At 52.0% G+C, this 61,356-nt stretch overlaps 25 protein-coding genes across 25 annotated transcripts; 13 read left to right on the top strand and 12 right to left on the bottom strand.

Annotated features, from left to right (window-relative positions):
- Positions 1–276: 276 nt before the first annotated feature.
- On the top strand, positions 277–2,705 carry IAQ61_003980 (uncharacterized protein; the record flags this gene model as incomplete). The annotated part of the gene is given in 3 exon segments (XM_066096156.1): positions 277–663; positions 895–2,276; positions 2,288–2,705. Coding segments are annotated over 3 exon segments (2,187 nt in total), but the record flags the coding sequence as incomplete, so codon positions are not given.
- Positions 2,706–3,891: 1,186 nt separating this feature from the next.
- IAQ61_003981 (uncharacterized protein) lies at positions 3,892–4,128 on the top strand (the record flags this gene model as incomplete). The annotated part of the gene is made up of 1 exon (XM_066096157.1): positions 3,892–4,128. The coding sequence occupies one exon, from the start codon at positions 3,892–3,894 to the stop codon at positions 4,126–4,128; it is 237 nt and encodes a 78-aa protein (XP_065954033.1).
- Positions 4,129–4,475: 347 nt separating this feature from the next.
- Positions 4,476–5,870, bottom strand: IAQ61_003982 (uncharacterized protein; the record flags this gene model as incomplete). The annotated part of the gene is made up of 1 exon (XM_066096158.1): positions 4,476–5,870. The coding sequence occupies one exon, from the start codon at positions 5,868–5,870 to the stop codon at positions 4,476–4,478; it is 1,395 nt and encodes a 464-aa protein (XP_065954034.1).
- Positions 5,871–5,944: 74 nt separating this feature from the next.
- On the bottom strand, positions 5,945–6,409 carry IAQ61_003983 (uncharacterized protein; the record flags this gene model as incomplete). Its single annotated transcript, XM_003837505.2, has 1 exon — positions 5,945–6,409. The coding sequence occupies one exon, from the start codon at positions 6,407–6,409 to the stop codon at positions 5,945–5,947; it is 465 nt and encodes a 154-aa protein (XP_003837553.2).
- Positions 6,410–7,434: 1,025 nt separating this feature from the next.
- IAQ61_003984 (uncharacterized protein) lies at positions 7,435–20,553 on the bottom strand (the record flags this gene model as incomplete). Its single annotated transcript, XM_003837506.2, has 1 exon — positions 7,435–20,553. The coding sequence occupies one exon, from the start codon at positions 20,551–20,553 to the stop codon at positions 7,435–7,437; it is 13,119 nt and encodes a 4,372-aa protein (XP_003837554.2).
- A 509-nt stretch (positions 20,554–21,062) lies between these two features.
- IAQ61_003985 (uncharacterized protein) lies at positions 21,063–23,822 on the bottom strand (the record flags this gene model as incomplete). Its single annotated transcript, XM_003837507.2, has 2 exons — positions 21,063–22,601; positions 22,719–23,822. 2 exons carry the CDS (start codon positions 23,820–23,822, stop codon positions 21,063–21,065), a joined length of 2,643 nt encoding a protein of 880 aa, XP_003837555.1.
- Positions 23,823–24,224: 402 nt separating this feature from the next.
- GUA1 (GMP synthase (glutamine-hydrolyzing)) lies at positions 24,225–25,859 on the bottom strand (the record flags this gene model as incomplete). Its single annotated transcript, XM_003837508.2, has 1 exon — positions 24,225–25,859. One exon carries the CDS (start codon positions 25,857–25,859, stop codon positions 24,225–24,227), a length of 1,635 nt encoding a protein of 544 aa, XP_003837556.2.
- Positions 25,860–26,167: 308 nt separating this feature from the next.
- On the top strand, positions 26,168–27,211 carry IAQ61_003987 (uncharacterized protein; the record flags this gene model as incomplete). The annotated part of the gene is made up of 3 exons (XM_003837509.2): positions 26,168–26,263; positions 26,349–26,585; positions 26,642–27,211. The coding sequence occupies 3 exons, from the start codon at positions 26,168–26,170 to the stop codon at positions 27,209–27,211; spliced, it is 903 nt and encodes a 300-aa protein (XP_003837557.1).
- A 448-nt stretch (positions 27,212–27,659) lies between these two features.
- FES1 (hsp70 nucleotide exchange factor fes1) lies at positions 27,660–28,251 on the bottom strand (the record flags this gene model as incomplete). Its single annotated transcript, XM_066096159.1, has 2 exons — positions 27,660–28,076; positions 28,177–28,251. The coding sequence occupies 2 exons, from the start codon at positions 28,249–28,251 to the stop codon at positions 27,660–27,662; spliced, it is 492 nt and encodes a 163-aa protein (XP_065954035.1).
- On the top strand, positions 28,193–28,831 carry IAQ61_003989 (uncharacterized protein; the record flags this gene model as incomplete). Its single annotated transcript, XM_066096160.1, has 1 exon — positions 28,193–28,831. The coding sequence occupies one exon, from the start codon at positions 28,193–28,195 to the stop codon at positions 28,829–28,831; it is 639 nt and encodes a 212-aa protein (XP_065954036.1).
- Positions 28,832–28,903: 72 nt separating this feature from the next.
- Positions 28,904–29,161, bottom strand: IAQ61_003990 (uncharacterized protein; the record flags this gene model as incomplete). Its single annotated transcript, XM_066096161.1, has 1 exon — positions 28,904–29,161. The coding sequence occupies one exon, from the start codon at positions 29,159–29,161 to the stop codon at positions 28,904–28,906; it is 258 nt and encodes an 85-aa protein (XP_065954037.1).
- A 256-nt stretch (positions 29,162–29,417) lies between these two features.
- On the top strand, positions 29,418–30,674 carry IAQ61_003991 (uncharacterized protein; the record flags this gene model as incomplete). The annotated part of the gene is made up of 1 exon (XM_003837511.1): positions 29,418–30,674. The coding sequence occupies one exon, from the start codon at positions 29,418–29,420 to the stop codon at positions 30,672–30,674; it is 1,257 nt and encodes a 418-aa protein (XP_003837559.1).
- Positions 30,675–31,178: 504 nt separating this feature from the next.
- IAQ61_003992 (uncharacterized protein) lies at positions 31,179–32,615 on the bottom strand (the record flags this gene model as incomplete). The annotated part of the gene is made up of 2 exons (XM_066096162.1): positions 31,179–32,302; positions 32,426–32,615. Coding segments are annotated over 2 exons (927 nt in total), but the record flags the coding sequence as incomplete, so codon positions are not given.
- Positions 32,616–33,168: 553 nt separating this feature from the next.
- On the top strand, positions 33,169–33,601 carry IAQ61_003993 (uncharacterized protein; the record flags this gene model as incomplete). Its single annotated transcript, XM_003837513.1, has 2 exons — positions 33,169–33,313; positions 33,393–33,601. The coding sequence occupies 2 exons, from the start codon at positions 33,169–33,171 to the stop codon at positions 33,599–33,601; spliced, it is 354 nt and encodes a 117-aa protein (XP_003837561.1).
- A 536-nt stretch (positions 33,602–34,137) lies between these two features.
- IAQ61_003994 (uncharacterized protein) lies at positions 34,138–35,140 on the top strand (the record flags this gene model as incomplete). The annotated part of the gene is made up of 3 exons (XM_003837514.1): positions 34,138–34,439; positions 34,530–35,001; positions 35,102–35,140. The coding sequence occupies 3 exons, from the start codon at positions 34,138–34,140 to the stop codon at positions 35,138–35,140; spliced, it is 813 nt and encodes a 270-aa protein (XP_003837562.1).
- Positions 35,141–37,090: 1,950 nt separating this feature from the next.
- Positions 37,091–39,196, top strand: IAQ61_003995 (uncharacterized protein; the record flags this gene model as incomplete). Its single annotated transcript, XM_003837515.2, has 1 exon — positions 37,091–39,196. The coding sequence occupies one exon, from the start codon at positions 37,091–37,093 to the stop codon at positions 39,194–39,196; it is 2,106 nt and encodes a 701-aa protein (XP_003837563.2).
- An 875-nt stretch (positions 39,197–40,071) lies between these two features.
- Positions 40,072–43,675, bottom strand: IAQ61_003996 (uncharacterized protein). Its single transcript, XM_003837517.2, has 3 exons — positions 43,423–43,675; positions 41,348–43,370; positions 40,072–41,292 (listed from the first exon to the last, which is right to left on the bottom strand). The coding sequence occupies exons 2-3, from the start codon at positions 41,844–41,846 to the stop codon at positions 40,304–40,306; spliced, it is 1,488 nt and encodes a 495-aa protein (XP_003837565.1). The 5' UTR covers positions 41,847–43,370; positions 43,423–43,675; the 3' UTR covers positions 40,072–40,303.
- A 716-nt stretch (positions 43,676–44,391) lies between these two features.
- On the top strand, positions 44,392–46,414 carry IAQ61_003997 (uncharacterized protein; the record flags this gene model as incomplete). The annotated part of the gene is made up of 3 exons (XM_003837519.2): positions 44,392–44,883; positions 44,931–45,896; positions 45,947–46,414. 3 exons carry the CDS (start codon positions 44,392–44,394, stop codon positions 46,187–46,189), a joined length of 1,701 nt encoding a protein of 566 aa, XP_003837567.1. The 3' UTR covers positions 46,190–46,414.
- A 663-nt stretch (positions 46,415–47,077) lies between these two features.
- On the top strand, positions 47,078–47,968 carry IAQ61_003998 (uncharacterized protein; the record flags this gene model as incomplete). The annotated part of the gene is made up of 4 exons (XM_066096163.1): positions 47,078–47,093; positions 47,152–47,274; positions 47,792–47,896; positions 47,961–47,968. 4 exons carry the CDS (start codon positions 47,078–47,080, stop codon positions 47,966–47,968), a joined length of 252 nt encoding a protein of 83 aa, XP_065954039.1.
- Positions 47,969–48,124: 156 nt separating this feature from the next.
- On the top strand, positions 48,125–50,206 carry IAQ61_003999 (uncharacterized protein; the record flags this gene model as incomplete). The annotated part of the gene is made up of 1 exon (XM_003837520.1): positions 48,125–50,206. The coding sequence occupies one exon, from the start codon at positions 48,125–48,127 to the stop codon at positions 50,204–50,206; it is 2,082 nt and encodes a 693-aa protein (XP_003837568.1).
- Positions 50,207–50,445: 239 nt separating this feature from the next.
- IAQ61_004000 (uncharacterized protein) lies at positions 50,446–51,879 on the bottom strand (the record flags this gene model as incomplete). Its single annotated transcript, XM_003837521.1, has 2 exons — positions 50,446–51,705; positions 51,754–51,879. The coding sequence occupies 2 exons, from the start codon at positions 51,877–51,879 to the stop codon at positions 50,446–50,448; spliced, it is 1,386 nt and encodes a 461-aa protein (XP_003837569.1).
- A 113-nt stretch (positions 51,880–51,992) lies between these two features.
- Positions 51,993–52,468, bottom strand: IAQ61_004001 (uncharacterized protein; the record flags this gene model as incomplete). The annotated part of the gene is made up of 3 exons (XM_003837522.2): positions 51,993–52,240; positions 52,301–52,367; positions 52,418–52,468. The coding sequence occupies 3 exons, from the start codon at positions 52,466–52,468 to the stop codon at positions 51,993–51,995; spliced, it is 366 nt and encodes a 121-aa protein (XP_003837570.2).
- A 305-nt stretch (positions 52,469–52,773) lies between these two features.
- Positions 52,774–54,131, top strand: IAQ61_004002 (uncharacterized protein). Its single transcript, XM_003837523.2, has 4 exons — positions 52,774–53,079; positions 53,144–53,351; positions 53,412–53,599; positions 53,658–54,131. Exons 1-4 carry the CDS (start codon positions 52,882–52,884, stop codon positions 53,673–53,675), a joined length of 612 nt encoding a protein of 203 aa, XP_003837571.1. The 5' UTR covers positions 52,774–52,881; the 3' UTR covers positions 53,676–54,131.
- Positions 54,132–54,452: 321 nt separating this feature from the next.
- IAQ61_004003 (uncharacterized protein) lies at positions 54,453–56,339 on the top strand (the record flags this gene model as incomplete). The annotated part of the gene is made up of 1 exon (XM_066096164.1): positions 54,453–56,339. One exon carries the CDS (start codon positions 54,453–54,455, stop codon positions 56,337–56,339), a length of 1,887 nt encoding a protein of 628 aa, XP_065954040.1.
- A 322-nt stretch (positions 56,340–56,661) lies between these two features.
- On the bottom strand, positions 56,662–59,856 carry IAQ61_004004 (uncharacterized protein; the record flags this gene model as incomplete). The annotated part of the gene is made up of 4 exons (XM_003837525.2): positions 56,662–58,962; positions 59,135–59,340; positions 59,394–59,571; positions 59,614–59,856. Coding segments are annotated over 4 exons (2,928 nt in total), but the record flags the coding sequence as incomplete, so codon positions are not given.
- Between the last annotated feature and the right edge of the window lie 1,500 nt (positions 59,857–61,356).

Raw genomic sequence — 61,356 nt, forward strand, 5'->3', positions numbered from 1 at the left:
CGATCATCAGGCGATTGTCGTTCTCTCTCAGATCTGTTCGGATCCCAGGAGTGGCAGCGTGCATTGAGACGACATCGAATCGTTTTCGAAGATATTGCGCCAATCACTGTTGTAACCGTGCCATATCGCATACTCTGTAACCAGGCATGGACTCAACAGAAAGTCGAGCCAGTCCAAGGCCATCTCTTCCCCTGAGATGAAGCCAAAGAACATGGAGCGCCCGCGGGATTGATCAAGATACACTGAACCACCCTTGCTGATGTCGCCTTGCAGCAGGCAACAATGTTTAGCTGCGCTCCAAAGGAGGTAGTTCGTCTCGCTTGCAATGACATACAAAAGACAAGCACAAAGACACACTTGCTTGAATCTAATCAGCAGCACCACATTCGAAGCACTCTGCTGTGGAGGACGAATGTAGGAGGGAATTTGGAAAGAGTGTTGCAGCGATCTGGGGGCGAAATGCCGTCGTTCTCACTTCGGGGCCACGTCAAATCGCGTGGTCGCACATACGGTACAATGACCGCCAACATTGAAACGTTTCAGAATCACGTGCCCAACGGAGCTGCTTTCCGATGGAATCGTGTCCAACAACTGACATGTATCGTAACTTTAGACATCGATGCATCTGCAGCGTGTTCCGGGACAACTACGCTCATGGGCTTAGTACGCGTGTCTTTGACGAATACGGATGACGCCCCACCAAGGAATGCCTTGCGCAAACCCTCGGCGACTGGGACTGGCTCGAGGGTCTAGTTTCGCATCCCTGAATGCTCCTGAACACTCCTGAACTGCATCCACGCCAACGTTTCATGGCTGCTCAAAGCTGAGCCAGACCGCGTGGACTGGTTTCTTCATTACCCTCGTTTTAGCATGCAACACTTGGACGACTCCAAGACATCCAGGACGACCATGTCTACCTTTCGCAAGCATACGTCGCGCCCGGTGCGCCTTATCATCCTTCTGATAGTAACATACGCCTTTTGCTGGGTGAAAGGCTGGCCAAAGTACTACGACGACGAGGAACTACCCCCCAGTCAGCGTCTGCGGTCGGAAATCTACGGTGGACCGCACGGTGTTGGACACGACCACCTCATTGTCTCCCTCACGGCCACCGCGGTCGACGTCTACGCGAAGTTTGCACCTACAATAATCTTCACGGCCGAGGAAGATCATGGACAGCTGCTGTTGTTCTCGGATCTGCAGATGGAAATCGGAAAGTGGCCTGTCTTCGACGTGCTTTGGCGGTATCCGCAAGACTTCATCATGGAAGCCAAAGAACTAGGCAGGTACAGGGCACAGGTCGATCACGCGCGGAAAAGCATACCAGTCGAGCAATTAAAGAAGCAAGATGAGAAGGAGGAGAAGGACATACAAAACATGTTGGAGAAGTACAGGCTTTTGCAGACCATGGCAGCTGCATGGGAGTACCGACCAGACCGAAGCTGGTACATCTTTGGGGGCGACGAGACTTGGATAAATCGCGCCAACCTTCGAGACTGGCTCAGTCAATACGATCCCAAATCGATGCACTTCTTCTCCAACCCACCCAATGTCGAGCTGCCAGAGCCTTTCGCAGCTGGAGGCACCGCCATCATACTGTCAGAAAAGGTCATGCATGAGCTCTTCAGCAAAGATAGCAAGAGACACAAAGACTTGATTAAAAGATGGCAAGGTCGCATTGTCGATCATTGGTCGGCTTTTGACCTGATATTCAATCTGCTAAAGGAGGAACTCAAGGTCGAGTTGGAGAGCGCGTGGCCTATAATTTCTGGCTTCGACCCAACCAATATACCATGGTCGTCAGCCATATGGTGCGAGCCAGTAGCGATCCTGCATCACATCACCCCCGACATGGCAAGTGATCTGTGGAAACTGGAAAAGGAGCGTAGCGAAAACCATCTTTCCAGCGCACCCTTGCGAATGGCAGATCTGTGGCTACGCTTCATGCTCCCTGAAAATCTTGACCATCCGCGCAAGTACTGGGACAACCTCTCGTCTGAATCATCGAATTCACGGTGGAATATCCTTTTCGAAGGCGACAAGCCTGACAGCGGCCGAGCAAAGAGCGGGGAAGAGTCTCCAGAAGCGTGCGCAAAGGCATGTGATGAGAATGAGTTTTGCGTGCAATGGTCGTATTCATCACTCCCGCAGCCAAATTGGAATGCGAACCCGCCGACAAAATGCCACCTTAGCAGCAGCATGAGATATGGATCTTACAAGCCGCCACAGGAGTTGAACAATGAAGGCGAGCAGTCCAAACTGATCTGGATGAGTGGGTGGAATAAAGCAAGATTCTGGGCTTGGGCAACTCAGCATCGATGCAAAGCGCAACATCAGCGGTAGTCTTCTTCATCGGTTTTTTTGCTTCTCCCTTAGCGATTCAGCGCAACTCATTCATCGTCAACTCTCGCCCTCGTTTTCATTTTTCCCTTGGCGCTTCACAATCTCCCGACATTAGTGGCTCTACTCCTCCAAAGACCGAGAGTCCTGATGATCTACCACCTGCGACGAAAGAAACAATATCGACAGCCTCAGCTTCGCCTCTGCCAGGCCATACAACCGAAATGTTTAATTTCCAGTCTCAAGCGACTTCACCGTCCAGCACACTGTACTCGACATGCAGTCTCAGGGACGACTCGGGCACAATTACAGCGCCTCAAAGAGTCACGAGATCGATTTGCGAACAAGCAGCAAACCGTCTATAAAGGTGCAGCCTTGGAGGCGATATTAGAGCATGTCGTAGTACCACGTGTACATCAAAGAGTGGAAAAGAGTGGAAAAGAATCAATTTGCCTTCAAGATCAGTGATGGACGTGCGCCAATGATCCGAGGTATAAAGAACAAGGTTTCAATGCAGAGGAGCAAGCGTGAACAAGCGTGAACAAGCAAGAGGAGGTATATGCATCGCAGTCCTTATTAGAGATTTGGATGGAGACATACAAAAGCACGTGGATCGCTTGACGCTGATAATTCACCAAACGACTCGCCCCACAGCACGTACGTAACCAGAACGGACCTCTAAAGCCATTGCGCGGAAATAAGGTCTTATGTATAAAAGAGGGAGAGTGAGATCCCACGGTGTTGGATTGACATAAGCATCATTCTTTGGGCTTGTCTTGTACATGGTGGTCTACCTCGGCGTTAGTATAGACGGATTGCGACATCTCGCATACCCCAATTTCATTGTCCCCACGTCATTCATTTGTCTCATTGGGGGGCTCTATTCAGGTGGGCCAAAGCTACATGGCTAATCGGTTGAAATACACAGCTTTAGGCATAGAATACAAGTTTCGTAACCCCGTCTGCATATGCATCAAAGCCGCCAAGATGACCATAAGCCTAAGTTTTGTGTCTCTGCTCACTATTATAATATCTACGTGTTAAGGAAATTTGGTAGAGATTAAGCAGATGTCTTTATGCGCGGCTTCTTCTCAGTAAGAGGTTACTTCCATGGGCTTAGCTTCCTAAATATTTCCATGGCTTACCGGACGGCGGACTACGACTCCCCAAATTATAGTCATCCCACGCCATATATTATTTAACACTAGATTGCAAGTACAGCATTTGAAAATGATGGCATTTACATCCCTTGCACCACCCAACACACCCAAAAGACACTACAACCATGATTCGAAGACACCGCAGATCCCGTACGCGTAAAATGCGAGGCTATAAATTCATCATCACGCCTTTGCCCAAAAGCTGGCCGGGTATATTCCTTCCTTTCTCAAAACCCATAGTAAAACCCATGGTTTCGACTGCGTTTATCGATTCGGATGAAGAGAGCATGAGACTGGAAATCGGCGAGGGCGTGAATGGAAACCGCGATGAACAGGATGTCGAAGATGCTGAGCTGGGCCTGAGAAAGATAGAAGGGGAGAGGAGAAGGTCATGGAAGAGAAGGATCTCGTGGAAGAGAAGGATCTCGTGGAAGAGAAGGATCTCGTGGAAGATGAAGACGCTCTTCAAGTGGAAGACGGCTGCGACACGGTTGAGAAAAGTGACGATGATGGGGTCTTTTATATCTTCACGCACAAGGACTACGGAATGTCGCGGATTCTAAATTGCATATGCAATGTGGTTGAACCTGGCCTGGATACTGTGGGGAAAAATCCCAATTCCATCTGACCATTGTGCACCAGAATTGGACTAACTCAATGCCTCTGAGTGTAAGATTGAGATTGGTTCAAGCTGCAATATCAGGGCTTCAGTATACTTAAGCGCTGCTTAGATTACAATGCTAGGGGTTTCGGGAGAAGCTGCCGTATTACTTTCACGGCTGGAGCCATCAGTACCTGGGGAAATAGGAAGCAAGTCATGTTAAACAAGGTTTGCATAATTGATCAAAAACTTGCTGTGCAGCACAAAGCCACAGTGTATATATCCGTCTTCCAGAAATTGTACTTGAATACCTCTAATCCCCAGCTTATCCGGCTCGATCAACAAATATCGATCAACCTAATCGTATCTCATTCTTATGCCAGATTTGCAAATTTTTCCCGGAAAGCAACGCCCAAGGCAAAGCCTCCTTCCCCTTCCAACTGAATTTTACGTGCAGTCAACTCACGGATCTTCTCATCCATTTCGCGCAATTTTCCTGCCGCATCAGAGTGAGCAGCTTCGATTGTTGCCAGTCTCATCTGCATTTCAGTCTTCTTTTTCTTCATCTCTGTCACACTGTGTTGCCGGTTGGTCTCTGCCTCCGCGCGCCTCTCGCTGAGAACTGTATTGATCACTTCGAAATCAGTTATATGTTCTAGGTCACGCTTGATACTAGCTGCGTACTCTTTCGCAATTCTTTTCTGCACCTCGTCTAGATCTTCGCTGAGACTCGCTAATGTATTCTCCAAGTCATCGGTGTCGTTGATGTATTTTTTTACTGCATTGAAGAGGGGGATGTTGGCGCTTTGAGCGTGATGGAGGCACTGAAGTGTCCTCACGTATCTTTCTAGCATTTCATGAACTTCTGAGACTTCTTCATGAGCCACATTCCGATCTTGTTCAATTAAAGCTGAATCTTCAGGTAGAAGGTTTTGGTTACGAGCCTCGTTGTCTGGCGACTTAAGATTTGTGGGTCGTGAACCATGACTGGAACCATGAACTGGAACTGAGCCACTCTCGTTCGCTGAAATACTTGTAGCGGTCGGATTCTTCAGGGGTAGCTTACAATTCCGAATTGCTCGCGGTACTCCAGCACTCTGGTTTCCTAGGTTTGGCTGCGTGAAGGTCAGATATTTATCCGTCAAGTAGCCGATGGACAAAGCTTGCTTTCGCTCTGCGGTATTCATTAACAGGCTTACAATTCTCTCCATTATAGTTAATCGCTTGTCCTCATTATGATTGATGACACTGATAGCGTCCTTAAAATATTTTAAGCCATCGTTGAAGTTCTTGAACTTCCTGCCAGGCGCTGCGCCCCTGAGGACGAAGACAGCCTTTACAAAGGACTCAATCAAATCTCCAGATAAGACACTTCCAACTTTCTCTTGCGTGAACAAGTGAAGGACTCCCGCTAACTTCGTGTGCTTGAGCTGGCTCCCGTTGAATGACTTGGTAGAGTTTTTCAGTCCGATCGCCAAGGCTCGCGTCTCGTGTTTACCGGTACCATTCAGGGATCGGGCAAAAACAGGACCACCTTCATTGAACCCCATCAAAAGCCTCTTAACAGAAGATCCGGGGTTTGTAACCCACAGGATGGTGTCCAGGAACAACGACCACGGCTTTCCAGTTACTGTGGTTATGATGTCCTTGAGCTTCTTGATCATTTTCGGTCGAACAGCTTCGGTTATACTATGTGTCAACCCCTTTTCTTCGAATGCCTTCTGTTTTGTTTCAATAACTTTCAGCGCATCATTAAGCAGCGCTAACATCTTCTCTTCAAGCGAGATCGGATAGGCTCGTGTATGGCCTTGGAGAATGAACAGAGTCTGTATCGTAGCAGCTATCATGTCAACGCGTGACTTCCAACGTATCCAGTCGCCGCAATATACTTCAGTGGTGCGATAAGCATTGAGTTTTTGAGCACGTCTAATCCAACGGGCTCCACCTTCAATATCTCGTAACAGACTACTCTGAGAAGTTTGAGTTCAGACTTCCAAAAGTCTAGTTTCTCGTCGGTTCGATGGTATCTCTGTTTTGCGAATATTTCATCGCGGTGCTTGTCAATCCCAATGAGCAGCATCTCATTGGTAAATTCATCATTTTCCTTGAGGTCCAACCATGTTAGGTACCTTGTGTCGAGTACGTCGCTATGATCTGTGTGGCGATGCAGACACTCGACAATTGCCGATACATCTGGGGCGTTGAGATCTGCTGCGGGGGTGGGCGCAGCAGACCACGGCGTCGAGGGTTCCAATTGAGACATGGCCCGTCGCTGAAGCTGTGCATGTGAGCGCGTAATTGGAGGCATTTGGGTGTAGGGTCAGATTGAGTGATTTGTCCACTGTGTGGGCGCGAAGGTTATACTGTCACTACAGCTGTTGAGGAAGGATACAGCTTCCAGATAGAAGGGTCCACGTGATTCTTTGCATTCATGTGGCCGTTTCTCTTTACAGCTCCCGCGCCAAGGCCTTCGATCCACCTCTACCTGCAGTCCGTTTGCCTAACCCTCCTTTTTGCACGCGACGAACCACTGGCTCTAAAGCGAGATTTTACTTTGTCAATTTCAGAGTGAACGATATATACTGTGTGATGGATGTTTACGGTACTAGCCCCAGAATAAGTATGTAATCGCTTACTCCATAATGACATCTCCATGCAAATACCTTTGACTCGGCCATTATCTTCCACTGTCATTCCAAAAAGTCCCCTACTATTACGAATCAATAGCTAAATTGGCTTTATCTGTCTCACCTAGCCTAACACTCCGTAGAGGTACAATGTCATACTAGATATGCCAGGTACCCAAAATTCCATCACCACAACCCTAACAAAAACATTTCCAATATCCAACACTTCCCTCACCACATGGCCGAATCCAGACATGAACATTAGCCAGCGCGAAAAGACACTAAGAAAATAGTAGCAGCCCACAACTCCTCCCAACCTCCCTAGCAAGCGTACTAAACAACCCATCCTTTCTAGCGCTATTGTAGAATGGAAAACAACTTAAAGGAAGTGGAAGGGGAAGTATTGTGACTCCTCATTCCATCATTGAACACGACACCTGACTGTTGAATTTCCGAGTTGTGAGGTTTTGTTGGTTACAAGTTCTGAAGAGTATGGGGGATGGTGGGATGGACATGACAAATCATGATGATTACACGTACATGAATTAAACCACGGAGAATTGATTATAGAGATCATGAGCACATGTCACAGACAGCACACCACACAGTCCCACACATAAGAGTACTACACAATATCACAACACCAGCCCCCCAAAAAAGCCCCTCCCATGCATCTAGTCACTAGACCTATTCACCACAAAACATCTCAAGCCCCCACCGTCTCCCCCGCCCCCTCACCCTCCACACCCGCATCACCCCCCAAAACCTCACCCTCATCCAACATCCCCCCAACCTTCCTCAACCCCTCGACAACCCCACCAGCCCAGCCCACCAACAACAACTTCTCCGCATTGCCCGGCAGGCCCAGGAAAGTCGGGGGTTCGCGTTCCGGCAACTCGGCCACCCACTGCATAAACGCCTTCCACCCGGTTTCACTCGGGAGACAGAGGCCACCTGCCTCTGCACCGGCACCACCAGTTCTAGGCACCAGTTCCCAATCGGCCTCAAACGCCGCAGGCGTGAGGACGCGCTCCACGAGCTGCGATAATGTCTTGTAATCTGCCTCATCGTCAATCTTGCCACCGTACATTTCCGTAATGAGGGTGCGTATCATTTCCCAAGGAATCTTGCTGGGCGCAATGTTCGATCGACCGCCAGCCACACGCTCGACCCAGACGTCGATGATGAAGGCGGCGCATTCGTAGTCGCTGTCGTTGAACTCCCAGAAGCCCTTCCATCCGAGATTGGGCGCGTACCGCAGTCGTTCCTGGACCACAGCGTGCAGGAAGCTGAGGAGCAGGTAGACCCTAGCCTTTTCAATCGGCGGCTTGGTCGCGCGGTCGGAGAGCGACGAGAGCGAGTCTCGCATGTTGGCGCGGATACCCGCGGGTTGCTCGTAGCTGAGGATTCTGCTGGCGCGGAGGAGGTTGACGGGAATCTTAGGGCTCGATTCCATGGAAAGGAAGAGGCGGAAGTCTGGGTTAGGTTTGAGCGCCTCGAGTCGCTTCTCTAGCGACTGCAGCCACTGTGGTGCGAGATGCACGTTCTTGACCAACACCCAATTGCCCGTTGTAGCAGCATTGGCAATGGCTTTATCCGCCGTTGCGGCACCTTCGTTAGAACCCATGGCAATATTGGAGCATGTGACTTGTTCACGCGAAACGAGGTTGTCGACTTTATAACTGGCGTCGAAGCCGGGAGAGGAGCTAAGGGCGACAGGTGTCGTTGCATTGACTTGTTTGACAATGTCGCCGAGATCTCCACTGGCATCTAGCAGACCCTTTCCAAACACCTCGGTAACGAAGCGTTCGACAGCAGGTACGAAGCGGTCCACACGGAACAACTTGACGAGGATCAAAGCGCGAAGATGCTTGTCAAAGTTTGCGAGATCCTCTGGCCACACTTGCGGTACATGTCGTTCAGCCAATTCTTCGTTGAGGAAAGCGTCCCAGGCAGCGGCTTCGACCTTGGGCAGTTCTTCTCTGAACATCGGAATCTTGCTTGCTCGTTCCATAGCCTCGTCCTTGCGTTCAGTCTCGGTTGACACATCAATTCCCACAACATCTGGATCCAAAATCTTGTCAATATGGGTCTTGTCCATCTTGTAGGGCGCTGCCTGCACCAACAACATGGCAAAGGTAATGCGATCCTTCTGTAGCAGCGACAGCGACGTCCGACGGTATGCATCAACAAACAGCTCCGATATAATCTGTTCAATGCGCGCCGCATACCCTACAGTTGACGAATTGCGAATCTTCTTCAGCACCGTCTCAAAAATCTGTGTAAAGTACTGCAGCGAGAACTGGTAAAAGTGATTGAGGTGGTGCAATTGCTCCAGTACGGCAAAGATGGCAGAGCAGGATCTCGCAACGACCGTGTACTCTTTTGTAATGTTTTCGACCTCGGTCATGACACCTGCAGTCTCGGAGACCTTGTCGGAGATATCCTTGGCTTCCTTCTTGAGTGTCTCCAACGTCTCGATAACGCGGTCGTCGTCGAGAATATTGCCTCGTGATTCGTTGAGCGCTTGAAGGAGACGCTTCTCCAACTGTCTCAGATGTACTGCAAACTCTCCTTGCATCTTGATGAGATTCGAGCGCCGCTCATCCACATCTGGCCTCTCCGACTTGAGTACCTCATTGAGCGTCTGCGTCTGCAAACTACTCTGCGTGACCGTGAAGTTGACAAATGTGGTCCTACTGCAGATATCCGGTGCAAAGTTGGCCGAGGGATCGCGCGTGGACAGATATAAGCGGAACGAAGGCGAAAAGTCAATTTCTTGCTTGCCAAGCTGGATAAGCACACGCCCACCAGTCTTCTGGTACTCCTTGTTGAGCACATGGTTGAGAATCGGATCCAAATGCTCGGCGTCCTGGATGAGAATCGGATTACCAAACCGCAAGGAACTCTCGAGCTGCTTTGTGAAGGAATCGTCCAAGAAACTTGTGACGGTAAGACGACGCTCTTTACACTCATTCTGCAAGAATTCCGTAGTCCTACCCGATGGATCGATGATAAGCGGATAGCGATTGAACCTCTGCAGGATAATCGCATTCTCAGTGCACAGATCATCGACAGGCAGACCATTGTGCTGCCACGTGAGGCGGTCGTCGGCGGTCGAAAGGTACTCCGTGAAGGGATTTGGCGATTTGTAGCTGATACCCGAGTGCTTGAGGTGGTCGAACCAATCTTCCGTAAGTGCCTTCCTATACTGTTGATCGTAGTAACCGGCATATGCGATGAAAGCCGCGGCAACCAGTACATCTCCGACAATCGTGTCGATTTGGGAATCGAAACTCTTGCTGCTCTCCTCCCAACGAGAACGTTCAGAAGACAAGCTGTCGAGCAGACGTACACTGCGCGTGACCTTGAACTGGACCGTCGACATTTCCGTTTTAATAGCCTGCGTCTCACTAATGAGCGCCGCGTATTCCGTCTTGTACCGCCCAATACTGTCCTCCAGATTCTGAATGAGAACCTCCGTCTCCTTGGCCCCTTCCTCCGTCTTTCTCAACTCCATCTGCAAATTGTCCACCTCCGCACGCAGCGGCCCAACGCGGTCCAAGATATCAGAGTAAGTGACCTGGGCAGTAACCCACTGTACAAGCGGTCCACAAGCCTTGGATGCACGGTTCACCTTCTCAAACGTAAACTCTTCCTTGGACAAATACTCCGTCTGCATCTTCCGGCGATGTGCAGCAGTCATCTGCCTCTCGTTGTCAAACTGCACGATACTCGCAATAAAGTCATCGCGTCTGACAATCGACACAATCGTCTTCCATCCATCCGGCAACTTGTGCCCAAGAATTGTACAAACAGCTTCGAGCGCCAACTTGACACCAGCAGGAGGATTCTGCATGGATCGGACTTCGGTAAGATGCTGACGCTTAATGTTCTGCACACTCTTTTGTGCCTCAATGACAGCCGGCTCTGCAGCTGCGAGATCGTGTTCTACCACTTCTTGACGTTTTTGAATCTCATGTTTATCCTTTGCAAGCCTGGCCTGGATCTCAATGGACGAAGCCTTCTTTTGTTCTGCCTCTCTTTGATCTGCGACCATGCGCTGCAGCTTCTCATTAGCCTCGGCATCCTTCTTCGTGAGTTGCGTCTGCTTCTCCGCAAGACTAGCCCGCAACTCCTTGACCTTGTCAAAGGTTTCGCGGAGCTTCTCTAGACCGACGTTGAGATGACGTTGTTGTTCCTCCAGATCCTCGCGTTTCTCATTGTATAGCTTGACGTATTGCGCGACAAAGTCAAGGAAGTGACGTGGAGTGAGGTACATTTTGCGGTTCTGTGTTTTCTGCAGTTTAGCGTTCTTGCTGCGGAGCGAGTGGTGCACCGCAACCATGGCATTGACAACGCTCTCACGGTGCGATGGCGGAAGACTGAGACCCCGGTAAGCAATTGGAATCGTATCGGGAGCGACATAGTTTGTACGATCTAGATCCACAGAGTGTGTGAGCTCGGAGCCGACCTGGTAGAGAGCCTGATCCGACCAGTCTCCAAACCAATTGAGCACACAACGGTTGAACAGCGCAGGACTAGTAGCCGCCTTGGACGAGAGTCCTTCCTCAGGCGGGTTCATCGTAAACACCACGTGAAGGTTCTTGACAATCTGCTCAGTAAACCACTTGTACAGCTCTTCCTGCGAATCAAGAATAGTGCCCTGTCGTTGTGCACCCTCCTTGATCGCCGTCATCAATGAAGCATACTCATCCCCTTCAAACAGACCGGGGACCTCAGCATTAGCAAGTAGCGTATTCATGCGCTCCAAGAAACCCGAGTCAAGGACATTGGCTTCATCCATGATGAAACAGATCTTCTCGCCCTTACAACCACAGCGACGCAGCACATTGCGCAAATCTTCATCAAAGTCTTCGCCAGAGTACTTGCCGTGCACCTTGATCTGGTACACGCTCAGACCATTCATCCAAGCCACAAAGCGCGATAGTGTAGTCTTTCCAGATCCACTCACACCAATAAGGATGAGATGACCCTGAGGTTGGCGGAAGACCCGATCGATGCGAAGAACATGCTCGAGCACATCGTTGAAGAGGATAAGCGGCACATCGACTTCTTCCTCGCAGAAAGTCCGGAGACGCGCCTTGACAAAGTCACGTAGCTGTTCACGTTCGACAGGGACGTAGTTCTTTGACAGCCAATTAGAGAACAAAATGGGTCCTCCGAGAGCCTTCTCCTCGTCGATGGTGGGGAAGTGTTCAGTTGCGATCCGGTGTACACATTCCTCGGTCCATTGCCGCTCTTCTTCAGCAATGAGACGATCCTGGAACAATCGGAGAGCTTCATGGGCCCAGATCCTCACAAGACCTTCTACGGGGAGACTCTCCAGCGGCCTAAGAGCTTCGTAGATACCTCGGACCCAGCGCGTCAATTCACGAGGCGAATAAACGTAATGGGGCTGAATATCAGGTGTGAATCGCTGTTGTGACTCGGCATAAAGCTGAACCATAGCTTTCGTGAGAGCATCCGCATATCCTCGCAGCGTTGGGATAATCTTCAACACCGCAGTATTGAAAGTACCATAGATCTGATGTAGTGACGTCTCTCCGGGGTAATCCACCATGATAAGCGGCGCATGTCGTAGGAAACGCAGGCCCATTGGCGTACGACCAGCATCAGTGGGAGGGTTGCAAGCACCGACAAATTGGATGCGGTCAAGCGAAACCCAGGTCTTGTCCGACGTCCTCCAAAATCCATTGTGCTCAACAAGCTGCCTCAAGAAAGAGATCGCGCGTTGAGTGCCATACTTGTCTGGTGCCGGCAAATTGATCTCATCGCAGAAAATCACGAGCCAACGACCAACCTGGGTTGGCGTAAGTTGCACACCATTAAGCGTCTTCTTGTACTCGCAGTGCTGTTCAAATGTTTTGATAAGCAGATCGGGCGTCGTCGCGCTCGAGAAATTGAGGCCAACGACCTGCATATTTGGCAGTTTTCGCAATGCACTAAACAGCGTCATCGTCTTTCCAGAACCAGGAGGACCACAAAGAAGCAGTGGCTTGTGTTCCGCGAGCCACGAGTAAAGAACATCTTCGTGGCGGACAGTATCAAGCGTGGGAATGACAACGTCGGTTTGGGTGACGGAGTGAGTGTTGACTTCGACGTGGGGCACTTGGTTCTGCCACATATCCCACTCTGGCTTGTCAGGCTTAACATCAAAGTCAATGAGAGATGTAGACTCGCTCAGCGGTGGCAGCTCTACATCCGTAAGACCAGCAATAAGGTCTCCATACTGCTTGCGATCAGAGAGCGGGCAGTCACCCACCAGTGCCCACACAAGAGCTACGAGCAGCTTCTTCGCAAGGTACGTCTCCATTTTCTCATCCTCGAGCTGGAAATCCGGATGCGAGACATTGTACTCCAGCACATTGCGACACGCCTTGTTGAGCAGCGAGAACAACGTGTTGAGCGCACGAATATCCGTGTACTCCATGATGTGGTTGAACTTCCTCGCCATACTGAGCGCCTTCTCAACGAAGCGATCTTGCGTGAGCTTGATGTGCAAGAAATCGGCAATGAGTCCCTGCGTTGCCAACGTCTTCTGCGACATTTGACCCGGCGCAACTGAGTCGTCTTCGATATCATCAAAGGCAACCGTCTTGAGGTGATTGGTGTAGTTCGTAATCATCATATCGACGTCAACCGTATCGTCGCTGAACCAGACCATACCGCAGCGAGACACCGTCGCAAGGGTGGCGTATTTGAGCGTCTCGACTTCAAACATGATACGAACATTTGACGGCAGATTGAGACGTTCTCCGTTTGGTAGCGTAAGAAGCTTGTTGTCGTCAAGAACAGAGTTCAAGTTCTCAACCCACTCGGGATCAACATCACCGTCGAAGACGATCCAGTGGCGCTTGCTATCCTCACCACGAAGATTGTCAACAATCTTGCGGAGAATGCTGGTGAAAAGACCATCAGTCCACTCGCGGGTCGTGCTATCCAGTGTTCCGTAAAGTTGTTCCTTGGACATGACTTTCGGATCGATAACGTGGCTGACACCCTCTACACCCTCAACCATTTGCATTGCCTCAAGGAGTGTTCTCCAGGCCGTTGATTTTCCGGAGCCCGACGAACCTACCATCATGACACCGTGATGCAAGTTTTGAATCTGGTAGAGTTGGATAATCTTCGTCATCCAAGCATCGCTAACGACCAGTTTTTCCTTGGCAGCAACCTTGCGAATAGCCTCAGTCAGCTCATTCAGTGGGGCAGGGATGTATTCGACACCGGGGAATGATTCTTCTTGAATCGCCTTCATGAGATCAACATCAGACCGGATAAGCTTGGGTGCCATGGTCTCGCGAAGACTCTGAATGATGATTTGAGGTTCCATAATCGCTTCATCCGGAATCTGCGAGTCCTGCTGAGCAGCAATGCGTGCACGCTTCAGTCCACCAGAGCTAACCAGCACACTCTTCAGGGCACGTAGTCCAAAATCGTAATGTGCCTGCTTGGACAGACCAGTCGCGCACCTGTCGAAGAATGGGACGACATGTTTCGACAACTCCTTGGCCTGCGAGAAACCCTGCGAGTATAGCATGACTTCGGCAATGAGTTCCTTGTCCGGCTTAGACATGGCGACACTTCTGAACAGCTTCTTCAAATTGTCGGGCAAGTTCGATCGCCCCGCGTAGCCAGGGTTCATTGTGATGAAAACCCCAGTATTCGCATTGACCTTGAGCTGGCGTCCAATGAGCTCAATCTGCGATTTCGGATCCTCAATACCCTTCTTGAGACCGAGCTGAATGTTTTGAATCTGCTGCGAAACAGCGGAAAGAATGCGCTCTTCCAGACGATTGAACTCGTCGAAGCAGCCCCAAGCACCGACTTGGCAGATACCGAGGAAGATGCGACCCATGGCTTGAAAATCGAACGTGTCATCACAGCAAAAGACGAGCGTGAAGCGACCAAGTTGCACACCAAGAGCCTTGACAGATTCAGTCTTACCGGTACCAGCAGGCCCGTAAGGTGAACCACCGAGACGCTGGCAGAGGGCTTGTGTGAGCGTGAGGAAACAGCGATCTGTAAGGGGTGTGCGGACGAGACGATCAGCAACTCCAAGGTACTCGAATCCATAGTCCAGCGATGCGTTCGCCATCTTAATCTTCAATCGCTGCAGCAGATCATTGCCAGGCTCATAGCAGTAGCGCATGGAGAGCAGCCACAAGTGATGCGTAGGTGACCGCGCGCCTACCTTCTGCAGCTTGTGAATGACATCGCGTTGATGGACAAATTCGGTAATGAGATCCTCGCACTTCCTACGTTGGATAGATGCGAGGTCGCCCAAGACGGCCGCAGCAAGCAATTTGAGAATGTTGACTTGCTTCTCATAGAGCTGTGGCAGGCTGGTTCCCTCCTCTGTCAACGATTTCTCCACGGCATGGGTCCACGCAATCTGAGTTCCGAGAACGACAACCTGAGTGGGATATTTGGCAATGTACTCGTTGAACGCCTCAGGATCCATCGCATCCGCCTCAACAAGCTGCAAAAACTCCTCGTAGGCTTCAAAGGTCAGCTCAGCCAACGTTGTCTTCATATTCGTCTCCAAGGCCCCAAGCCACTCGTTGATCCTTGGTGTCTTGATGAGCGAAATTTCGTTCCTCAGCATAACCTCCTCGCCCTCCTTGGACGTGAATCCCTTGATCACGCCGTCTTCGTCGGTAATCAGTCCGGAGATACCAGCAAACATCTTGCGCAAATGTTTAGCAATACGCATGACATCATTGCTGTTACCGATGATCTCCAGCAAATCTTCGTCACCAACAAAGTAGAACCGAGGGAATGAGACGCGCTCACGTTCTAGATACTCTCCAAGCGCCTTCTGGATCTTGTTGAGAAGCTCGGCGAGGCGCTCAAGGGACTTCTGCACACCTGAGATGTTGAGGACTTCGAGGACAAAGGGTTGGCGTGAGACCTTCTTCATGACAGACAGGAACTCAGAGTTGATATTCTGGAAGCGCGAGGATTCCATAGGAAGGAGGTGTTTGATATCGGCGTTTCCAGTAAAGACGCCTTCGAGGTACACCCATTGGCGTTGGACATCGATCCAGACATCAAAGAGGACGTGTACGCGATTGAGCTTGTCCTCCCATGATGAAGCTTCCTCTTCGAATTCCTTGTAGTAGGGTGAATGTCGCATAGCCTGCAGAGAATTGAGGTTCTCACTGCACTTTGCGAAGAGGTCGTCCCAGCCACGGATGAGTCGACACTTGTTCTGATAGTTGACGAGCTCCAGCGCATAATTCTGCCACGTCTCACGAACTTGCTTGAGAAATTCTTCGAGAGCCATCTCACCCTGCGCCTGGGTGATGACGTCGCGAATAATCTTCTCACTGGGCCCCAGCTTCAAGTCCCAGACATCTCCCAGAGTCAGGGATATGGCAGAGTACCGCTTGTGCGGCCTCAAACTCTTGAAGATGCGGACCCAATGGCGCTCACGTACGGCATCAGATCGCAACTCAGCAAGAATGGCATTCTCCTTCTGAAGTTGCTTGAGCGTAGTCTGTACATACTCGAAAGCTTGGTACTGTCGCATACGACTAGGCATGTCCTTGGTCAGTTTGACTAGGTTGTCGAGATTCTGACGAAGTTTGCGGGGCTGAATGCTCGTCCAAAGGACATCACGAAGATCGTTAATGCTGGCCCAGATGGTGCCAAGTGCAGACCAGACAGACTTGAAGTCCTGCACTTCCTCCAGCAAAGTCTCCAGTGCATTTTCAGGCGATGGGGGAAGTCCGAGGGCCTCCTTTGCTTTGGAAATGTTCCCAGATTCAGTCTGCAACTGGTTGAGCTTCTGGTCGAACTTCGCTAGAATTTGAGAAGCTTCGGCGGGCGCGAGGTTACCAGCAACAGGCTTGTTCTCTGCCCACTCGCCGGTAATATCGACGATCTTCTGGTTGACGACCTTGTCTTCCGCGGCGATCTTGGCACGTAGTGCGTCGGCCTGGTCATTGGCAATCTTGGTCTTGCGCTCCAGGACCTCAGTCAAAGTCTGCCATTCGCCATCAATCTGCTCCATCTGCAACCAATCTGGAGGGAACTGGTATCGTTGTCGTGCAAGAGTAGCCTGTCCTTGTCGGAAGGTCGAAATCTCGGGCTCCCATTCCATAACCTTCCTCTTGCATTGCTGGACAGTCGTAATAAACGACACAGCCTGGGCAGTCGAAGAAGCTTCAAGTGTCTGCATCTCAAGGTCCTTGCGTGCCTTCTCAATTTGCACGTAGACATCGTTCATGCGCTGACCCAGTCTACCCGCAAACTTGATGAGAATCTCTTGCTGCCACTGGTCGTACTTGGCATTCACCTTGACCTGCACTTGGTCATAGTCGACTGTGACGTAACCAAAGCGACGGCTAATATCGGAATTGTCAAAGGTAGCACGAGTCTTGCGAATTTCTTGTAGAAGTTGGAGCCAGCGCGAAAGGTCCTCGCCCAGGATGTCGTATACATGCTCGGATTGCAGGTCCCAGAGAGACTGGAACTGTAACCACTCGTCCACGTAAGAGGAAATCTCACGAAGTTTGCCCTCAACAGCGCCGTACACTTCAATCAAAGATTCAGTGCATCGACTAGGAAGATCAGAGAATTGGCTGACTGCTGTATCGCTATTTGCCTCGAGCCGAATCTCGTAACGCGAAGCCTTGATCTTTTGCAGGGTGCAAATGATCGCGAGCCATTGCTGGAGTTGTTCAAGCCAGCTGGCTCGCGCATACTCGACAGGTGGGCTGAGATAAATGACCTGGTTGCGCATGGTGATTTCAAGAGTGAGACGCATCAGGGTTGGCTTGACTTCGGGAGACTCTGTCGATGCAGGCTGGCTCACAGGTCGTCGCGTATCATCACTATCCTCCACGTTGTTAAAGACTTCGATCCACAACGAGATTGCTCGGTTGAGTCGCACGAGGAGGATAGCTTCAATCCGCGCATTCATATCAGAAACCCACGAGGCCAGATTGGCATAATTCTCCAGGTTAAGCTGATCAATGGACTTCTGAATAGTTTCAAGGTTCTGCTGGAAAGCATCCTTGTTGTAAGGGCAGGTCTCAAGATCCTTTAATGCCTTCTCGACCGTGGCATTAATGCTGACCAGGGTAGAAACTTTCATTTGAAGCAGCGAGGTTGCGGCAGCGAAGTCGCGCACAAACTGAACATGTTTACTCTCACTTCGAATGCTACCAGCTCCGGCAGGGAAACCTGATTGCCGTACATGCAGATCGTAGGCGTGCACGAACGATTCCCACTTGAGCGGTACACCCTTGCTGACCAATGCTTGAACATCGTTGACATAGTTGTTCAGCAGAAGCGAGACGCCAGTCATTTCACTAATTGAGCGTACAGTCTGAGTGTATGTGCGCACACTCTCCATTAGGCTGACAGCATATGGATAGACTCGCTTAGCCTCCTTGGAGATATTGTTGATGCCATGGGGTACCTGGTAGCCGCGCCACGTTAGATTTCGCACTTCCTTGAATAGTGCTATAACCTGCGCATCGAAATTGACACTGAGTTCAAGGATGTTACCAGCCGCGCGATTCTTGCTGACGTGAAACAAGCGTCCCGAGATGGACAGCTTCCTCCTCGCAACTTCCTGAAGCCACGACTCAAAGATAGGCCGGGTGTCAAGCTTCTTCTTGAACATGCTACTCTCTGCCTGGAGTTTCTGGCCTTCGGCATGGAGCGCCCAGTCTTTGCCAAGAATGTCCTCTACCTTGCCCATGTAGCTCTCCAGCTGTGTCTCGATTTGACGGGCCCAAATCACGGCACCCGAGACGGGAGGGAAGTCGCGAAGCTGGGCCATGGCATGGGCTTCCGAATTGCCATACTGTCGCTTGAAGCGCTCGTGAAGAGCTAAAATGTCCTGCTTGACATTATCAATAAGCTGGGTCTGGTACTCCGAGATGGCTCCCCTAATCTTCGGTCGGACGAATAGAGGGTTGAACTTGGAGAAGACGCGGAACATCTCGCTAGCAGTCTTTGCGGTACCAAGGCGATCCCTCAGCCTAGCGATGATCGAGTTCTCGACACGCGAGGTGCGCTCGTTGTACTTTTGCTCGGCCTGCTCAAAGAGGCGAATCCCTTCCTGAGAGACATCCAGGACATCGACATCCTTGAGGACGTCGTAGGCCTCCTTGACTTCCTTGACGGCGTCTACATCACCAATCTCCTCGATAATGACCGACTCCTTGGTTTGCGAACCGTCGGATAGCGACGACTGAGAGCCAAGAACGCTGACAATAGTCCGTTGCAGCTGCTCGTGGTTCTTGCGAAAGGTTGTGATGTACCGAATACGCTCCTCGGTTTCCTTGTGTCTCGCCGCAATCTTTATAGGAATGAACTTTTCGTTCCTTCGCCTCGTGACTTCACGAGCAACATTGGTGAACTCTTTGACATTCTCCTCCCAAGTGCGCCAGATGCTGTCTGCAATCTCCATGATGGCCTGAAACTCGGGGTAGTCCATGTGCATAAGGGTCTTGCCGTGCAGAAGTTTGTGCAGTTGACTGTCGAGATCTCCAGAAATAGCCTCTACGAGAGGTAGCGCTCGGCGGACAGGATAGGGGCAGATACGGAGCTTCTTGTTCATGTGGCTGAAGATGGCCTGAATGGCTTCCTGGACCGCTCCTAGGGAGGTAGAAGAAAGCAGTTGGTCAAGAGGAAACTCGCGCATGAGCTGATTATACTTTTGCACCAGATCGGTACTCTCTTTGAGTCCAGTATCTGCACTGAAGGACACAGTGGCTTGGAAACGCTTTGCATTTTTGAGTACATCCAATGTCAGCCTTACACCCGGACTCCCCAACTGTGTCTCGATGTCCTGCAGGCGCGACTCCATGGAAATCCAGAAGTTGATTTCCTGGGCGGCTGTCCCCGTTGACACATCGCGCGTAGTCTTGGTAATGGTCTGTATCGACTTGATCCATCCATTCACAGTCGCCTGAAGCCCATTCAAAAAACTGCTATCCTGCACAATGGCCGGGGGAATGAGGTCGGGCGAAGGCTTGATGCCCTTCTGATTCGCATCGTCCAATGCATTCTGAATCATGGGGTGCAGGGGCAGCAGCAACTCTGGGATCTCAACATTTTGCTGCAAATGCTGCAAGCTGAGCGCCAATTCCGCCATCTTCTTCTTGGCCGCTGAAAAGCCGGTCCTGGCATCATTGTCGCCCTTGTTGTAGGCGCTGGACCCGTTGCGCTGGGTCTTGGTGTAGGTGTCAAAGTACGGTTCAAAGGCAGACTGAAGGAGGGAATGAAGAAACTCCAAGGGAGTGCCGTCTTGGGAAGATGCATTATTAGGAAGAATAAAACCAGGGAAAGTGGAAATATGGACTTGGGCGGAAAGGGGTATCGAAGGGTCTATGGGTATCGGGCGCTTGGAAATGACAACAAACTGAGCGCAGTTGCGCGAAGCCGTGAGTTCGGTAGAGACAGTGTACGTGTAGTGCTGGGCGGTACCTGCAGACGTCAGTGGTGTGCTCGATCCTTCCACATTCAAGAGTATCGGGGAGCGCCTGCCATTTGAGCCATCCAGTGCGTCGACATGCGCATCGTCCGTCTTGTCCTTGATCAGATACAGGACCGACTGGCCCTCCGAGGCAAAGCGAGAGCAGCGCTGTATCGTATCGGTGAGTTTGGCCGGGGAGAGCAGACTGCCGGGTGCGCGGAGATCCTGAGGCGAGGCGTCCAGATTCACGCTGAGAACCTTTTCCAGGTGGTCGACGATGATCTGGGGGTCCATCAAGGGTGGTGCTGGGCTTGGAGCCCGTATGGTGCCGTTGGCCGCCCCTGGCGCCAGCGGTGCCTCCATGTTTGAATTTGTTTACTGGAGTGTGCTATGCGTGTTCCATGGGATCCTCGCTTCGGCTGAAGAGAGGTCGAATCCAGGGTACTTTATGTACGGGAAGGCCAATGACGGTACAGGTGGCCCAGTATGGAAGTGTATGTGTAAATGTAAACGGTGAGTGGTGGTGGTGTTGACTCTCTCCTGTGCCCGCGATCCACAATTGCCAGCAGTTGGACGCGACTTTGGGCACGGACACCCACTAGCGCCCTCCCGCGCTCCCCTGCAGGGATTGCGGAGACAACGTCATTTCATTGGCCCAAATGGTCGAGACCCTACACAGCAGATGAATGGGTCTCTTTTGAACCATTGCAAGACACTTTTATGGCAAGAAAGTCCAAGAAATGAAAAAAAAGCCTTCTTATTCAGAGACAATCTGACAATTTCATCAACTATCCACGCCTTTGAGAACACCAATGAAAACACAATGTCTAAATTTAAATTTCAAACGTCCATCTAAGATCCGAATACTACAACTACCGCAATCCCCTCCTATCCTCCAACTCCACCTCGTTCTCATCATTCCCACTGCCCTCCTCACCATCGTCACGATCCTCTCCCGCCATCCTCCCCAAATCCCTATTCAGTGACGGACTAACCAGCCTAACCTCCCCCTCCTCCCTCACCCCAGTCCACCTCGCAACCCCACTTCTGACCAACATCTTCCTCCCCCAAGCAGCCAACCGTTCCATCCTCTCATCCTCGCCGATCCCGGCTCCACCTCCGCCATGACTACTTCCACCACCACCAGCATGACCCCGACCCCCGCCCGCCTCGACTTTAAGCTGGTATTTCAGACAATCCTTGACGGTGACCAGGCCCGTTAGCCGTCCGCGGTATTCAATGAGAATCACCCTCGGCCCCATCTTCTTGAATAGCTCCATGACCGTCTCGAGTGGGAGACGAGGGTGCACAGCGAGTGGTGTTGGGTCGAAGAAGCGTGAGAAATCAACCTTGTTTGCCGAGCCCATGGTGGATTCGGTCGTGAAATTGCATTGGGTCGATGCCTTTGCGCCGTCTTTGCGCGCCCGGTCGATCGCATATCGCAATTCTGTGCGCCCAATGTAGCCCAGTAAGGTCTTGTTCGAGAGGTTTTCCACAATGGGGTAGCCCTGGTAGAGCTTCTCGTTCATGAGGCGCTCGAGTTGTCGTAGTTCCATGCCTGTGGCTGGTAGACAGACGACTTTGCCTGCCATGACTTTGCTCACTGGCACACCGAATGAATGCTCTTCTTTGCCATCCAGGAAAGGGTAGCCGTTGAGTCCAATCATGCGGTCTGCAATACCGCCATGGCCCAGACGTTCCGACACCGCTTTGGTAACACCGACGACGATCATGGTGGGAAGGATATACGTCAGGGCACCGGTAATTTCAAACATGATGACCACCACGCTAACGGTGATGTGCATGATCCCACTCAGCGCCGCCGCAGCACCCAGAAAAGCGTAGGTACCGGGGGTGATACATGGACCGTCTGGGGCACAGGCACTGAAGAGCGGAGAAGATGGATAGGATTCATGGAGGGCTTGGACTGTGATTCCCAGCGCGCGACCAAACGCAGCACCAACGGCCATGCTGGGGACGAAGATGCCGGCGGGGACTTTACATCCAAAGGATATGATGACGAGGAGGGTACGTATGATTACCGCAATGATCAAGGCGAAAACCATTCCCCAGCGAGTATCCTTGTTACAGAGATTATCGTAGCCTTTGCCGCCGTCACATTCTTGGAAGAGGACTTCCATGCTCTCAGTCATGTCGATGCGAAGGAACTTGTTTGGGTAGCAGATGACCGCCGTGAGGGTGGCGAGGACGACCGCTTCGGTGACGGGCCAGGCGGACAAGTACTTTTTGCGAAAGACTTGCATGCGTAGATTCCAGTGCATGACAAAGGCGCCATAGAGACCGCCGAAGACACCAATGAGAAGGTAGAAGAGAATTTCAAAAAAGTGCCAGGAACGATCATAGTGCACTTGAAACATGACCAGTTGACCGGTGCGAAAGGGGTTCATCGCCTAGGTGGAACGTGTTAGCACATGTTCTTTCTTATGTCTTTGATCCTCGACAATGCGACCATGGGACGTGATTATTGTCAAAGAATAAGACGTCGAAGATAGCATGTGGAGACTTACGGCAAGGACAGCCGTGCCAACCAACGCACAAAAATAACTTCTCCAGAGCGTCTTTGCAGGAAACGTATTACTCATTTCCTCCAAACTGAACAACACACCTCCAATCGGACTTCCAAATGCGACTCCCACTCCAGCTGCCGCACTCGCACTCAGAATCTCTCTCGTCTTGGCCGCATTGCGCCTGTATTTGTCGAAGAACCGCGAAATCACATTTCCGGTGCAAACCGCATAATGCACACTTGGGCCCTCTTTGCCTACACTCAATCCACTTGCAATCGCCAATGGCAGCCCGATGCTCTTGATGAACAGTGTCGTAAAGCCAAGGAACCCTTTCATGACGAATCCCGCAATGATACACTTCATCTCGCTGATGCCACTGCCCGCAGCATAAGGCGCGAAGCTCTTGACCAGCGTCGCCGCCGTCCAGGCAAAAACGCCCGCAAACAAGATATATGCCAGGTAATTGAAGAACCCAAAACTCGACCAGCGCTTCCATTCTGGACACTCACCCTCCGCGCCCCAACAGCAGAATGACTCGTTGAGGTAGAATGCGGTGGTGCAGTGCCCGAGTTTGATGTCGCTGAGCCATTCGGTCGCAATGTTCAAGACTGCGGCGTTCAATCCGATGGCAGCTCCGACGAGTGTGACAACAATCCAGGCTTGGCCTGCATCATACGCTTCTGCAATCTTGCGACGCCATTTCCCGTGGCCGCGGCCAAGGAAGGCTTTAGCGCCTAGATGAGCGTGTAGCGGGTTGGAACGTTCTTTGCGACGGGCTTTGCGGCGCAGAGATTCACGAGCGGCGTCTTGGATCCAATCTATTGTCGTGAAGTCCTCGTAGCGCTTGATCTTCGCTATCTCTTCGACAATGGCATGGTCTGTCGAGGTGGTCTCGGCTGCCTCGGGGTCTGAATCAATGGACTGAGCGTACGAAGACGCGCGACGGCGAAAGGATGAGGCATGGGATGCGCGACGGGTGGGTCTCGCGGGTTGCGAGGAGGATGGGTTGTGTCGTCCAGCTTGGGACGATTGTGAAGGTTCGCGGGCAGGTTGCGGGTGTGAGGATTGACGGGTGCGCGAGTGCGAAGACGAGGTGCGATTCATCGCATAGTTGTATGTCTATTGTGTTCGCACTGTAAGCAGGGGGGTGAATGGCCTCATTGAGGTGGGTCGGAGCTTGAATGGGATAATGGAGTAGGTGGATGAAACCAGGGTCCAACAGCCTCGTCGATCATCTCGGAGGTCCGCTCACTTCGCCGCACAACGATTCAAAAGTACATGTTCATTCATATCTAGCTACAAAATATATCCAAGTCATCGGGTATCATTAAAAAAAAATCCATCATCTATTTATGAGCAGAGCTCTCGGCCTGTCTAAAATTTTCGCATATTGGAGTCCGTTCGTTGGAGCGGTGCCATAGCCAACTCTATTATTGCAGCAGCAGCAGCAGAAGCACCTACTCCATCTCAATAGTACCGGGCGGCTTACTCGTAACTGCGATCCTGTTAGTTAAAAAACGACTTCTCAAGACAGCTGAAAGCTAGCAACTTACTATCATAAACCACCCTGCAGACGCCATCCACTTCATTCACGATCCTCCTGCTGACCCGCTTCAAAAACTCGCCGTCAAACGGATACCAATCCGCAGTCATGAAATCACTCGTTTCCACCGCCCTCAGCGCAATCACCTGATCGTGCACACGCTTGTCACCCATGACGCCCACTGCCTTGACAGGCAAGAGCGCTGCAAACGCCTGGCTGATGCTGCGATACAAACCCGCTTTACGGATCTCTTCGATGAAGATGAAGTCTGCTTCACGCGCAATGCGCACCTGTTCGCGTGTGACTTCGCCGAGGATGCGAATGGCGATGCCTGGGCCGGGAAAGGGGTGGCGCCACACGAGATCCTCTGGGATACCAAGTTCCACGCCCAATTCTCGAACTTCGTCTTTGAAGAGTTCGCGGAGGGGTTCAATAAGCTTGAGGTTCATGTTTGCGGGTAGACCGCCGACATTGTGGTGGGTTTTGATGGTTTGGGAGGGGCCCTTGAAGGAGAGGGATTCGATGACATCGGGGTAGAGGGTGCCCTGGAGCAGCCATTCGATTTCACCAGCCTTGGACGAGGAAGCAGCCGCTGCAGCAATCTTCTTGGCTTGCTCTTGGAAGACTTCGATGAAGGTGTTGCCAATGACCTTGCGCTTTTGCTCGGGGTTGTCGGTAATGCCGGCGAGGCGGTCGAGGAAAAGATCCGAGGCGTCGATGACGGTGAGATTGATGCCTAGGCCTTCGTCGAGTGTCTTCTTGACTTGGACGGCTTCATTGAGACGAAGAACACCGTTGTCTACCATGACGGCATGGAAGCGATCGCCAATGGCCTCCTTCATCAGTTTGGCGGCAACAGTAGAATCAACACCGCCGCTGACTGCGCCAATGACCTGGCCCTTATCTCCGACCAACTTCCTGATGCGCGCAATCTCCTGGTCAACGAACTTGCCCATGGTCCAGTCGGTGGTCGCCTGGCAGATATCGACGGCGAAGTTCTTGAGGATGATCTTTCCATTTCGTGTGTGTGTGACCTCCGGGTGGAACTGGATGCCGTAGTACTTGTTCGTCTTGTGCGCGATGCCCGCATACGGCGCATTTGTCGTCGTCGCAATCGTCGTGAAGTCCTCTGGCATCTTGCTCAATTTGTCACCGTGACTCATCCACACTTCCATATCCTTTCCGACGTCCTTGAACAGCTGGTCCATGTGTCCGCCGTGGCTCTCAACCTTCAGGTTTGCGTGACCGTACTCGCGCTTCTCGCCCGCAGCTACACCGGCATTCTTTCCAAAGTGCCAGGCCATCTCCTGAAGACCGTAGCATATGCCTAGAATCGGTACGCCGAGATCAAAGACGGCGTGGTCGACGTGTGGCGCATCTTTCTCGTAGACTGAGTAGGGGCCACCCGAGAGAATGATGCCCTTGGGTGTGAAGGGCAGCTCAGCAATCTTTGTCGTACATGGCAACATTTCCGAGTAGACGTTGAGTTCGCGCAGCCGACGAGTGATCAAATGCGTGTACTGGGAGCCGAAGTCGAGGACGAGGATGGTGTCGAACGTCTTGTGAGGAGGAATTGGGTCAGAGCCATCAGTCGCCATGATGAGAGATAATATCGCGCTGGTGAGTGCAATTGATTTTGGTAGCAGAAGGAAATGTGTGAAAAGAAAAAGAAAAAGAAAAAGAAAGGCCGTCTAGTTATCGAGGAAAGTTGGGGTGGGGGGGGGTGCACGAAGTAAGTACGCGAGGAGGGGTACGATTGAGTCGCAGAAATTTGGGTGGGGGATGCTTGACATTTTTTCTTTATCGATAGCGGCAGGCGCGACCGCGTTCTAACTAAGTTGTGTAGTCCAACAGTGAATACTATCATTTTGCGACTCAACACCAATAAATACCATAGACACACACAATGGCAAAAAGAAAGTCAAAACACGACCCCGAAGACCTCCCCGATGCATCTGATGCCGGGAAAAACAACCATGCCGACGACTCTGGCAGCGACGAGGTATGCGCCTACACCACTACCAGCACCTGCAGCGTAGAAGCAACATCTCCACGAGCCTCCAGCTAACAACAGAATGAAATAATAGGACATGGACATGGTCAACGTCGACTTTGAATGGTTCGACCCTCAACCCGCCGTAGACTTCCACGGCATAAAAACGCTCCTCCGCCAACTCCTAGACATCGACTCGCAACTCTTCAACCTCTCTGAACTCACCGACCTCATACTCGCCCAACCACTACTGGGCAGCACCGTCAAAGTCGACGGCAATGAAACCGACCCCTACGCCTTCCTCACCGTCCTCAATTTAACCACACACAAGGTACTTTCCATCCCGCCCCTCCAACAACAACCCACGCACAACTCTAACACCCACAGGACAAACAAGTCATCAAAGACCTAACCGCCTACCTGGCCCGTAAATCCAACCCCTCGCTCCCCGACCTCGCCCCGCTCCTCGCCTCCGCAAGCGCTCAAATCGGCCTCATCCTAACCGAGCGCTTCATCAACATGCCCCATGAAATCGTGCCCCCAATGTATACGATGCTGCTCGAGGAAATCCAATGGGCGCTGCAGGAAAAAGAACCCTATGCTTTCACCCACTACCTCGTGCTGAGTAAATGCTACACCGAGGTCGCCAGCACGCTCACCACGCCCTCTGCGTCCACGGCGGGCGGCGCCGGCGCGGCCAACCCGAGCAAGAAGTCGCGCAAGGATCGGTCGGAGGCAACGTTTTACTTTCACCCAGAGGATGAGGTGTGGCATAAGTATGCGCTGGGGTGGGGGGACTACGAGTATGATACCCCGGTGGACGAGGGTGCGAGTGATAGTAAGCGCGCGTTTTCCGAGTTGGGGGTCAGGCCGAGGGGGCATTTGGTATTGGTGGAGGCCGGGCGGTTTGAGGAGGGGGTGAAGGGTGTGCAGGGATTTTTGGGAGGACAGCAGTAGAGAAGAAGTGAGGTGGGGGGAAGGGGTAGGGAGCTAATGATGTGATGGGGTTGGCTTTGAATGAAATCAAGTGATGAGGTTGGCTGAATGGACTAGATTGATGAAATGAATGAATAAGGAGAGAAATTGATGATGACAGTCTAAGTGGTGTTACATTTTGCCAGCACAGGCATTTCGCATACGCACATACATACACCCACGAATCCAAGTCAATCGCTCCCTCTCGCACTCTTCACTCACCTCATCTCATCTCAACACAAGTCAAAAACAGCCAAAGGCCCACAACAAGCCTCGAGGCAAAGCCAGTATAGCCACAAAAGAAAAAAATTGGTAATGCTCGCTTTCTCCTATTGACACAGTTGGCACATTTCCGTTGCCTCGTCTACTTCCCCTCTTACATCTCTATCCTCCTCTCTCCTCTCCTTCCAAGGCCGCAAACAAATACAGCTTAACCGATGACGACCTTGCCCTCCTCGGGGAAATCGTACGAGGGAATTTCCAGGTTGAGCGGCGCAGGCCCCTTTCTTATGCGGCCGGAGATGTCGTAGTGGGATCCGTGGCAGGGGCAGAACCAGCCGCCGAAGTCGCCGGCTTCGCCAATGGGGACACAACCCAGGTGGGTGCAGACGCCTGTTGAAGTGTTAGCTGTTTTCCTTGTTGCTGGCCTGTGGCGGTGTATCGCGATGTAGTTTGGTGGCTGGTGTGGCAGGATGGATAGTTTGGGGGGAGGCGACTCACCCAACATGATCAGCCACTCGGGAGACTTGACACGGTCGGAGTCGGGCTGGGGATCACGCAGCGACTGCCACTTGGTGTCCTCTGCCTCTTTGATTTCGCTTTCGGTGCGGTGGCGGATGAAGACGGGCTTGCCTCGCCATTTGATGATGACCTAGAGTGTACGTTAGCTCTTTGATTCTTTTGGGTCAGGCAAAGCCATTGTCTGCAGCCATATGTCGGGGACGTACGTTCTTGCCCTCGGGAATGGCAGCGAGGTCGATTTCGACCTTGGCTTGGGCCAAAACATCGGCGGAAGCAGACATGTTGACGAGGAAATCTATGGGCGCAGTGTGGTCAGCCGCTTTGGTTCTTCGTCATCTCATCACCCCATCCCCCCCAATCCATCTCCAAAACAGCCAATTGCGCTTCCCTAGCTTCCTCTATCCTCCCTTCACCCATGCCAAGCAGTCACATCCTTTCCTCTCAACTATCGCAAGGGAGAAGGCCTATAGCAAGGACAACCTACCTTGCACAGTCGCCTTTGCACCAAGCGAAGCCAGCGCACCCATGGTGCCCACCATGAAGTACTGGAACACCTTGGGCCCTGTCTCGCCCCCCTTATTCCTGTACGCGGCGAACGAGGGAATCTTTGTCGAATCCGGGCTCTGGCTCTTGAAGGGGCTGTCGAAGCTCGAAGCCGAGGCGGCGCGGGTCTGGATGGCGGTGCAGCCGGCCCGCGCAACAGGCAATTGGTGCGCAGTCCATGAGCGTGCGATTGCACGGGTGCTGGTGGCGAGGACGGGCATCGTGAAGCGTTGTGTGCGAGCAGTGCGTGCGGGTGGTGGGGGGGGGGGGGGTTGGGTGACGGCGGTGGGATGGAGGGTTCTCTGCTGTGACGGGTGACGGGACGGGGCTTGGAGGGAGGTTGCCGATGTTGAAGTTTTGGCACGGGCGGCGGAATTGGCATTGGGTTGATTATGAGGCAGCTGATTGGTTGGGAGGGGGGCTGGGTTTGTGCGAAGCGTCATCGGAACCGACTCGAGACAGCGCAACAACAACTTCATCATCATCAAATATCCAACGCGGTATAGATAGAACTGCACGATATTGGTTATTTGCAGTACCACCTAGTGATCTTGGGCTGTATGTCCATTGGACGATGTTGGCGATACCCCCACATTCTTGTCTTGCGCTCCAAGTTACAACCGACACCAAATCATCACTCCCACCCATCTCTCCATCTTTCCATGCATCAAGCCATCAGCATCGCGGTGAATTCAAACAGCGAAGTGATTCTATACATGTGTGATTTCCTCTTGTGTCTTGTGAGGCAGGTGCGGCTGACCCCCACGGCTTAACCACAAGCCTCACCCTCACCTCCCCCACCACATGGTTAGCACAACGGCGACACTTTGCATTTCCCACGTTGACGCATCAATTCAGCTATTGAGAACGCTCACCGCTCACCACTGATCATTCCCCACATAACATGTCTGTTTCTAGCCCGCTTCAAACATCGTCTTCATCTCCGGCCCATAACAACCTCGATAACAGCCTCGATAACTACAGAAGCATGGCTACAGACACGACGACAGCCAGCACTTCACATGAGCCTACCATGATGACGCCTGCCACCACCTCATCCTCTATTCCAGGACCTGCCAACTCTCAAGCCTCTCTCATCGCACTGGGCGCCTCACCACCAGTACCACCAAGTACATCTCAGCAGCCCAGAGCTGGAGTGTCCACTACTACACCACTCACCGAACCAACACTATCGCCCTCCCTCTCCATCTCCTTCAAAACTTGGAAACCTCCCCGCCTCGACTCCACCAGGTTCGAGAAAGGCTGGCTTGACCACAAGTTTCAGGCCATGGAAAGTACACGCAGTCGCCCCATAGGCCGCAATATTCGGCTCGAGTACCATTCTGGCGACATATTTGCTGCTCCTCCGCGTACTTTACTCATCCACGCTTGCAACGCATTGGGCAAATGGGGCGCAGGCATCGCTGTGGAATTCAAGCGACGGTATCCTCGCGCATTCGCCATCTACAATCGGTATTGCACTTTGACGTGGAATCCCAAGGCTAAACATGTGCCATCTGGTTCTGCATTACTTATCCCTCCTGTGGACAGTCAGGGCCATTGGATCGGCTGCCTTTTCACTAGTAAGTGTGTTGGAAAGAAGAAGGATCGAGAAGATGAGATCGTTTCCAACACCGTTTCTGCTGTACAGGATTTGCTGCAACTGGTCGAAAATGTAGATGGTGAAGCGGAGCATGGGCAAGTTACTGAGATTGGTCATCTCAGAATGTGCAAAATCAATAGTGGCAAGTTTGGTGTGGATTGGCAGGCTTCAAGCCACGCAATTGGTCGGACGACATGTCTACCAAACTGGAGAGATTCAATTGAGGTTTGGGTTCGCGAGGGCGAGGAAGACGACCAGCATGATACGACAGTGCATGCAAAAGGCGGAGACACGTGGGTCTATAACAGAAAGTCAGGTTTCCAGACCCTGATCGAAGGGAGACAAGCTGAGGATAGCAATTCGGTCAGCCAGGAGGTTCAGACGGGGAAGAGCCAGCCCATCAACCAGGAAGATCCAAATAGCACGATCAAGCGTGTAGGCTTTAGTGAACAGCGTGGGCCGAACGAGCAGCGTCAGAAGAAGAGGCCACCTATTGACGAAACTAAGCAACTCGACAAGGAGCAGGGCAAACGCCTTTGTTTACGCAAGTCGCTATAGGAGAGCCAGCAGATCGAGAATATCAGGTGAATTCCGAAGACCGAGAAAGAAGGACACAAGAAGAGTTGCACTCATCCAACTCCATATTGCCCAAACATGAATTTTCCAGTACAAGCAGCGAGGAAATGTACACCACCGCTGCAGCACTCCAACTTCATAACCCTTTCTTGTCTGAAAGATTTCAAAATGGCCCAGCGTATAGTAATAGAAGAATATATGGGATTGGGCCAAGTGCGGGTGTGTTCATATCCTTGTATCCTTTGCCTAGCAGACTTGCGACATCACGAGTCGAATGTTTCACCCCCATCAGCTCGCGAAAGAGGATATTGAGAAGAGTGTGTGGGGCGTGATCTGTGGCATTGGGTGCGGGGGTTGGTGGGTGCGAGGTGGGTCTTGAGCTGGAGAGGGGATGGGGGATGGGGGATGGACACTGGATCTAGGTGAATAATTGATTAAAAATCATTCAAGATCAACACATACCGCCTCACCGGGTCTTGACAGTTACACAATATACATCTCGTCTACCTACTCGTCATGTCTAACATGTGGGGATTGCTGTCTCTGGGGATGGGTGTGTATACATCTAGATGGATGAATAGCACACGGCGGGTATACCAAAGGGGTAATCGAATATGGAGAATGAGGAATTGTGGCCTTGGTTTTGTGTTTAGAGGGGTATGAAGGTATATATCGCTACTTTTTCCTCTTCCTATCTTGTATCCCCCATGCTCATGACATGTAATGCAAAATGCCCATGTATCCGTCCAAGTACTCAATGCAACACACCGCCAGCACCAAGACCAAGCCCAAAACTACGGTGAGAACTAACATCAACCCTGGATAGACCATCCAACACAACCCAACCCAACGCATCCACGCAGTCAAACACGACTACTTCACCCCGTTGATCGCTGTAAAACCCGACGTCCTTCTGACATTGTGCGTCTGTGTCTGGGGCTGTTGCGTCGTGGGCTGCACGACATGGTTTTGCTGCGGGGGTCCGCGCATTTCCATTTCGAGTTGCATGGCTGCTGGGTCGTCTTCTGTATCTGTTTCGTCCTGGTCGATTGGGGGGTTTTGGTGGTGGGGTTGGGGTTGGGATTGGGGACGGTGGTGGTCATGGGAGGTGTGGGTGTCAATGTCCATTGCGTCGTCGGATTTATGTCCGTTTGTGAGTGCGGCAGATGCAGAGGCAGATGCAGACGTGTGCTGGTCGATTCGTTGTTCGAGCGTTTGATTCTCCCTGCTCGGTAGCACATTTGCATCGTCCTCTCCCTCTCCATTTTCTGCCTCCGCGAGCCCCGCACCCCTTTTCCCAGCCCGGTTGCTGCCTCCATCTGCACGGCCTTTGCGCGCTGCGTCGCCGCCGCGCTTCACGGCGCCCCAGGTTGTCGTCTTGGGCACGACGTCGACGAGGAACTCGAGGTTATCTGTTTTGCTGACTGCGCTGCTAACGTCGCGGTACTGGATGTTTCGACGGGGTTTGCGCTCTGCTTTGACGACGTTGTGGGTGGTGGTTGCGAGGTGTTGGATGAACATTTCGGTGGCTAGGGCAATGGCGAAGGAGGCGTTTTTGGAGACGGTGAGGTGGGCGGGGTCGGCGGTGATGATTTTTTGGACGCGGGCGACTGTGAGGCGGGGGTTAGTAGGGGGTTGGAGAGGGTGGTGCTGGGAGAAGGGGTGGTTGAGGCTCATGGAGAGCATGCATGTGACTTGGAAATGGCAGGACAAGCAGAAAGATGGAGGCTTACGTGGAAGAGAGACATGGCCGGTAATCTCTTTGGCCGGTGCTATTGGCGTGTTGTTGTAGGGCATCTTTTTCAGTGGGACACTGTTCGGGATAGCGACACGGTGAGGTTGTGAGTTTGGTGTGGAGATGGGGTGCGGGCGCGTGTTGTTGGAGGTTCGTTGAGGGTACGCGTTGTAGGCAAGTTTAGCCGAGGCTGCCATACATTCACTTGACGATATACAGTCCACCACACCACACCCTCATGGTGAAAGGCGACCAGACCAGAGCCCGAGTCAGCCAGCAGCGTCATTTGTGTATATGAAAATGCTAGTGGAACCAATACACGATAAAAGGTCATGTACTTTTTGAACATCCAGTCTCTGACCCATTCCCACCTGGAAATGGCATTCAACCTCACGGTTCACCCGTTCGAGACCTGCCTTCCGCACACACAGGCCACGGTGCCACAGGATATCCGCAAACAAAACACCATCCAGGACCGTTCAGGGCTGTTCAGCCTTGCGCCCTAGAAGCCTCGTTCCTGAAGTTTGGCGCACTCTTCCCCACCATGATCTCATCGCGCTCCAAGCACAAACGTGACGTCACCACGAGCTATTTGTCTGTGCGCACAGTATGTGAAAACCTCCATAAAAGAGGGAAGGACAGTACTTACAAGGAGAGTATCAATTATCAAACTCCCTTCATCTCTCTTGTACATTCCCAATACCTCTCTCAAGTCCAACCAACCAATCCACTTCCATCATCATGTCTGGAAACTCCAACGTCGGCAACTCTGCTGTCTACCAGAACGATGACCAGCGCACCGTGCCTGACTCTCAGATTGAGCAGGAGAAGAAGGAGAACAGATTCCACGAGGGCAAGGAGAACTCACACAAGGCCACTGATTCCAGTAAGTATGCCCACCTATCCCGCAGCTCATGTCATCACCAACTTGACTACTCTTCTGGACAACATCTAACAACCAACAGAGGACGAGCGATCAATCGCCAACAAGCTCGAGCGTGAGAAGAAGCGCGAAAACGAGGAGGAGGACAAAGACATCGAGACGGTCCGTCGTGAAAAGGACGCCACTCTGCCAGCCCGCGCTCACGGCAACGAGCCATCCAAAGGCGCAAAGATTGACCAAGAGCTGAGGGAAGAGGAGGAGGCCGAGCTCAAGAGGAAGGGCAAGGCTTAGATGCCTCTGACCTGCTGCCAGGAAGATGCTATACCCCGCACCAAAAGTATCGAGTGCTTGGAGACCCAATTGAACGGAGGTACGATTATGGGCGATAGAAAATCAGAGCAAGCGAGCCGCATGGTTAGGAATGATACGAAGACATGATCCCAAGTCCTTATTCCTTTAGTCGTTCTACTTCGACGATGTATGCAAGTGATTTGTGTGTGATGAAGCTTTCGGCAATGACATAACTGCACCCCCACATTCCCATCCTCAACCCTCCCCCTCCATGCAGTGCGCCTGACTCGCGTACCTCGGAATTCCATCCACAACCCTCCACCAACCAGCAGCTATGGGCCGCCCACCTTTTTACAAACTCCGTTATCTTTTTCATAAGAAGCCAATTGCCCCCTGTGAATAGCAGATCCTGAGGGTACATGCCTCTCCTGCGTCCCTCGCATTTCTTCCGCACTGCTGTCACTCTAGCTGGAGCTCCTATCCGACCCCGCATCACACCATCATTCTCACTCTTGCACAGCCTACTTAGTGCAAACATGTCAAGCAAGCAAGCAGAACGCCTAAAGGGCAAGACAGTGCTCATCACCGGCGCCTCATCAGGCATTGGGAAGGCCACTGCAATTGAGTTTGCTCGTACCCAACCCGATGACCTGAAACTCATCCTCACGGCGCGGCGAGAAGATGCGCTCAAAGAGTTGGCCAAAGAAATCGAGGGTTTCGCAAAAGGCGTCAAAGTATTCCCTGTAAAGTTGGACGTCAGCAAACCAGAGGAAGTCGATGCGTTCGTTGGCAAACTGCCCCAGGAATTCAAAGACATACACATCCTCGTCAACAATGCGTATGCTCTCCCTGTCCCATCCTCCCACATCCTCAACCGGTCCTAGGAAGTATGCAAGCAATGCTAACCCAACCATGATCAAAACAACAGCGGCCTGGTCAAAGGTGTAGCCCAAGCACCCTCCATCTCCCAAGCCGATATCAACACAATGTTCTCCACCAACGTAACCGGCCTCATCGGCATGACCCAAGCCATCCTCCCGATATTCCAATCACGCTCCCCGCCCTCAGGAGACATTATCAACATTGGCTCGATTGCAGGTCGCGAACCCTACGCCTCGGGTTCCATCTACTGCGCCACCAAAGCCGCCGTCCGCAGCTTCACCGACGCCCTGCGCAAGGAGCTCATCGCCACCCGCATCCGCGTCATTGAGATTGACCCTGGCCAGGTGGAGACGGAGTTTAGTGTGGTGCGGTTCGGAGGTGACCGCGAGAAGGCGAAGAAGGTGTATGAGGGGGTCGAGCCGTTGACGGGCGAGGATATCGCCGAGGTGGTGGTTTTTGCGGCCGCAAGGAGGGAGAATGTGGTGATTGCTGATACTTTGGTGTTTCCGAGTCATCAGGTGAGTGTGATTTTTTTTGGCGGGATTATTCTACTCTCCCCATGGGTTTGGCCCCGCATGTGTGGTCAGTTGTGCTTGTGTATGCTAATTTTGGTCATAGGCTGCTGCAGGCGTCATGCATAGAAAGACGACGAGTTGAGCGCTCACGATGTGTACATGTGAATGATGGATTTTTTTTGCGCAATACAATGTATCAATCAATATACGAAGAATCTGACATTTCGCCCACGTGCCCAGAAAGCTCTCTAGACTTTCATACACAAGACTTCTCTACCCCTTGACACATGTCACTTCTCCACCCATTCATGTCCCATACCCCCCAAATTCTTCAATCACAGAACCTCCCTCTACTTTATAATCCCCTCGTCCCTATCCCCCAGTCGCATCTCACCATTGACCAATCGCCTGACACCAACTCCCTGGCAATAGACTTCTACACCAGACCCAACTACTAACGTCCTCGCCACCAAAAGCCATGCGAGAGTCGTGGTAGACGGTTACTCGGCTATCAGTGCATCCAGAGGCATTGTTGTTTCAAGTGGATTTGAATGTTGCATTTGGCCGTCACAACAGATGTTGAATATGCTATAGCTGTCTATGTGGGGATGGATTGGACGGTAGAGTGGTGCAGTGTGGAAATGGAGATGGGCATGTTGATGTAGAGTCTGGGGATTGGATTGTTTTGCGGGCGAGGCCACGGGTTAATTGTGTTGTGGGGTTTATTGGGTCTACCGAGTCCTCAGTCCATCAAGCCCACCAAGTCCACCAAAACAAACCCCCAGCCCATCCAACCTCACTCAACCGTCCCCACACCTTCGCCATCTCCAAACCGATCACCGCCCAAACCACACACCTCCGCAGACCAGTGCCACTCCAACAGCGGTGAAGTGAAAGACACGCTCACGTGCTGGGATGTCGCCCAAGCAGCGGTGATTGCCGGGTGTGTAGAGAGGCGGGAATCGGGACGGAAATTGGGTATATTGTGTGTGTGTTTATTGTTGATGCGGGTTGACAGGGCAGTTTTTCGGGAAGGTGTGGTTGGGGAAGTTGCGGTTGAGGCAGGAGCAGTTAGGGCAGGTGCGGTTATGGCAAGTGTGGTTGAGGCAGGAGCAGCTGATGACGCGCTAGACTCATAAGGCAGGAACGACCTTGAGACAATAACAAAAATAGCCGTGGTCTACCGCCTAGCTTCGGCATTTCTTTCGTTTGTGTATATTCGAGTAGAAGGGGGGTTTGGGGTGGACAGGGGTCTGGATACCATTGTCTCCATTGTCAGTGCTGGATATCACAATTCTACAATAAATCAGCGGGACAGAGGCAATGCAAGAGCGTTTGCCCAGTCTGTGAGTCTTGCACTGGGGAGGTTCGAAACGACGCCAGATGCGGTGTTGCTGGTTCACTGGTCACTGTCTCGGGGCGGTCGAGATCCAAGTCTCGACGCCGCTCGAGTCGACGAGATCGACCATCTGTACTGTTGAAGTTGGGATTTTATGCTTGATATCTAGCTTCTGCAATGGAATGAAAGATAAAATCACATTCTACTCTCGCATAGCACACTAGCAAGACCCGCCTGACTAAACACCGTGAGAGTGAAAGGTGCCACACCAGCCCCCCTCCACCCTCCGTTTGCTTTCCCAGCGCTGTGTAGTAACAATGCCTTCTCGCCTTCACCACACCGCTGAGTGTTTAGCTTGTTTCCCAACCTCGTTGTTTTGCTAGAGTAGAGGGTCGTGCTTGTAGGCTGCAGTTGACACGGGCCAGATTTCGTTTGTCGTGTGGTCCCAAGGGCTCTGCAGTAGAGGTATATAACGCTGTCCGTACCCACGAGCTCTTCTTGTCTTTGCTTTTGAACTCATTCAACTCACGGTTTTGATTCTACTCTTCCTACTTGCTGTCTACGAATCTTCCACCTTGAGTTACTTTTATCTCTTGTTTACTTGGGCTTGCAACGCTGTCACCTTGCAACGGCTTTGCCTCTCAACACTTTGACTTCTCAACGATCTTAACTCACGACACTTCCATCTCACAACATCTTCATCTCACACCATCTTCATCTCACAACATCTCCATCTCACATCACCTTTCCAACATGCCGTCCAACACTCTCTACCGCCCCACCTCCTCTTGCGACTGGGCTGCTGACGACGACGACGACTTCGACTTTGAAGCCTGGAAAGCCAACGCTGACGCCTCTGCGCCCTCAATCTCTGAACTGGGGCCTCTACAACCCATCGTCGGCAAGTCACAAGAGGACGAGGCCACCTTGACCACACAATACCCCACCAGCCTTTCATCCTCACCGTCGATAGATTCCAACACATCTGACATCGACATCAACACATCCGACACCGACACCAACACATCCAACACGGACTCCAACACATCCGACACCAACTCCAACTCATCCGACACCGACTCCTACACGTCCGACACCATCTCCAACACATCCAACACTGACACCACCGCACTAATCTCTGACATCTCCTCCACCGTCAACGACATCATCGCATCCCAGGTCCGCTATGCTCAAGAAGACCTCGTATGTCACGCACTGGGAAAAGTCCCCGGACTACCAGCCTACCCCGAAATGAGCTATTACGTGTACCCGAACCTCCAGCCGAAGCATCGCACAAACTACGCTTCCAATTGGCAGCGCTTCAAGGCTGACAATGGATTCGATTGTCGACGCACTGTCGTCTTTCGTTGGTCTCGGCTGCGAATCGTTACGGATGTGGATGGGGATGAGAATGCCATTCTGCCTTACGTTGATGAGGCTGAGGAAGTCGTTCAGCCATATGTCAATACGGTCGAGGCTGCGTTCAAGCCATATGTGGATGAGCCCGAGGAAGTCATTCAACCGTTTGTGGATGAGCCCGAGACTACTTTTACGCCATTCGTAGACGATGTCGAAGCTACTTTTAAGCCATATGTGGATGAGGCTGAGGACGTTATCCAACCATGCATCGATGAAGCTGATGCCAAAGTCCAGCCATACTCCGACGACGACAAGGCTCTCGACGTAACCAGTGAGATGGACATTGACGATGTGCCCTCAACTACGTCTTCTAGCGATGATACCGACGACAGCTGGGAGAACTATCAAGCGTACTCGGACGACAACGACAAGGAGAATGTCCTCCCTACACACAGCTTCCCAGCTAAGCCATTCACGTCGGACGACATGTTTTATGGCTTTTCAGACGATAGCAACAAGGAGAACGTTCCCCCAGAGCTGGAGAGCTATGGGCATAGGACATTTCCGTCGGACAACACCGTTGATGACCTTGCAGACGCTTGGGAGCTATTCTATGAACTTCAGGAGTGTATACCTGAGCCATTGTCTATTGATGACATTGTCGATGGCGTCACCACTGAGATTCTTGTAGACGAGATTGCAGACGAGACAGATGATATGGAGTTTGCCTTTGATCTCGTATTTGAGTACGATGTGTCAACTCCTGATTCCGATGAAGATTATGACACAACAGAGTCATCGGATGCCGAGTCTCTGAGCGACCAGCAACCTCCAGCGCATCATCCTGAAGTTGCTTACGCGCGCCGTAACCTCTCCAATCCCCACAATGCGATGGACGCCCTCGCAGCCTTCCGCAACCAATTCGCCAACACCGAAGCCATGGTGGACGTCTTCGAGGATGATGACTCTTCCATCTTGCTTCCCTCATATTCACAGGCTGACCTCGGACTCGGTCATGGCCTCCTCGACAACCTCGACTTAGACAATTGGCCACTACCCTCCGCATTCAGCGATAGCGACGACGACGACGACGACCTGTCACCACTTCCAGAAGTCGACACCACACCCCTTGCACAACCGAAGCCGACTACTTCCCACAACACTACACCTGAGATCGCCATTGTAGATGATGAGCCACTGGAAGCTAACGATCTCCCCATCTCTCCTACCGCCATGATCCCTACCAACTCTAAATCCCGGATCCCTTTCACCCCTACCGTCGCGGTCCCAGTCACCCCCGCCGTCACATACACTCTCGCCACAAAGTCACAAACACCATCGATTTCCACAGCTGCTACCAATTCACACGGCGCACTCAAGCATTTGCTCAATGGCGCTACGGTCAAGGGCAAACACGACCTTTCCCTCATCCCCGGCAAGATCGCAGGAAGCACTCGAGGAGTCCTTGGACGCTTATGGGCCCGCCTGTACAAGTCCTAAATCCATCACCATCACGACATGACAGTCGCGACTACACCAATGGAGACTTTTCCCTTTGTTGGAACAACATTGACATCTACATCTACACCCTCACCACCTTTCTTCTTCCCTCCCACCAGCATGACACAGTTGGTGCACTTCAGCGATTTATATAACAACTAAATCGGACAACGTACATTTTGTACGAGATACCACATTACCATTTCCGTAATGAGAAACTTTTGGGCATTTTCATGGGCATGGTGGGCGTTGTATACCACGTTTTGGGATTTGTATGGTTAGCATTGGGTTTGGAGTTTACATGAGCATTGTTAGCGTTGGGTTTGCATTGGCATGGACATTTACATGAGCGGAGAAAGTCACGGTACAAATCACACAAGCATGATCTTTTCATTCCACGTGATGTTGATCTAACCTCCCACCTCCTCCCCTCCCATCCATCCCATCTATCACGCTTGAAGTTCAACTCTCCCACTTATCCCCTAACCCACCCCCAAATCTATTATACCTCCATCCTTGCTTCCATATTGCGGTACATCCTTACCTCCCCTCCAATCTCAATGCATCTCCCACCCTGCTCCTATACACGCGGCTGTCGTGGCGCTGCAGCCCGGCGTGTGTTAGTGCGAAGAGGATGTAGGTTTCTAGTAGGAGTCCGGCTATGATGAAGGTGAGGAGTCCGGCTATTATGAAGGTGAGGGTGACTGGGTGCATCGTTTGTGTGGGGTGGTGTGTAGATGTCTGTGTGAGGGGAATGTGGTGGGGGTTTAGGTTGGATGGGGAGGGGGTGGGGAGGGTTTTGATACGTTTGGGGGCAGTGGTTAATGAGTATGATGAAGATGTTCGATTTTTCTTTTTGTGGTGCTGTATGGTGAAGATGTTTGGCGTGTTTGAATGAGTGAAGATGGAGATACTAGAATAGACTTGACAGAATGGCCGGACGACTTCACTGTTTTCCCCAAATACCCATTCGAGGACGCTGGTAACGTTACGCGAAATTCACAGTCATATTCTGACTACACCTACACCCTATCCATCAAATCCCAGCCACATCATCAAGGAAAAAACAATTACAATGCCAATGACACCACCAACAAACAACAGGACTCAAATCAACTTGAACCCCCCGGGAACCTGCTTCTGAAATACACCCTCAGGATCGTACTTGCCCGCCACCGCCCTCAACTTGTCCAACTCCTCGCTCCCATACCCGGCAAACGGATCCTGAAACGAGGCGGCGAAATTCAAATACTTGAATCGATGCAACACGCCCTCCTCTCTCGCCGCGTCTTCAAACAGCTTCAAGAAATCCTTGAGCGCTTCCTCAAACCCCGCGTCCGCAGACGCATCTTCAAATGTGAAGATGATCTGTAGAAACAGCAGATCCCGCTCTGGCGTATCCGAGGCCGCAAAGCCAAAGCTGTTGGGCGCGCTTCCGTTTCTGGGGGGCGCGGGAAGGGCCTGGAATGTTAGTTCTGCAACGGGTTTGGCATGGGCGTACAGCTTCGAGACTTCGGGGACGTGTTTCTTCCAGATGTCGTGGATGCGAAGGACGATGGTGGGGGAGATCTTGAACGAGGTTGTGGCCCAGACGGTGCGCTGGGGATTGGCGACGACGTTGCGTGAGGCGTTGCGTGTGTGCTCGCTGATCGGGGCCTCGACCATGCCGTTGAAGATTTGGGGTTGGACGGTGACGACTTGCTGCATTGCGCCGGGTTTTACTTGCGGCTTGGTGTGCCATAGAATACTGATGGGATTGAAGGTTGCGGCGGTGTGGTTGTATCGTACAGTCACCCATCCAGCAACATATGGGTCATATGTCCCGAGCTTCATTTCAGTGTAGGCTGTGAGAAGCGGGACGGTGGCGTTGGGTGCGTATAGCACACGACCACCCCATATCGGCCCAGCAGTGAAAGCTTTGAGATCGAATCGCGTGACGACGCCGAAGTTGTTTTGGCCGCCTTTCAGAGCAGCGAACAGATCGGAGTGAGACGTAGCGTTGGCGTTGACGATTTCACCGCTGGCAAGCACAACTTCAAAATTTACAACTCCATCACAAGCCCACCCTCGTTCTGGACTGAAGAAGGATACTCCGCCTAAAGATATCTTGGTCAGTGGCTGAGACGCGGTACAAAAGGTCACATTACGGACCTCCAGTCAGGAACCCAGGCACTCCAACAACACCGATTCGTCCCCCGAGAACAGTGAGATTCCGTTTGTCGCCCACATCATATACATTCTGCCACAAGGCCCCCGCACCGACTCTGATAACCTCATTGCCTCGCGAAATCTCGACAGCATTCAGGCTTTGCATATCAATAGTGACGCCATTTTGGATATTGTTGAAGCCCACATTAGCATTATGACCACCTCCTTTGATCGCGAATTGAGTTTGATTGCTCTCTTTCAAGATGTTGACAGCAGTAGATACATCGCGCGAAGATGTTGGGCGGACGATACAGGAAGGATGTAAACGAAGTTGAAGAAATGGGTATGATGATATGGTGGCATTGTAGGTTGGTGCCTCTGGGTAAAAAACGCGGTTTGGAAGGGCTGAGACGAGCTCACCACAAGTCGATGTAGTTGGTTTTGCCGATACAAACTTGCATCCGAGCAGAACGCCCATGTAGTACAACTTAGATAAGAGCATCGTGAGCCAGAAGAACTTGAAGCGAGCGATGGTCTTTGGAATATGCTTCGACTTGGCTGCCCATCTTGAATTTATCTCGCATCCTCAGGCTGACCGGACCGGACTGAGGGAGTACTGCACCACCATACTGCTGTGTGTTGCAGCTTTTGGGGTCCAAATACGATCTTCTGTCCTCGTGGCGTTACATACACAAAGCTATAACAAGCCTCGGCCTCAACCGAGACGATGTGATTTGTCAGAACTCACGTTGGCGTATGTACCAAGTAGAAAAAGTGTAAAGCCCTCTGTCTCCACGAGAGCTGGTGGCTGCAGAAAAGACTGCCTGTGGGGAGCCGTATCATCAGGGCGGCCTTACGAAGTCCATTTTGAGGTTGTGTGTGGTCACAGGTGAGGATGCCGAATGCGCCCTGATCTGCTCGTTCCCCGATTCGATAGGCTGAACATAAGTTTGGAAGAGCAATCGCCTATCTTACATACATTGGAGATATCGTGTACGACAAGTAAGCCTTCGTTGTAGTGTGCGACTCAAGCTTTCAGAATCGCATGGCGTGATGTATCGAAAGGAACGATGTTGTGTGTTTGTGTTGCAGTTCTGGTCCCTGCATGATTGAACCTCTCGGCTGACACCTTGCACGTTTTCGTAAGCTCACTCAGCCAGTCTCAGTGGCTTGACAAGCCGTCTTTCAGCAATGAACCCCGAGGACTGCGCAATGCAGTCAGCTCTCAGCCTTATACGAGATGCGTGTGCTGGCCCCATCCCATGTCCTGCTCTTTTATCGTCCTCTGGCATATACTGACGAAGGTACTTGGTGGGCTTGGAACATAGAAGCGAAGCGACCTGCCGTTCTGGATAACCCAAAGTCTCGCCGAGAAGTTGTCTAATAGTTATATCTCGAGGAATTTTCGGTCGTTAGAGGAACAAAGCAAGAACAAGCGTCATGGTCTTGGAATATATGGTGAACAACGCAGGAGGGAAACTATGATTGTGCGTCGCTAGGCGAAGATATCGTATCATCTGTTTCAAAATTGTGCAAATCGCTTGGTAACTTGTTTCGATGTCGAGGGCTACTGTCAGATATTGGTTGCTTAATCGATACTTTATTTAGCCAAACCAAATATTCTTGCGCGACTTGACGTCATGTCTGGCATGCAGAGCCTGTATGTCCTACGAGATTATGGTTGTACAAAAGAGGAGCTCTTTGTCACCCCAAAATAAATGGATACCTCAACTCCGCGCATCTTCAGAGTAGCATTGTAATTCCCGGCAAAACGGGTGCAAACTTGGTCGAACATGGTTGACGGTAAGCTTGTATCACCATGCTTGGATGAACGTATCATGATTCGATCGCAATAAATGCAGTCATACAATCCTACGTTCTGGATGGCAGAATCTAGATCGTGCATATGATCTGACCCTTGAACTGGAAAATGCTGCCGTCAGCCGTCCTCAGGGCAAGGTTGGTGGATGTGGTAGGTAGTTTTGTCTCAAACGATAATGACCGGAATCGAAATAACCAATACGAACTTGAGCATTGTGTTACTGGACTTGTCCTTTTGCATCACTCTTATAACTGACAAGCCTTCTGATTGACAAAGATGCGGAATCCAATGGTTCAATGATGATAGAGGGAGAAAGATGCGCGTTGATAAAATTCTTGAAGTGGACCGAATCAGGGCTGCTGTGCCCTAGGAGAGAATCTGAGAGATGCATTGCCAACTTTGCGAAAATTCCATATCACCTGGATAGGGTACAGAGGAACATGGGATAAGTACCCAGAAGTAAGCAATGCGTCATGGAGGAGTTCCACAGTGGCGGCTCAGGGTTCGTTCGGTGCCAAGGTACGCTAACCATATTTGGTTCTCGTGATGTGAATGCGGGCGATTCCAAGGTTTGTTACTGGGAGCTGATGCAACCGTCGACTCTCCTTGGCCAATACCGTAAAGCAGATTGATTGCGGCTGCGAACTGGCAGTGATAAGCGTGCCACATCATTACGCCAACTCAGTCGAGACTGCGTATTATCCAGTCCCAGCTGAACAAAGATGCAGTCCAGCACCACGGAGTGAACGTTGCCATCGTGCTATCTCCAGTCTTGGCTGAGCCTATGAAGATGCAATTATCCTAGGAATTGGTTTGTTTGTTTGTTCAGTTGTACCAAACTCTTCCATGTCACGGACAAGCCGAAAGAAGATTTCGTTCACATGCACAAAGGGTGGTGGATTGAGGGACAAGGTAGTTGGACATGTCGTCATGATGCAACACAGACCAATCATTCTTCAACCTGCCGTCTTGGATCTGAGCCGTTAAGCGTACGGGGATTAGAGCCACTGGACTAAATCTCCATCTATCTCGCGTAGATCCGTCTTTGAATAGTGTGGGCGTTACAAGATGGGATGTCTTCCCCGCTATATATCGCCTTTGTCCCACTGTGCCGGTTCAAAAAGACGACGACTGCAGCACAACCCTTCCCATCTCTAACGTGCAATCACCTGGCCGATTTTATATCAAGCCTGCTCTCGGCTTGAACTAGCCTTCTGCCCTTACTATGGATGCTCATTCCAGCGAGGACAAGTCGTCGGCCCCCCCTCCGTACGAGCAGGGACTTGATAAGAAACGCTCCAGTGCCCAGATACCTGTCTATAACAACGTGGAATTAGTCGACGAGACCGATCTATCCTTTGCAGCAATCCTCAAGGGAACTGCCGCGAATCCACTCAACACATTTGAAAAGAAGGCTGCGCTGATCAATGTTGAAATCGATAAATTTGGATTGGGAAGATATCAAATATGCATATGGTTCCTCTGCGGTTTCGGTTACTTTCTCGATCTCGCATGGTCGCAAGGTGTAGGACTTATTTCTTCCGCGATCTACCAGGAGATGGGTGTCGCGGACGACGATACTGGAACAATTTTTGCTATCGCTAACGCTGGTCTTGCGATTGGTGCTCTTACCTTCGGTTTGATGGTCGACGTCATCGGCAGGAAGTTGGCTTTCAACTTGACTTGTCTGATCACTTCAGTATTTGGACTCCTTCTCGTAAGTCTTCATTAGCATACCCTGACCTCAAGGCCAACCGACGTTAGGCTGCCCCAAAATACGATTATGCTGCTATATGCGGTATTTACTTCCTTGCCTCCCTTGGCTTAGGAGGCAATATCCCCATTGACGCCACGATTGCCCTTGAGTTTCTACCTCAGAACCGCAGGTTCTTGGTAGCCCTTCTGTCCATGTGGCAGCCTGTTGGTGTTGCGGTAGCATCTGCAATATCTTACGGTACGGCTGCCCGGTGGCGATGCGACCCTACTTTGAAGTCCTGCAGAGCCGTCACCGATGGAGAGCCATGCTGCACAGTGTCTAGCAATATGGGATGGCGCTATAATGTCATCGTACTTGGCTGCATGACATTGACTGTTTTCTTCCTCCGATACTTCGTCTTCACCTTCCACGAGTCCCCTAAATTCCTTCTCAGTCGCGGCAGGGAAGCAGAAGCTATTGAGGTCTTGCACAAGATTGCAAAGTTCAACAGAGTCGCCCTGCCTACACTTACCATGGAGATGTTTGCTGCGATTGACGAAGCAGATTCTCAACGTTCGGGGAGTGGAATGATCGCACCAGATATTCCACAAAGCACCACTGCAACCACGAAAAAGGTGCTTAGTGGGTTCGGCAAAGAAGTGAGGCGATTGAAGGGCATCTTCACAAATAAGCTCTCCTGTTTCATCTTCATCTTGCTCGCGATAGCTTACATGGGCGATTACTGGTCCTTCAATCTTGCCGGTTCCTTCCTACCAATCATTCTGTTGCGCAACAACGTCGACAACGGTCGTGGTTCTGTATCAGACACTTACTTGCAGTACATCATCATCTATACTCCCGGAATAATCGGTGCAGTCTTGGCATTGATCTCCGTGCAGATGCCTTTGCTTGGACGGAAGTGGTCGCTTGTCTTCTCGGCTGTCTGTCAGGGTCTTTCCATGGCGATGTACACACAGGTAGACAGCACTGCTGCCTTCGTCGGTCTAAATGCCCTTGAATATATCATGCAAACCGTAAGTGGCTCAATTTCGACCATCATGCGCTCGCACTAACAAAGTACCAGTACTTCAATGCTGTATTATATGCTTCTGCACCAGAGCTCTTCGATACCAGCTATCGTGGCAGCGTCAGCGGTATGCTTTCCTGTACGGGTCGTCTAGCTGGTATTGTAGCACCATATGCCGGTGCGCAATACCTCGCTGCACAGAGTTCTGGCATTCTATGGCTAGGAGCTGGTGGTATTTGGCTTTCAGCGCTGGTCATGGTATTTTTGCCCGTGGAAATGAGGAATCGGCAAATGTTTTAGATGGGTGTAAGACAAACTCTGAGACATAGATAGACCAGATAGAATTACTCACATCTCCATATGAGTATCTTCTCCTCGACAGATACCCTATGTGGACGAGCTGAATGCAAGCTGACACATGCCGGCTTTCCGATCACCACACAGCTTGCCTTTGTTCAATGATCATACGTGGACGATCGCACCAACTATATTTAGATATCGTCTGATTCATACCAATGGAGGAACGCCGCAAAATCTTCACTCGTACTCGTGTCATCACGCTGTGTTACCTAGGTAAGCGTCGTGGCTCCTGCCGCTGAACGAAACACCGTAACGATCTACCTGCAGCTTGTATGACGCTACACGTGGCGAATGAACACATTCACTTGTCAAACAACTTCTCGTACTTTAGAACGCACGGCTCCACGGACGGTCGTGATGAGTTTTTGATTCGGACCTCCCAAACCACAACATTCTTGCCACATAACTAAATGGAAACTACAGGACACACACATGAGTACCCCTCTCTTCGACAGCGCGCAGAAATTTGACGATGCTTGGGAAAAGCAACCTATTGAGTACTGCGGTGAGTAAACAACCAGGCCTGCCCTAGGGAAACGATTTGTCTTGTCATTTTTCAATTACGTTCTTCAGTTACACCATCATTTTCCCGAGAAGTGCATGACAGTACTATATTTACAGTATCGCTGCCCACCATTTCCTCGCTCAGGAACAGTCTGCATTCGATGTTGAGCAAATCGGTCGGTGAACATGACAGCCAATATGCATTGGGTGGTTGACTAGCCTTGGGTAATGTGACGACACCAGTGCTCGCCATTATGAATAGCCCTGGGAATTTGGATGTCAAGGGCTCATCTCAAAGATATGGTCACTCATAGTGCTTGAGTCATGAAAGTTGAAAACTGTGAGTTTGTCGACTGGCTGTTATCAAGCTTGGCTCCCTCACAATATTGTGCTACTAGCTGCGATGCCAGTGAAAATTCGTTCGAATGGTTCTTCGAAAGCCACAAAATATGCACTCTACACTCACCGTTTCGGCATTTTCATCATGCGACTTGTATTACATGTTGAACTACCTGTGATAGGTAAACTTATTATATTTCCACCACAGTCTTACACCCTACCTCTTCTCCATGCGGCGCATAAGCTTCGCTGGTTAGCCGTATGACTCTCAAAACTGTTAACGAGAATTATCTCTTCGGACATCTTCAAATTTCAGCGTTTTGCACATGTCATATCATATGTGTGCGTCAGAGTGATGATTACTCTGTATAACATGTTGATCAACAAGACAATAACATGTTGGAAGCAAAGAACCGCTTCTTTGACGCTCCACAATCACATTCACACCTTCGGAGTGTACGGAGGACAACTGTTACTGCATGATCTGGCATGTTCGTCTTCAGACAACCGCCGCAATCTGGTCCCCGATCTTCGTCTGCATTAGAACTCCCATACAAGTCACATTTTAAGGTCAAGTGGTACGGCTGCAGAAAGAAAAGTGCTCCCTCGTGCCCAAGTCTAGAAGACCAGCCTGGGAATTGACAAAAATGGGAGTGAGAAGCACTAGGAAGTACTGGCATATTCATTCATATTCAAAAGTGATACCTCGAGCATATCCGTTCTCGACCAACTCTGAAAGTGTCACTGTTCCGGCTGAGACATGCAAACGCAGTGCGGTGCAAAGAGCTTGGCTACATGGACTAAGTGAGTGAAAGGCTACCGCAGTCCTCGCCGAAGAGCCCTATTTGAATACTAAATTACATCATAGTTGTTTAGAAAGCTTTCCCTCTTCGCTTTATTTACCCTCGCTCACCTGCAGTTGCTTAACGACTCAACTGGGACTCACCAGAACCGAGCAAACGCATCTACGACTGCTTAGATTCTTTAACGCCACAAATCTTTTCATACTCCCCTCCATTAAACCTAGACAAAATGAAGAACACTGGCGATCGACACCATTTTCAGTTCCTTCTGTCCCGCGACTCACCACCGCCAGCGGCGCATGAGGGCGAAGCTCCTACTCCACCCTCATCGCCCGTGTTGGGGACATTCGCGCCACAGCCTGCGCCCAAAGCATCGCAACGGGCCAGGCCATATGCCCGTACGTTGTCGAGTTCCGCCCGAAAACCGATCCTGGCCCATGAGTCCCGCTGTGCGATCTGCAAACGCAAGATCCCCCGCTACTCGAAGCGCGGCCAAGTGAATCATGTCAACTCTTGCTGGTCCGCGCTAAGAGAAGCTGCGGAGACTGCGAAGACGAAGAGGCTGGCAGAGATGAATGCCATGGAGATTGCCGAGCGTGTGTTGAGTCGGGCGGGAAAGAATCCCAAGGGAGAAATGGGGGCGTTGGTCGAGGAGGTGGACGCCGCCACGGCGGATGCAGATACTGAGGCAGAGAACGAGGATCCGTTGACTGGAGTAGAGATGAACACTCTGCCAGAGGGATGCTCAGATTCTTGCTTGCCACCACCACCCAAGACTGCCCCAACGACATGTATTGTCTGCGGAGTGAAGCTGCCGGACCTTGCTCTCGATGCTCTCCTGCACCAGCGTCACTGCCTAAGAAAGGCATACCCTCCTCAATGCCCAGTCTGCCATATCAAATTTCCTCCTTCTCCAAACACTCCACTATCCACTCACACAGCCTCCTCACCTTCTATTTCTGTGGGATCTGCCAAAAAATGGACGCCAGATACCGTCCTCGAACATCTCCACTATTGTATCCGACGCGTTCCACCCGTCCAATCCGAACACCACGCCGACTTCACCGCAACACTAGCTGTCTGCGATCGCCCTTGGGCACTAGCAACGCGGATTCTCGTCCGAAGCTTCGGACCAAAGAAGAATTGGACCCTCCGTGACCATCGTCGCAGTAACAAGGACAAGCTCTTTGGCAAAGGTCTCGAAGTCGGCAAGGCTTATACGATCGCAGCTACTCCACTGAGGACTTCAACTAGCTTCATTGGCGATGCGTCTCAGAGTGATATGCAAATCACTGTACGCCTGAAGACGTGGTGCTGGACAGGCTTGAGGATTGACGCTTTCAGACGCATAGCTTTTGACAAGTTATTCGAGCGACTGGAGATGCCAATGGGGATGAATTACAACAATTGGATGAAGTTGGAGAATGTATTGACGTTTGTTATAAAGCAGCAGGAGTCACCGAAGTGTGCTTTGTGGGGGAACAAGGCTTCACGTCTTGGACTTTTCTACGGGAATGTGTCTGATGAGGAGCTTCCAGATGCGGGGTTCGAGCCTGGGAAATCTTCGATTATCGCAAGGGCTTTAGAGAGGGAGAAAACTAGAGTATTCGTGGAAAAGAAGGCGAGTGAAAAGACGGAGGAGACGAAGAGTGAGCAGAAAGCTATTCGTCCACCGCCTAGCTTCGAGCACGTCAAGATACCTCCAGCACGAGTGGATGGAACATTCACTGCGCCACACCCATCTCTGTTCAATTTCACCCCCTCCCGTCCCCATATACCCGCAACTATACCACCCCCGACACCCAGCCCCTTCCCTCGTACCCCGACACCACCAGAAATCCAAACCAGGATCGACCCCAGCTCCCTCGAATTCTTCAAGACCTTCCTCCAAACTCTCACACCCGCTTCAACCACCATCCCTCCTCAAACTCGAACCCCAGGCCCCCCAAATCCGCCCACGCCAGTCGACGGAGCACCAGTATCACTCCCCCACACACCAACGCCCGAAGACTTTGTCGCCAATTTCAAAGTCCTCTCCATAAACTCAAGCGCGAACACGGATGTAGCTTGCACGGCTACTGACATCGACCCGAGCCCGCGCACGCGTCTCGATTTTGACTATCCAAATCATCACACACCTCGGTACTCCACGGAATGCACAAAGCTATGCATTTCGGATGCTGCTCATGATCCGTTTGTTAGATTTGCGCGGAGGGTGAGGGGGGGCGATATGGCGGAGGAGGAGAGGGGGAAGCAGGATGCGGAGAGGCATGGGGATGCTGGGGAGGGTGGGGTTAGGCTTGAGGAGTGAGATGGGAGTTTGGGCTATGGTGATGAGGTTTGGTGGTGGGGTGATTGGTGGGGATGAGATTTTGCAAGGAATTCTGCCAGGGTTTGGATGAATTGATTTTTGGCGAGCAGGTACATATGATTGTGGTTGTGGATATTAACGGCTTTTGTTTGATCACACTTCCGCCTGATCATAGAGACAATTCATTCATATACACTGCTCATGATCGAGGTGCGGGATTGAATCCCATGTATCAGCTCTTACTTCCTCCTTCGTCCTCCCATTTCACTACCCTTACCTTCCACATGGCCCGTGATCTTGCGTTCAAAGAGATCGGGATGCAGGGTTCTGCCCGTCTTGTCCCTGAACCTCCAGCTCACTCTATCCCAGACCATACTGCAATCCTGCTGCAAAATGCGAGCCACAAGACGCAAGTCATCTGCTGAAAACGTGTTGTCAGGACTGACTTCAAGCTCAAGCGGAGCCGTGATGAGGTTTTGATTTGCGTTTTTGGGCGAAGTGTGCTTGAGTGGAGTCTGTGGGCTCTTCTGATGATGATGTGAGGAGGATTTGACCTTGGATGCCTTGGAGGGAGCTTTGGAGGCGGATTTAGCTGGAGATGGGTTGTTCCAATTGCCCCCGCATCCGAAGTTGTTGTTATTTTCGCCAGTTGTGGTGGGCCATGCATCCGTAGCAGCAGTATGGGTAGCTAGAGTATCCCACCCGGCGCCGGCGGTATTGCCTTCAGTTGTGTCACATCCTGGCGGTCCAGTGTTTGAAGCAGCAGCAGTACCACTGTTGTCTTGCTTTCCAGTAGCAGCTCCCGCGTCATTTCCGAATGAGTTTAGGTTGTCCCACCCGGTGTCGACTTGACCACCAGTATTGCCGGTATTCCAAGTAGTGTTTCCTCCGGTGTTGTCATTACCACTGCCCGAATTGTTGCCACCATCGCCTCCCCATCCGGTATCAGCATTGTTCTTTTTCGCGTCATTCTGTTTCCCGTTCTTCTGGCCATCTTTCGAGCCCGCATTGTTTTGATTATCGTCCCGCTTGGTTTTCCCACGACCACCTCCCTTCTTCGCCACATTGGGTTTCCAATCCTTGGGTTTGATGTTCTTGAACCGGCCTTTACACTGATCCGCACTCTTACCAACTTCGACAGCGATCGCATCCCAGGCCAAGCTGGCGTTTTCGGTCTTCAATTCCATCAATTTCGCATCCTGTTGCGGCGACCACCCATTGGTCTCAGCTCCCTTGCCTTGATCATTCTTCTCGGATTTTTTGTCATTGCCAGCTCCAGCAAATAAGTCCATCAGGCCACCTCCCGTGTCACTTCCAGGCTGCTCTGTAGCTGCCTTCTTCTTGCTTCTAGGGCCTTTTATCGACTGTTTCTCTGAGGGTACTTTGGCAAGAGTGGCTTCTGTGAGTCGTTGCCTACCTGAGCCTGTGAGCTTGCCTGTGAGCTTGCCTTTTCGACCGTCGCTAGCGGTCCACTCGACGACACCACCAGGCGTAGTGACCTACAATGTATGAATATATAGTGAGCGCAACTGTGACTCGGCACTCACCATGTGAAGTAGCGCATTGGGCTGAGGGGGGCGAGGAGGCGGGGGTGGGTCCTTGAATGGCTTGTTACTGAAACCCAAGATGTAAGCCATGGAGAGCCTCCGTGGAGTTTGATTCGGGTCAGCCATAGTAAAGGTGTGATGGAGATACTCGTGATGCACCTGTGTATCGATGTTGCGATGTGGAGACGGCAGGTGATACCGTGGATGCGGAGTCCTTGAGTGGAGAAATTGATACTTTATTAGCCATGCAGGTACGACTTTTTGGATTCGACACCGAGCAGGTCAGCGGACGACAGCAGCTCTAGTACTGGGTGTCGAATGAGGTGAGAGGGGACCTCGGGGTTGTCTTGGCATTGGCAAACGCCCTGGGCCAGTACTGGAACTTGCAGCATCGAGAAATCGCTGTAGTACATGGAACAAACAGATGATGGATTGATGACCGAAGAAGTAAACAGATCAAGGAGTAGGCAATGACAGAAAAGGCTTTCTAGCTTCCACTATAAGGAGACGCGACTGGTCATCAGTATATCCAGACAAGTCGTCCTACCTTGCCAGTACCTATGAGACAGCGTTTGGATCGACTTTGCGATGACTAAAACGTGAAGAAGGATATCCTTTGGCTGGTACTTAGTCCAATGCTAGCTCCCATAGAGACCCAGCTTACAGCTACGTTTCTCTGGATTGCATCTGCATCGTGTCTTGGTTCACAGGCCATGGCTCATGAGGGAGAGTGGCTGGAGGCATACGGTACCGGTAGACAATGCAACCAAAAAAAAAGCCAGTAAAGACGATGACTACAGGCTATACAGGGTGTTGTATGGGCACATAGATGCACTTGTGGGGAGTAAATATCAATGCTGCTACAGCAGATGGAACATGCAACCTTCTCTTGGAGAGCGAAGTCGTTTGTCTTTGGGGGTCTCCAGACGAAGGCACGGCACGGCCCGACATTCAGCCTAGCGTGTTTGTGTGCCCTTGCATGCCTGTGGTTGATCATTGCGGGCAACAGCTGTCCACTCCGTCTTCTCCGTGAAACTATAGCTTGGCACTCTCTCTCTTCCCCCCCAAAACACCAATCCTCAAACACACGACAAGACAACAGCTGCCAGCATCAGCGCCGTCCCGAAGATGATGTTCCCTTCTCTCGCCATATTCGCTGCGGCGAGCAGCCTGCTGTCCTTTGCGACGGCGCATAACATCCAGATGAAGGCCCACCAGCGCGAATGTTTCCACGAAAACTTACACAAGGACGACAAAATGACGGTCTCGTTCCAAGTTGGCGACAGAGAATTCGGGGGTAGCGGAAACCTGGAGATTGACTTTTGGGTACGTCACGGGCGCAAAGCAGAAGATTGGCAAGCAAGATGAGGGAGACTGACTGCAGGTGCAGATCGAGACACCCTCGCACAAGTTTGAAGTACACGAACGCGGTGTACCAGGCGGCGACTACTCCTTCACCGCCAAGGAAGATGGCAAATACATATACTGCTTCAACAATGAACACTGGGGCGCCAATACCAAGGAGATCTCCTTCAACGTGCACGGCATCGTCTACGTCCCCGAGTCAGAAGCGCCCCAAGATCCGCTGGAGAAGGAAGGTAAGATATATGGAATGACGTGGTGGATGGGAGAGCGTTGCATACTAATCACCGCCACAGTCCGCCAATTGTCCGAGCTCGTCTCGCAGGTCAAGGACGAGCAGAGCTACATCATTATGCGCGAGCGAACACATAGGAACACGGCCGAGAGCACCAACTCACGCATCAAGTGGTGGAGTATCTTCCAGCTCATTGTGCTGATTGGTCAGGGTGTTTTCCAAGTCTGGTGGCTAAAGCGGTTCTTCGAGGTCAGAATTGTCTTTTGCACTACATCGTCCAAGCTCCAATGCACTGACTGTATGGCAGGTCAAGCGCGTTGTATAACATCTTCTTCCTGTCATGTTGCTGGCATGCACACGGCTCTCTTTTCTTTCATAGTCAAGCATACTGGCAATTGGCGTTTGAGCGTCTCTAGGAGCGGGTTGGGGGACGAAACGATCAGGCATGGAGGACTGTGTCTCCGTTGGGTCTATTTTGGGTAAGGTTACGTTGCTTGAATCAAATCAACTTACAAAATGGCGAACAGCATCCTTCTCCCCTTCCTGACAGTGGCTACTCATATTAGAAGCAGATTCAGCTTGCTAGATCCTCGGAGCGTCACCCTTGTGTTCAGCCAAACGAGATGAATCCTGGGAAGTGGACCTGAGAGGACCACTCCTGATCAACGGACAGCCATGTGAGGAACCTTCAGAGAAAGTGGCTTCTGGATCCATCTCTCTTGACCAATCTACGGGCTACTTGTGTCTAGCGTCGTGTCTATCAACGAGCATTTTCTCAACTTTTCTCCGTGTCTTCCAAATTGCTTTTACCGTCACTGTGTCATTCCATCTCATTCGAAATCATCTCACCCTTCACTGTCACTTTGGTTGATTCGATGTGTTATCAGACGAGTAGTAGACGCCACACAGGGGTGACAGTGCGTACTATGCATGAGCCTTTCACGGTCTTGCCCTCGCGCCAAGCCTCGTACCTACCTTCACCTCGAAAGCTCGTGCTTTGGACTGCACCCCGTGCCTATATAAACAGTAAACAAGCCCCAACGTCGTCATTGAAGATCAATAACACGCAACCCATTGTTATTGACAGTCATTCTCGACAACAATGGTACCTAATCCAGATCACGACGGGATTCAAATGCGGCCACAGCGTCTGAGCACTCCAACTTCGGATGATGTTGCACTTCAGCAGGATACGCATCAGCGTAGTGCTGAGTTGCCTGATAGTGACGATGATGATGGTGCAGACTTCTCCATGCGCAGAAGGAGTGTCGGCGAGTACATGTTGCCCAATATGCTTGACTTGTCTCTGCGAGTACTGTACCAGCATACATCAGATGGAGGAGTCCCACGACCGCCCACTCCACCATGTCAAGAAGATGAAGAGTGTCGTCCGCGAGACCACGGCAATGATACGTCTCATCCATACGAATCATTGTCAGTGGGAACGCCGCGTCGACCTGGGAATGTCCATCTTCAGCCGAGGTATGCATCAGGCTCTATTCTTGCGCCTAGTGCAACCCAGAATCAAATTGATGATGCTGACCTGTCTGCACGATTACCTTCTGTTGTCGAGCCAGAGTTGCAAAGCGAGACTGGTCCGTCCCAGGCAGTCCAATCACAACCAGATAAATCTCACGAAGCACTTGTCCAGAACCGTTCGACATATGATGTGGTCGGCCGTCCTGACAAGCCAGTTGGGCCCAGGAAAACAAAGCTCAAGGCACACATGTCCATTGAAGAGGAGACTTTGGTCAAGCAAGAAATCTACCGACAGAAGGGCGAACGGAAGAGGCAACAAATCCAAGAGAGGCAAAAGCAGAAAGCGGAAGCCATGGCTGCAGAAGCTCTTTCCGAAGAAGACCGGACCGATGTAGCAGAGTCGACGTCAACGTCAGATGACGAGCAGCAGGAGAATCTTGGGGTGCAGAGTACCTTTGAAGATTGTCCGCTTCCGACACGGACACCTTATCGGTGGGAAGGAGGCGGCATGCTCATGTATTCCTCCAGAGCTGGAACTTCCCTAGGTGGCTACAGATCGCAGGCTCCACTCCAAGACGGCACCGCAGTGTCCTCGTACTACGATACCCAACACGACCACCACTATCCCAGCGCCCACGTCCCCAATACCACCCATCAAAGAACCCCCTACATCTGCGCCTTCCCCCTCTTCACCCCCACTCCCCCTCTGGCACCCACCCACCAGCCTTTGTACGCAAACCCCACCCCCCCACATCACCACCCATACTTCAACCTCGCCGCAGAACCCATCCCAACCGACTACCCAGACTACAAACACGACATCACCCTCTACGCCCTCAATCCCGCACACAACTTCCCCTACGCCCAATCCTTCCTCGACGCCCTCCTCTCCACCACCCTAAAAGCGTATAAATGGCACGCCCACTCCTCGCGCGGCTTCATCCAACACGGCACCCACCTCTCCCTGCTCGTCTTGCACAACGCTGCAAACCCTTTTTCAGACGCCACAGTTTCCCCTTTCTCTTCCCCATTCAGTCCCACAACTCCACCAATAACAACAACAACAACCATAGGCGTCTACGGCCGCTACTGGTACACACACCAGGATATCCACTGGATCACACTCTCGCCATCAATCCCGCACATTCTCCACCTCGCACAATCATCTGGCGTCCTAGCCCACGCACACACTTGGTCGTGTAGCGACACGCACCCCGCCCGCCGCCGGTTTCACCGCGCGTATTGGCTTGCAGCGCGTATGTTGCCGTTGGGGGGGCTGTTGGGGCGTGCGGTGTGTGAGGGGGATATTGATGATGAGGGGATGGGGGAGGGGGAGGAGGAGGTAGGGGGCGGGGCGTTGCAGAGTGCGTGGGATGAGGGGGTTACGGGGTTTACGGTTGAGGAGGCCGGGTGGTTGTGGGAGCGGTTGGAGGATGAGGCGCGGAGGGTTGAGGGGGTGGGGTGGAGGGAGCATGTTTTTACGGGGGGCAGTGGGATGGAGGGGGGGTGAGTGGGGGGTATCAATGTATGATGGGGATTGGAATAGGCGAGGAAAGCAATGTAGAAGGGGAAATTAGAATGGTAGTAATTGGGGATGTGGGGATGGTAGTCTGGCTTAGTAATAGACTATGATACAGTAATGCCGTACTGCATCCTCCCTCTCTCTTCCCTTTCTCCTCTTATCCGTCCCTCCCAGAAAAACGCACTCGACTCAGAGTGTTCAAGTTTCAAATCAAGCCAAGAGACATCATTACCCAGTGGATACCACCCTGTCTGAATAATACAATCACCTTTCGAGAACAAAACAACCTCTCTCACAGAATAATACAGCCTCACTCCCCCCCACCCCCACCACCCTCCTCCCCTCCCTCGCCCTCCTTCCTCCTCGCCCTCCCCTTGCCCCTCCTCTTCTTCCCCCCACCGCCCTCCACCACGGGCGGCGCCTCGCGAACCCAGCGCGCAATAGCCTCTGCGCGATCCGTCGAAATTGGGTATTCGCGAGCGTCGTCTTGGGCCCAGCGCTTGGGTTGTGGTTGTGGTTGCGGTTGGGTGGGAGTTGGAGTTTGGGTATGCGTTTGTGTTTGCGATTGGGTGTGGGCTTGGCTTTGTGTTGGAGCAGAGGGTGAGGGGGGTGGGGCTGATGTTGATGGTGGAACAGGAGAAGGAGGATGTGTATGAGAGTTTGCATGGGAATTCGAATTCAAATGCAGACTCGCCAACCTAGCTGCATCTTCATCCTCTCTAAATCTGCGTTCACGGGCCCGGACAGCGCGTTGGAAGGACTCCTCGTCTACGACGCGCTCATCCGCCAATGCATCCAAAATGGCTTCGTGCTTCTGGCGGTCGCGCTTCTGGGTCTCGGTTTCGGGAACGGATGTATTCGCTGTGGAGGTGGAGGAGGAGGGGGATGTTGAAGAGGCGGTGGTGCTACCAGTTCCGTTCCTGTTTCTTGTGAGGTCAGTGTTTGCAGGGTGCGATTTGGCATGCTGCCCAGGTAAAGGGGCGGGACGGCAAAGCGTCTCCCACGAGGTGCCGAGGCCGATCCAGTTGCCTGCTCGGCGGAGGACTTCGATCCAGTCTGCACGTGCGGGGGAGCGGGCGGCGAGGAAGATGGGGTAGCCATCACAGATGCGGGCTAAACGGGCGGCGTTGTGTGCGTGGCGCATGTGTTCTTTTGGGGGTGTTTGGACGAGGGCGTGGCAGAGGAGGAGCGAGTGTAAGGCGTCGGTGAGGAGGGGATGGTAAGTTATGCTTTCGTGGGATTCAGCAAAGGCCGCTGCTGCTGCGGCAGAGGCCGAGGTTGTTGACGAGGTTGGGGGTGGCGGGTACGGTGGCAGAGAAGCAGGAGGCAATGGGGAGAAGAGCGAGGAGACAGTGTGGATTTCTGGTGGAGGCAGTTTGGGCCATGAGGAGCGATCTGATGATGTTTGGGTTTGTTGACGTCGATGGGGGACTAGGGCGTCGGAGGAAGACGAAGCGGAGGTGTCGGAGGATTCGAGGAGGCGATTCAGGTTTGGTTTCATCTTGTCCGAAGCAGAGCGGGAAGTGTGATCATGGCCGTTGGTTCCTAGTCGACAAAGGAAGTCGTCTGCAACGTCGGCCGAGATACCAGGTGTGTAGTCGAAATGGGAGAGGAAAGCGGTGTAGTCTCGAATGGCCCGTTTCGCGTTCTGGCGGACTTGCTTGCGGGCTTCGGCACGGACTCTGTTGCCTTCCCTCTCCTCTGGCGTTTCGGGGGCGACTTCGAGGCCGGCTTCCGTTTGCGCTTCCCTTGTTGCCTTTGCTTCTTCTGCTTCGCGAAGGCCGTCGAGGGCTGCGTGGACGTGTTGGTAGGCCATGGTAAAGTAGACTCCTGCTCGGTGGAACAAGAGCTGTGTCTCGAGCGAACTCGGCTGGTCTTCTTCTGCTATCTTGGCTTCGTGTCTCCAGTCGCGGCCATGTTGGTCCTGGTAAGTCTTTGCAAGCACCAATTGATCCTTGCCCGCCCGATGCTGTGCCATAAGATAGCGAGCGGTGCTCAGGGCGTCGCTCAAGTCTTTTGCGGCATTGCTGTAGTCTTCCTTGAAGATGCGCGTCAATGCGCGGGTGCGCAGGGGACTTCCGTCGTGCGGCCGTTCGGCTATGATGTCGTTCAAGGTGTCGAGCGGGGTGCATTGGGCCATCATGCGGCTGGGAATCTTCTCGTGGAAGAAGTGGACGTATTTGGCATCTGGGTTCGTGGGGTCGCGCTGCAGGACCAATTGCGCCACGTCCTCGAGGGTGCTTGCGCTCTGCATCGTGGCCACGCTCGCGGCGATTTCGTCCAGGTGGTAGGCCTGGCTCAACTTGGCGGTGGCCAGTTCTCGCATGCGATGCTTGCGCTCCCTGCTCAGCTTCGAGGTGCCTCCACCATAGCCTATGCCCAAGGCGGCCGCGTGCCCCAAGAGGTGGTGATGGTGGTGGTTGCCGCCATGCAGACTGCTGTTCAGGGCGGCGGCCGTCAGTCCAGAGGTGGCGCGCACAGCCAGATTGGTGGCCTCATCGACGGCCTTGCGTATCTTGAGTAGATCGTACAGGACGGCGGGGTCAATCGGGTGGGGGCGTGGCGAGAGATAGTTGCTGTGCGCCAGGCTCTCGAGCACCTCGGGCGGCAACTGCAGCCATGGGCCGTGGAAGGAGGAAATGTATCGCCAATGCCTGCAGTCCCCCCACGCTGGTCAGCCCATGAACTCTGTCCACACCGGGCAAAGAAGACGGAAAAATAAAGTGGAAATCAAAACAGGGGAAGACAACAGCGGGGCACGTTGTACCCGCCCAGAAACTCACTTGTTGCGACAGATGATGAGCGGCGCCGACGTCGTCGAGGGTTGCTCGTTTGCCGCCTTCTTCGCCGTCGCGGCGCCAACCTGGGCAGATGAGGAGGAAGCATGCGAGGTAGTGTTGCCGCTGGGGATGCTGGTGCTGGTGCTGGTGCTGGTGCTGGTGCTGGTGCTCTTTTTGCGCACCATGTTTCAGCTGGATTGGACCGGCGACTGGTCACGGGGAGGGAAGGAGAAAGCAAGAAAAAAAATAAAAATCAACAAACGGGCTGAAAGCTGGATGTCAGGATCCAAAGGGAAACCCTCCAAGCTTTCTTCTCCCGCGATCGCGCGCCTTTGTTGTTCGTGCCTTCTTCCCCGAGTTCCGACGTCGACAAATTTCGGCTTGGCGTTGGCGGAGAACGGAGGCGGAGAACGGAGACGGGGCGAGGGCTGAAATGGTGCCTAGGGAAGGTAGGTAGAATTCCGTCCAAGGCAGAGACTCACTCCAAGAGACTCTATCCCCAAGCATGACAAGACTAGGTCAGCCCTCTCTCCCCCCATCATGCTCGTCTTGCTCTCCTTCTTCTTCTTCTTCTTCTTCTTCTCCTTCTTCTTCTTCTTCTTCTTCTCCTTCTTCTTCTCCTTCTTCTCCTTCTTCTTCTTCTTCTTCTCCTTCTTCTTCTTCTCTCTCAGCTCTTCGTCTTCTTCCTCCTCTGCTGGTTCATATTGGAACTTGAACACAGGAACGCTATGCTAAGACTAGGTACCAGACAAGCCACCTTTGAAGGTCTAGCAGTAAGAGGGAACGGAGTGAGAAGCGGGTAGGCAGCCTACTTACTGGCCGTCATGTCACATGCAACAGGGGCTAGGCTACTTGCAGTCGGTAGTCGCTTTTCCTCTGCTTACATAACCAACCCACCGCGCAGCACATGAAAGCCGTCTATTCTTGGTCGCATGTACTGGCGGCTAATTGACCCATGGGCTCATGACGTCTTTTCTTCCTCCCTTGGGACATGTGACGAAGCCTTGTAGATACGGGTAGCTGTACTCTAGGCAAAGACAGCATAGCCTCCTACTAGAGTAGAGTACGATTGACCAGAAAACTATGGTAATGGGCCAATCAGCCATGACGTCCATGGGTCGCCTGACAGCCAGTCACCACCAACCCGTCGACGGGGCAGCTACTCTAAGAGTAGAGTAGAGTAGAGTACGAGCTTCCAGATGGACATGCACCATGTCTCCTCTGCATGCATGCCATGCCTCATCATTCTGCATCCACTCGGCCTGTATTCGGCGCAATCAACGGCCGGGTGGATATGGTGGTAGTACCGTACTCTGTCTGGATAACAGGACAATACAAATGCCCTGGCCGCATCACTTCTGCACATGGCCACATCTGACCGAACCCCTTAGGCCATCCACCGCCACAGCCCTTCAGCTCTTCAGCTCATGACCGGGTAGCACAACTGTCCCCATTGGACCGGACGAGGCTCATCAGAGCATCGCTTACTCTACAGTAGTACTCTACCTCTTCTCTCGACAGCGCGCCATCAGGGCCCCATGCAACAACCGACGCACGTTGAAAGAACAGCTACCGGGAATACCATCAAACAAGGATCCTTGGCTACGCACTCGTGGAGCTTGATGCAAAGCTTGGTTGGACTGGACCGGCGCTAGTCGTCGTGCAACTCAAACCTCCCCCATTACACCCAACGGCCACCGACTCCACCTCTCGTCTCGTCTCATCTCGTCTCGTCTCGTGTCCCCGCATATGGCGGACGGGAAGCTACTCTACTCTACCTAGGCTAGGGGACTGCTCTAGGTACCGGTACTGTACTTGCAAGAACACCGCCATCTGAACTGCGGGGTAATCCTCGCTCCTACTCTATCCAAGTACCCCCACCCCCATATTCACAACTCACCCATGCATCCATGACCTTGGATCGACTGCTAGTCCTTGTACATGCACGTCCAAGCATCCACCCATCTTACTTTACCACATCCGCTTCTCTACCTGGACTGGGAAGGTCGAATCTACTGTACTCCTACCTTCATCACCTCCTCCTCCTCCTCCTCTCTACCATGACACTTCTCATTGGATCTCAGCCACGCCACTCCCCTAGCCCTCGATATCCCGCGAGAGCTGGCAGCCGAGTGGTCTATGAAGTGGCATGGGTATCCATCTCCACAGATCCTACCCGTCGCTATCCTTGGTGACAGAGAGGTCTGGCTGTCCTGTCTGTGCAA

This window comes from Plenodomus lingam, assembly GCF_022343315.1.
Source record: "Plenodomus lingam strain CAN1 chromosome Unknown contig_18, whole genome shotgun sequence".
Classification (NCBI taxonomy): Eukaryota; Fungi; Ascomycota; class Dothideomycetes; order Pleosporales; family Leptosphaeriaceae; genus Plenodomus; species Plenodomus lingam.

Bases quoted from the DNA above. Each gene is read 5' to 3' on its own strand.
- IAQ61_003996 (XM_003837517.2), bottom strand. From the start codon at position 41,846: ATGCTCTTATCTAAGTTGTACTACATGGGCGTTCTGCTCGGATGCAAG. The intron at 41,293-41,347 runs GTCCGTAATGTG...AGATATCTTTAG, and splicing joins GCCTGGGTTCCTGACTGGAG to GCGGAGTATCCTTCTTCAGT.
- IAQ61_004002 (XM_003837523.2), top strand. From the start codon at position 52,882: ATGATGTTCCCTTCTCTCGCCATATTCGCTGCGGCGAGCAGCCTGCTG. The intron at 53,080-53,143 runs GTACGTCACGGG...CTGCAGGTGCAG, and splicing joins ACCTGGAGATTGACTTTTGG to ATCGAGACACCCTCGCACAA. The intron at 53,352-53,411 runs GTAAGATATATG...TCACCGCCACAG, and splicing joins AGATCCGCTGGAGAAGGAAG to TCCGCCAATTGTCCGAGCTC.